Genomic DNA, 66295 nt, shown 5'->3' with positions numbered 1-66295 from the left:
CAGTTAGGGACACTGGACGTTAGTTTCAGGCATAGATCTGTCGCCTATAAATAGGCTTTTATGTATCCGTAATTTTCAACAGGAATACATTATCTTAAAAAGTCACCTCAGTATTCCCAGTGTCATTGGGGCTTGAATGAACACAACCAGGAATAAGTCACCTCAGTATTCCCAGTGTCATTGGGGCTTGAATGAACACAACCAGGAATAAGTCACTTCAGTATTCCCAGTGTCATTGGGGCTTGAATGAACACAACCAGGAATAAGCATTAAGAGGGAAAACATTAAAACATTAAATGATCACTCTTGGCAAAGCTGACACGAGGTAAAAATGTTCATCAGGTTGAGATTAATCTTCACTGATATTTTCAGACAAATAAAACAACCCGTTCTTGGGTTGCTGCCCCTGAATTGGTAATTTTAAAGAAATTTTGCAGGTTTCGGTTATCATCTTGAATATTATTATAGATAGAGATAAAAATGTAGACAGCAATATTATAATGTTCAGCAAAGTAAGATCACTAAAATTTTAAATTGAACCTTTTTAAAACAAGGAGCTTAATTTTGGCCTATAAAGTAAATTTTTAACAATTTTCGTAAATTTTTGTAATCTTTTACAAAAATAATCTCCTCTAAAACTAACGAGAAAAATCTAACCAATCTTGGCCACAACCATCATTGGGTTATCTAGTTTGAAAATGTGTCCGATGACTCTGTTGGCTAACCAAGATGGCCGACGTGGCTAAGAAAAGAACATAGGGGTAAATGCATTTTTCATTTCGCGTTTTCGCGTTTTCGCTTTCGTGTTTTCGCGTTTTTTGCTTTCTCGATTTCTCGATTTCCCGATTTTCCTATTTCTCGATTTCCATATTTCCCGATTTCTCAATTTCTCGATTTCGCTTTCTCGATTTCTCGATTTCCCGATTTCCCGATTTCGCGTTTGCAAAGTGAAGGGAAGAAAACACGAAAACACGAAAAGGCGAAATGGCATCTGGCCACCATATTTTTTTGCATTTATCTCTGAAATGCATTTTGAGCAAATCTGACAAGGATAAAAGTATTCATCAGATTGATTTATCTGCACTGAAATTTTGAGGTATGTTCATTGCACGTTGTAGTGACGATATCGCCGATATTGTCCACTTCGTTCATGATTTGATACTGGGGTTGCGTTCAATATCGTAGCGGCTACATGGGCCTACGTAGATTTATGACTAATGAACGTGTAGCTAGCCTAGCTGCTACATAGATATCGATTGCAGCTAGGCTAGCTACTCGTTCAGTAGACAAAAAAACTGCGTAGCCCTATGAACCTGCTACTAGCTGCTACGATCTTGGATGCAACCCTGGGCTACATTCAATATCGTAGCGGCGATATGAAAGGTTTACGTAGATTTATAACTATTGAACACGTAGCTAGACTAGCTGCTACATCGATATTGATAGCAGCTAGGATAGATACTTGTTCAATAGTCATAAATCTACGTAGCACTACGTAGCCTCTACGATATTGAACGCAACCCTGCTCGCAACATTGTCTACATCGTCCCTTTTCCTTTCTACATCGTTGACATCGCCGACATCGTGATGTTGACAACATCTTAACCACATCATCCCCCTTTTCTGTCCAGTGTACAAATTAGTACCGATATTGTTTACATCGCAAAATAGACAATGTCGACACAATATTGTACAACGTTGTCGATATCGTTTCATACTCTTGTCTACATCGTTGACAGTGGCGATATCGTAATGTTGACAACACCGTGACGACATCGTCTACGTCGTCCCCCTTTCCTCTCCAGTGTTCAAATTAGTACCGATATTGTCTACATCACAAAGTCAATGTCGACACAATATTGTACAACGTTGTCGATATCGTTTCATACTCTTGTCTACATCGTTGACAGTGACGATATCGCGAAGTAGACAATGTCGACAGTATATTTTACAACGTTGTCGATATTGTTTTATACTCTTGTCTACATCGTTGACATTGACGATATCGCGAAGTAGACAATGTCGACACGCTCTTGTACAACGTTGTCGATATCGTTTCATACTCTTGTCTACATCGTTGACATTGGCGATATCGCGAAGTAGACAATGTTAACACGATAGTATACAACGTTGTCGATATCGTTTCTTACTCTTGTCGACATCGTTGACATTGCCGATATTGCTAACATATTACTCGTTATTTGAAAACAACGATGTCGACATGGTGCTTTACTACTTTGTCAATATCCTTTCATCATCTTGTCTCTGCATGGTTGGCATTGCCGATATTGCGAAAATGACTATATCAAAACACTGTTTTACAACGTAATCTATAAAACCCATAATTATATAAAAAAAAACAAAAAACAAAAAACAAATACGAAGTCGTACAATGCAAATTATGAAACACATACTGAGTGTATCGTATAACTAAAACAGTAACATCGGCGTTGTCAACAATGTAGGCAGCAAGTAGGACGATGTAGGCGATGTTGTAACAATGTAGTCAACCTCGCGATGTCGGCAATGTCAACGATGTAGACGATTTCGTCACGATATTGTCAACATCGCGATATCGGTGATACCAACGATGTAAACATCAAGAAAAACGATGTAGACGATGTCGTCACGTACGATGTTGTCAACATCACGTTATCGGCGATGTAAACGATGTAGACAGGAAAGGGGGACGATGAAGACGATGTTGTCAAAATCACGATGTCGGCGATGTCAACGATTTAGTAAGGAAAGGGATACGATGTAGACGAGGTCGTCACGATGTCGTAGATGTCCAAGAAATTTTCAGACGAATCAAACAACCGGTTTTTGGGTTGCTGTCCCTGAGTAAGTAATTTTAAGAACATCTTGCAGTTTTAGGATTTTTGAGATAAACTGTATAACAGCAATAATGTTCAGTAAGTAAGATCTGGGACTATTAAATAGTTTAATACAAATATTTTATTGACACAAACTCAATTACAATAATTGGCAACGGCCCATACAACTAGTATACAAATAGTAATGATGCAGCAATTAAACAATACTACATAGCATATCATTGGGCACATTTCGAACAATGAAATGTGCAGGTATAAATATATCAATATATATAGGTTGATTTATAAGAATAGACTACTGACATAAGTATATTGTATGTTATAGCTTCAAATTGTTCATATTACTCATTTATAAGGACATTTTTCCTTAATTCAAATGATTGATTAATAAAAGATGATATTAATCTAAGTGTTTTTCTACACTTGCTATTAAGTAATAGTTTGATATATTCATCCTCCGTTTTGGATTGTTTGTCATAATTTTTTGAATAGGACAATTTTGATATAAGAACATTTCTTTGTGATTCATATTTTGTGCAGTGCAATATAAAATGTTTTTCGTCTTCAATATTTTTATTATGACGTAATTTGCACAACCTTTCTTCTCTGTTAACTTGCATGTATCTACCTCTTTCAATTTCAAGAGTGTGTGCACTTGGCCTTAGTTTTACCAAAGGTGCCCTATCGTTCAACATATTCAATTGGTCAACATAGTATGCACGTTCATTTGAAAAACAAAAATGTCGAAAAAATGATAATTTTGATGATTCTGTAATATATGAATTCTGTTCTTGTAAAATTTGGTCATGAATTCGTTGTTTTATTTGAGCAAGTATAGTTGTAATAGGTACATTAAATTGTTTTATTTGAGCAAGCATAGGTGTAATAGGTATACATTAATAGCTAACTGCAACTTGCATGGTTGGAAGTTTTACAGTGAACCCCAAGAATTTCTTTAATAAATTTTATATGAAACTTTTTATATGGTTCATTCTTTGTATTTTTTTTAATTGATTCAAAACCCCAAACTTCAATTCCATTTAATAAAATTGGAAGTAACATTGTATCAAAAAGTTCTTTTTCTAAAAGTCTACATGAATTGTTTAAAAGACTAATGCGGGGTTCACACATTGTCGATTATTACTCCCGTTTGAGATCAGACAGCGATACGACACGAAAAGTGAAAAAGTCGGATAAGTATCCTCAATTATCTGGAATGTCCTATTATTGTCTGAACGCAGTCGTTTTAGTTCGTAACAGATTCCTACTGGTCGGGAAGGGTCCGAATAGTTCGGCAAAGCACCCCGACAGTTAGGTGCGTCCCGTAACATTCGGGGAAACTCAGCCGATTTTGTCTAGTCGTATTACAATCGTGCCTATGTCGTGACAGATTCTGCTGTATCGGATCGAATTCCTAACAATGTTCTGTGTATTCGAGACGGTGTCCTGTGGAACGGGAAAGACCTGGAGAAATTTGTTCGAAAGGATAACTTCCGTCAGCGTCGGTTCACTGTCTTGTCAATATCTGATCTCTGTCGGATTACATTCGGTAGAATCGGGACGCAATCGTGACAGACTCGGTCGAATTTTACCTGGCGAAAGATACAAATCGGATTAGAAGCGGATTTAGAACGGGATTATCGGGATAAATTCGCTTGGAAGCGGTTGAATATCGCGAAGTTTGAATTTACATCCATGATTCATAGGATCTTGGGCAGACTTTTGATAAATTTTAATCGGGAATGGTCCTGTCAAGGACGGCAGTAAAAATCGTGAATGTGTGACCCCAGCTTAAGAGATTTCCTTATTTTGAATAGAGCTTTTCTAGCCTTTTCCATCAATAAATTGGAGGCAAGGTTAAATTTGCCATTGCATTTAAAAATTATCCCAAGGTAACAATATTTATCAACTGTCTCAATATAATATTTTTAATAGTCTCAGTAAGATCTACCAAGGATTTGTATAGTAAAACCTGCAAGATATCAACTGGGACAATACCACAGTGAACACCAACCCACAGTATGGACAGGAGATCAACTCTAAACTTGTTGAGATAGTAACAGAAAATGACTTTATTCAGATGGTAAAAGAACCCACCAGAGGGAAAAACATACTTGACCTGATATTTACCAATAACCCAGGACTGATAGAAAGAACACAAACACAGCCTGGAATGAGCGACCATGAAATCATGATCACAGATATCAACATCAAAGCAAAAACATACAGAAAAAAAACTCCAAGAAACGTCTATATTTATAAAAAAAGCCGACATGATTAGTCTACAAAATGATATTGACCAAGCCTTTACAGATCATTTAAAGGACAAAGATAATCTCACAAACTCCGTCGAAGATAACTGGAACTTTTTCAAAGACACAATTGTCAACAGTGTAAACAAGCATGTCCCACAAAAAAACATCAGTGGGAAACAAGATGTGCACTGGATGAACCATGCCATCAAGCGACTAATTAGAAAACGTCAACGCAGATACAACACAGTTTAAAACTACGATACATCAGAAAACTGGAAAAAATACAGAAAAGCTAGAGACATTGTCAAGCAGACCATGACAGAAGCCCATGATAAATACATCAGGGGTATACTGAACGACGAAAGTGCTAATGAAGAACAGCAAAAGCCTACCATGGGAAAGAAATTCTGGCAATACATCAAGTCCAGGAAAAAAGACACTGTCAACATATCAACCTTGAAGAACAGCTCAGGAACAGAAGTAATAGACAGTAAAGGGAAAGCTGCTATACTTAATGAACAGTACGATAGTGTATTTACAGACGAAGATATGAATACAATTCCATCTCTTGGAAACAGCAACATCGACGACATAGAAATACTAAGAGTAACAGAAAATGGCGTACCCAAACTTCTCAAAAAGCTGGACACATCAAAAGCCATAGGGCCAGACATGATACAAACTAGAATCTTAAAAGAGGCAGCCGACCAAATATCACCATTTTTAACATACATATTTAACCAGACTTTGACATCTGGGACAGTACCATCAGACTGGAAGCTAGCAAACATCACAGCTATCTACAAGAAAGGTGATCGCACACAAACAGTCAACTACAGACCCATCTCTCTGACCTCTATATGCTGTAAAACAATGGAACATATCCTCTACCGCCATGTAATGAACCACTTGGAAAAACACAACATTTTAGTGGACTACCAACACGGTTTCAGTCAACACCGCTCCTGTGAAACTCAACTGGTGAACACCATAGAATCAGTAGCAAGATCTTTGGACTTGAGAGAACAAATAGATATGCTTGTCTTAGATTTTTCCAAGGCATTTGACACAGTCCCACACCAGCGGCTATTGCAGAAAATGAGCGACCTTCTACGGTATCCGTGGAGATGTTCTTGGTTGGATAAGTGCATGGCTTACCAAACGAAATCAACGAGTTTGTGTAGATGGTGAAATGAGTGATATGAAAGCAGTACGTTCCGGTGTACCCCAGGGGACGGTTCTTGGACCCCTATGTTTCCTGCTGCACATCAACGACATAGGCGATTCTATATCGCCATGTACCAGTCTACGACTGTTTGCTGACGACTCCCTTTTGTACAGAAGCGTCCACAACTCGAATACATGCCAGGAGCTACAACAAGACCTTACGCAACTGGTAGAATGGGCAAGACGCTGGCAGATGACATTCCATCAAAATGTTTTATCCTTAGGGTAACCAGAAAACGCAACCCTGTAAGTGTTGTTCACAACTACCATATGATGGGACATTACCTGGAAACTGTTCAGCACTACCCATACCTCGGCTTAGAACTATCAGAGGACATGAATTGGGACAACCTTATAACAAAAGCAACATCAAAAGCCAACAGAACACTTGGATTTTTAAGAAGGAATTTAAATAAGTGCCCACAAGACATAAAAGAAAGCCCATACAAAACATTAGTCCGACCTCACCTTGAGTATGCATCTGCAGTCTGGGACCCATATAAAAAGTGCCATATTAACCAAATCGAGATGGTACAACGAAGAGCTGCCCGATTTGTAACATCAACCTATTCTCGGGAACCAGGAACTGTAACGAACATCCTACAGACACTTGGCTGGCCAACACTAGCAACACGCAGACAAGGAGCCAGGCTTATACTCCTTTAAAAGATCCTACATGGAGAAGCATCAGTCATTATTCCAGATTACATCAGGAGACCAACTGTAACAACCCGACAATACCACAGAGACAGGTTTTCCAGAGTCAGCACTTCAACGGATGCCTATAAATACAGTTTCATCCCAAGAACAATTGTTGACTGGAACCAACTACCTGAATGTGCCATCCAAGCGCCCACAACAGACGCCTTCCGGGTCTGTGTGTGGCAGTTCCTGGCGTAACTATTGAAACCTGATTTTAACCCTGTACAGTTGTTGCAAACATCACATAATTAAGGTCTTTATTGTTTTTCTAATGTTTTTTTTTTTTTTTTTATTCCTTCCAGCATTTTTTGGCACGCCCTCGGATAACAGATTTGAGATATCTATTGTCGTTTTAGAGATAATGCAGTTTGAAATTTTACGAGCGGAGGCATGTATTTCTGAATCAACAACAGCTTACCATTTAAAATGTTTAAGAAATTGAAGAGGTTAACATAGTTATATGTTTGACCAAATACCAAAAACATTCCATGGAAAAAAACACCAAAAAATCAATTTGAAATTTTCATGTTTTGCATTGACTTTGTAAGTTTCATAACTTCTATTAATTTATATTGTTGATATTGCATCATTTTTGGCACTTTGTCAAATGGGGTCATCTTATATATCAAATTGAAGGTCTTAGTGAGTTCTACTCAAACATTACTGAAAAATTTAAACCCCCTTTTCATCCCAGTGGGCAGGGTGGGGTCATTTAGTGCAAACATTCAAATTTCACAGATGGTAAGGTTGTCGCATATCAAATGAAAGAACATAAAGCGTACATTTCAAATTTCAAATTGACGTCTCTCAAAAATGGGTTGGATGGGGTCATAGAGTGCAAAAAATAATTTTTCTTTTAAGATAGGGTTGTTGTATATCAAATGAAAGGTCATGATGTATACATTTGAAACATCAAATTCCCGACCTCCAAAAATTAGTTGGATAGGGTTATTAAGTGCAAAAATCAAACTTTCTAGAGCATGGCGTTGTCGCATATCAAATGAAAGCTCATCTACTCTATGTTACATATATCATACTTCCGATCTCAAAAATGTAGGCGGATGAGTTCATTAAGTGTTAAAAGCGAAAAGTTTCAGAAGGTATGCTTGTCGTATATCAAACGAAAGGTCGTACAAAGTACATTACGAAAACATCACTTTTACAGGAAAGACCTTTCAATTCTTTTACAAACAATTGAGATATATAGATTCTTACACTGCAACAAGTGTATTACGATATTTCTCCACTCGAGACAGTTAAATTTTATTATTTAAAGCGCGAGGCTTGCCGAGCCCTTTAAATAATAAAATTTAACTGTCGAGAGTGGAGAAATATCGTAATACACGAGTTATAGTGTCGGAATCTGTTTCTCTAATGCTTTTTATCGTTCTTTTTCAAAGATTTTCAGAAAATTGTGCTCTTTATATGCGACGTCATCAGGCAAGGTCGCCTTTTTTCATGACGTCACAATAGGAAAATTGAGAAGAAAACAAAACATTTTGACGTCATAATCAAATTTCGACTAATCATTTGCCGAGAACAGATTTTTCACTAGTGAGGAGAAATATTTTTCTCACACCGGTCAGGAAATGTGAAAATAGCACAAAAATTAGAGAAACTAGTTTTATTTGTTTTTGTTCCTGTAAATACACAAAAGTTTTTGTTATTTTTAACTTGGCGTGTACTGGTTGACACACGCGCACAGTATATCTGCGTTATGGAATTACCGACTGCAGATTAACCACATAGAAGTAGAAGTAGAAGTAGTACTATATATACACTAATCCTTGATCAAAATTTAACATGACCCGACCAAAATTGTTAATTGACATCTTATGATCTCTTATTTGAGATATTGTAAAAGTAATTTTCTGCATTTTTATTTTGTAATTCATGTAAACTTTTTTTTTCAAAAATATGTTTAAATATAGAAAATATACAATCGGAAAATTTAAAATCATGCCTACACAAACTTTTGACATGTGACTGTCACGTGACACATATAAAATTTTCTCATTAAAAGAAAATTATCCTTAAGAATATAACATATCGTTGGGAAAGGAAACATTTTTAACCTTTGGCTGCTTTAAAAATTCCCGATATATACTATTTTACCAAACATTGTTTTGAAAGTGAAAACGGAAGTAAATAAAGACATGCGCGTAAAACCCGAAAAATAGTCAACAATGGCAGATGGCGAGAGAGAACGGATCTTGGCTGATTTTCAGGTTACTGAATAACTTGTTATCCGAATATACATGTGGTTCCAGTCAACAAATCCCTAGAAAAACAATCAGCCTTAATTAGTCCTCAAACTAAATTATGATCAGTGTTAAAATGATTGGTCTTGGCAGAAGCACATTTACGTTTGAAAATTTTCCAGTGAAATGAAAAAGCAAGTCATGATTGCGCAAAAGGAATAATCTTGTATAATTTTTCTAGGTTAATTAATGAAACAACACACCAAAAACTTGAGTTGTAGACGTTGGTCTTATATTATAAGAATGGACATAAATCCTCATTCTTAAGACTTGGGTCTAGTGAGACAGATTCAATCTATAACACCGTATAAGTATAAAGGAGAAAGTATATAGTGGGTCTCATGGGGTCTAAGTGGGACATGGGATTTGCTGATTCTTAAGCATGACACTTGAAAGCTGAGTTATTAAGCGTGATAACAGGAAAGGAAGACTGAAGTTCAGCGGGACACAGGAATTTACAAGTGCTATTATGTCTACGAGAAACAGGATCAGCCCCCTACCCCCACAATGAAACCCCTTTATATTCCTTCAGGAATTTGGGATTCTGTCAGATTTTTGTTTTGGCCAACCTCAAAATTTCTTGATAAGGGATTATGAGAGCATTCAAACTAGATGCTGTCTCCTTTCAGTTTGACAGAATCCCAAAAGGTACAAATCATCTTAATAATAAATTGTTCCTTTTCTCTTTTAAATCCTACATGTCTTAGGGAACTGTCTACAAGTGATAAAAAATGTTAACGTCTACATCAAATACAATTTGGAACTGGCTATGGTTATATTAAAATGTAAAAATAATAAACAAGTTTCATTAGAGACTAATCGCCCAAATGCAGAGTTGAGTGAGGAACTGATTAATTACAAATGTAACAATACTGAATAGTATTCATAGATGTACATGTAAGAAGATATGGTATGAGTGCCAATGAGACAACACTCCATCAAAGTCACAATTTGTAAAACATGTAAAAGTAAACCATTATATGTTAAAGTACTTTCTTCAACATGGAGCCTTGGCTCACACGGAACAGCAAGCTACAAAGGGCCCCAAAAATGACTAGTGTACAAGAAACAAGAAATGCTTATGAACCACATCAACAAAGAGAACTACTGAACATCAGATTCCTGACTTAGTTTTATGTTAAAAATGATTTATGGAAATTGAAATTATCTGCCAGGAGGGGTCTAGAAAGCAGGTTTTGGCTTCATTTATTCCAGAGCTTCTGAGGGCATTAAGCAGCCCCAGACCCTCTGCTGTTTTTAGTTGGTTACTTGAGCAGCCTTGCATTCTGGCAATTTGCCTCCAATGTAACAATGATTTGATATTGTTACATTTCAATGTTACCATGGTTACCGTAGCCATTGCCTTAAAATTATTAAAAGTCTATAAAAGTATACAAATACAGAAAGACAAAAGCTCTATGGGCTTTTTAAACTGACACAACAAAAAGTACTAACATAACAAATTTATACCAATAGACAATGATAGACAAAAACATAAGTTGATCATTGCATACACTTTCCTTGAAAAGCAATAAAAGCAAAATGAAAACATAAATCAGCAAAGCTGAAAACTTATAAGCTTAAATATTAATCAATCTTAATGGTTTTCAAAATATACTTCAGAATATTAAAATTGATATAAAATGAAAGCACTAGTACATGTACATTTTGGAAATGATGGATATCTATATTTAGCCCTAAGGGTACAACCAGCCCATTTGTACACTTTAAATATGAATAATGATTTCTGTAAATTTACTATTACTAAACTGTTAAAATATATTATCCTTTTTTTTCAGGCTTGTTCAAATTTAGAAGATGTGGAAACTTGTATAGCTATTTTAGATCAGAATGAATGGAATTTAATGGTAATGTTACACTTATAGATTTATGCATATGATGTCTTATAATTAACATAAACTTAAAATATATGTAACATAATGCCTAGCATTAGTAAGCAGGATATAGATATTAAAACATAGTTAACATGTGATGTAAAACCTAATTTTAGTTCAATGATTAGCCTTTTGTGAACTGTTTGGTCTGATGCAAACAAAAAATCTTATTTCTACATTTCAACTCTTTGTCTCACAAAATAAAACATAAGTTGTTGTTTTTGATTGACAATGGTTCATCCACTTATTTTCATGAATATTTTTCATAGCAATTTATTTTCATGATTTTCTTGTTGTTGGTGTATTCACATTAGAAAAAAGCCAAGACTGAAGTACGACAATTTTGCAACTATTTATATTAGTGTTTTATTTTTACCTTTATGAAAAAGTAATGCAAATTAGTTTGTTTACAGTAATTGCTTTTAGAAGATGTAACATATTTTATAAAGATATTGTATCATTATGTAGAGAGCCTTGGGAAATGTGATGCCTGGAACAGAAGGGCAACATTCACCAGCTTTCCATGATATAGAACCAGGAGATCCAGCTCCTATGGACATATCAAATAGTTTCCATCCAGGTGTATTTCCTGAGCCTGAACCTATTGACAATAATGTGGCTGATTCTTTTGCAACCTTTGACCCAGGGTCAGCATCTGGACCTTCAAATTTTGATATTGGGCCTTCAACTAGTTTTGGTACCAGACGTGCAGGCCAGAAAACAAGAATGCTACATTTCATTATAGAATACAGAGAAAAGAACATTGATGTGTCTTTAAATGACTCAGAAACTGTAGGTAAGTCAAAAGTTTATTTGTTTGGTAAGTATTTTCCAGGTTATGATTTGTTTTGCCACTGGCATTAGGCAACAAGCAATTGGTCAGTTTTAAGATTCAAGTTAAGTGAAATGTCATATATTTGTACAAATCTTGATTGAGAATTACACACAGTGATGATATAGTAGAAAATATATAAAATGTTAAAACAAAGTATCAGTCATAGAAATGTAATGCATGTCTTTTAAAAAAAAAGGGTATGAATTTACCTGCTGTACTTATTACTGGTAATTATATACATGTGAAAATCTTAAAACAAAAATTGACTGATAAATGTACTTTTATTAAATATATTGTGTTATCATATTTCAGGTAAAATAAAGGAAGTGGTACATTCAAGGTTGGGTGTTCCTCCTGAACATCAGGAATTAAAAGGCTGGAAGAGAACTAAACCTGATGATTCAGTAAGAGAAAAATGTTTGGCTGCTTAAATAAGTGAAATATTTTGAAATTGATGTAGTTCTACTTTCTTTACCTACAGTGTAAATAAGGATGATTTATATTTGTTGTGGAGTAATGCTTGTTAGATATTAAGCAATGTTACCAGTTGCTTTGTGCCAAGAAAATTTTACTTTACCATTTTGACATGCAATTTTTGCAAAATTTTCTTCTTGTAAATGATAGAGTATAATTTTATAGTTGGTTTGCAGGCAGGTCATGCTTGGTAGTACTATGGGAGTGATTAAAATATATATATATTACCTGCAAGTTGAAAACACTTATTATTTTATATATATTGTGTTTACAAGCTATAAAGGCGCTTGCCCTTTTGGCTTGAAATTTTTCATCAAACTAGACAAGTTGTATTCTTTTTGCATCACCCTTTGTATATCATGTATATTGTATAAAAGTAACCATACTTACATCTGTTTCAAAGAACTTAAATTTTGAGAAGTTTATAAACGTACTGAGTCAGGATATTTTTTAAACAGAAAAGTATAAAAGGCTGATATGTTTCTTGAATCTTCTAGTTTCAGATGATGACACATAAAAACACAATTGATATTTATTCAATGCTGAGCTGCTCTTAGGTTAATGGATTTTTAATTGATGTAACTTTTTTTCTTCAGAAAATTCTACGAGATTTGCATTTGCCACAGGAAAATACTCTGTTTTTACTAACACCACATTTAGACAACAAAAAGATTGTGACTACAAACAGTGAAGAATTTGAAGGAAGGTATAACAGACTACATTATTTGCTAGAACTCAAATCAACAGATTATTTATCCTACTTATTATAAATCTCAATATTTCATTAGCATGATTAGACAAGAGTAAACATACGAACATATTATGCTGTCTACTATTAGTTGTTGCTTTTTTTCTGAAAGCTCATATGCATCTACCATCAATCTAATGATACATCATAAAGCAAAGGTCATTGATTTGAGGACTGGTTTACTGTAAAATATGCTAATAAAAGAATTATTTTTAATCTTTGTCCAAGTTCAAGTGTTACAGAAGAGACCAGATAAAACAGATAATAAACATTTACAGCTCATCTTTGACACTTCAAAAATTCAATGTATACATGTTCTGTTGTAAATAGGAATATTTGTAAGGTTTATAAAACCGCTTGTGATGGCGCATAGCTTATATCATGCTTGATACTGTTTTGATATGAATCCTACATACAATCTTGTAGATCCCTACAAGTTCATACTAAGATCACTTGAACTGCTGAAAAGATATTGATGCTCAGTGTATGTTTATAGCCATAAAACATTTAACATTATCAATGTCAGATATTGTTTACAAGAAAATATCTTACTGTGACATTAGAATTTTAATTCTTTGTAATCTTAGATATGACACCTGTGGTAAAAATGTGAACATCATAAAATGGTAATTTTAAGTTTGGTTAAAATGACATGAGACTTCGTACACATAATGAATAAAGGTTTCAATTTTAATTTTACTTATTTTACTTTACCGAAAAAAATGGTTCAGAATATATGACAATTGAAAACTAATGCTAATTGTTGACTGTCTTTATCTTAAATGAGTAAATTTAAATATAACTTATATCTTGTTTGTACTATTTCAGCTTTACAGAATCCTTGAATAGAACATACAAACTCGTAATAAACTTTACAGATAATGGCACTTCCAAAGAATTTAATTTAAATGTCCCAGGAATCAAAACTGTTGGAGAGGTGAGCAAATTCTCGAGAAATGCTTGAGACTTTTAGTATCAACAAAAATAATATCAAGAATATATAGATAAATAGTAAGATCCAATATATCTTCAGACATAAACCTTAAGTAAAATTGCTCTCTAGAATTTAATAGCTCACCTTTGAACTGTTTATATGTTTTGTTTTGCGTAATAACTCCCAGCAAACAAAGTTTTTGGGGGGTATGTACAAATCACCCTGTCCTTCTGTCATTTCATGTTCCTTTGTAAGGGCAACTCCAACTCAAAGACTAGACACATATTCTTGAAACCTTAAACAGTTGTAAGCATATCTATCAGAGGTTTTTACCCATTTTTTTTTCAGAAATAGAAATCAGATTATCTTTACATTGTTCTGATATTTGGTGAAGATTTACTCTCTGTATTGTTGTCAACTCTTCAGATCAGTAGCTACATGTATTTATACTTGAATGTTTCTTTCCTGGATACTTTCTTTTACTTTTCACTTGTTTTTTTCTTTGTAATGAAATAATACTGAATCTTTATATTTATTTTGATGATATTATTTATTGATGGTTTCCAATTGCTTCAATTTATTTGCAGATTAAAGGAGATGTGTATGCTATAACCAATGTACCAGCCAGACATCAGATATGGTCTGGTTGGCCTCCTGTTGCTGATGATGATACTGTAAGATTATTATATTAACAAAAATATTTTTATCTATTATTTCTTAAATGTAAGGATAAATTTTAGTTTATTTAATGATATCTTACATACATGCTTCAAGATCATGAATAACTAAGTTGCTAAAATAGCCAATACATCCATTTGCATGAATTCAAATGTATATGAAACAAGAATGTGTCCAAAGTACACGGATGCCCCACTCGCACTATCATTTTCCATGTTCAATGGACCGTGAAAATGGGTAAAAAATATAATTAGGCATTAAAATTAGAAAGATCATATCATAGGGAACATTTGTACTAAGTTTCAAGTTGATTGGACTTCAACTTCATCAAAAACTACCTTGACCAAAAACTTTAACCTGAAACTCGCACTTTCATTTTCTATGTTCAGTGGACCGTGAAATAGGGGTCAAAAGTTTAATTTGTCTTTAAAATTAGAAAGATCATATCATAAGGAACATATGTACTAAGTTTCAAGTTGATTGGACTTCAGCTTCATCAAAAACTACCTTGACCAAAAACTTTAACCTGAAGCGGGACAGACGGACGAACGAACGGACGGACGAACGGACGCACAGACCAGAAAACATAATGCCCCTCTACTATCGTAGGTGGGGCATAAAAATAGTTAATAGAATTTTCAATATTTTGAATATTTGACCTAGACTGTGTGATATAAAAAGTAAAAAATACAGTGTTGCATAATTTGATTTGCATAAATTCCTGTGATGAATTTGAAACGCTTCAAAAAAGATATTTTGCTGGGTTGACAATTGAGTTATATGCAACATTAAACCACAACTTGACTACCTGTAAGGACATTCTGTTTGACTTTTCAAATATCTCAAAGTTTAAAAAGGCCAACACAACACTTCAACAGGCAGAATGTCCCCTAAATTTGATATCTTAGTCCAAGCCAGTTACATAATATATATAATAATAACTTTATAAAGGGTTTTTTGTTGAGGATTAGCATTTTTTTCCAATTCAACTATTGAACAGTTGATGCTTGCTCTAGCTCCTGCAGTAAGGGGGGGGGGGGGGGGGTGTTGCTTTCATTTACATCACACCAAACATATATTATTCATGTTTTTAGCCGTATCAATTAAAACAAATCTTTCGAAAATGGTTTTGGGAAGTATTTATTGGAAATAATCACAACTCTATACACAAGCAGATGATATATATATATATTATTGTCATACAAATAGAGGTTATGCTTGTATTCTTTTTCAGATGACTATAGGATGTGCTGGATTATCTATACCAGAACACAAATTAACCCTTACTAAATCAAATATAACACACAGACCACAAGCCAAAAAGACGGTTGAGGTATCTATGAAGAGTTATAAATAATGATTTAAGGTGCAAGTAGTGAGACAAATGACACAGAAATCATACCAATCTAGCTGAACAAAAAACATTTGTTTATATACTCAAAGTGTTGGATGAGTTGATATGTAATCATGCTTTCTACAATGTAAGATAGATCTCCAAATTGGGATATGTGTAAAAAAAAACTAAAAAACCGCATAGTAATATATTAAATTATATGCAAAGGGTAATGCAGTAGTTGGCATTATATGTAACCTATTTCCATTATTTGGCTTGTATTTTTCAATAATGTAAGTTCAATTTGGAAGTGTCTTCCTGCAGACATTATCTTATAAACTAGTTAGCTCTTCAAAAATCTTTTAATATTATATAATTTGTTATACTTGACAAATTTGTATGCCCCCGCTGCTGGGCCCCAAGGCCAAAGGGGCTTCAAGTGTTACGCCTTTCCCCTTGCTGGTCTACTCGTAGTGTCTTCCCCAAAATTAGTTTATGTTTTTTCCTTTACTTAGTTTTGCCTTAACAAGATGCTATAAAACTTATACACAATGCTTTTTACCACAAAACACAGATCAAGATTGAATTTGGGTAATGTCACTTTTAAGTTGCTAGAGTTATGTCATTTTACATATGGAAATTTTTTTCATTTCCTTCCTCTTACATAGAATATCACTTAGGATTACATGGAAAAAGATACAAAAACTTAATTGAATAACAAGTTATACTATGTTTAGGAATGACTAGCAGTCACTGAAAGTAAGTTGACAGTACTTTTAAAAACTACAGGTCTTTAAGAAGTCCTACAATCTGTTACTTAATATCTGTTGCTGTTCTTCATAGATAATTTTTGGCCCAATAGCCCTTCTTGCCTTGATGTGGTATAAAGCAAACATTAATCAATGCATGATAGATGATTTCATTATGGTAAAGTTCTTAACAGTAGAGAAAAGCCTATTTTATTGACAAAACTAAAATGATGTATAACAATTTCCATATTCCCCTGTACAAAATAATGTTTCATAAACAGCATATAACATATCTGATTAGAATATCATCAATTTTGTATATGTCTATGTTACATAAGTCACCTGACTTAGAATTGTAAAAAAAATGTGTGTTGTTGGTATGAAATTATTGTTACATTACCACTCTTTCAAATTTTGTTCACAGTATTTCATAGATATTTCTCTCTTTATTTTACTCACCATATGTTTGTTTAAGTACCTTAAAGCAAATGTAAACATTGAAAAAGAACGATACCATTATTTTTGTTCAAGAATCATGTTTATTATTTTAAAATTACATCCATTCTTTTAAATAAGGATTTTTACTGGTTTATGCCTTTCAATCCTTAGTTCTGTCAGTCTTACCCTTGAAATGTTTGCCATTTTGTTTTCTCAAGAAGTACAAATCAAACTTTTTTTCAGGAAGTACAATTAATGGCCTTCTGAAATTTAGTCTCAAGCTTTATGTGAGAATGCTATACTGTGATGCATTTTTAGAAACATAGAATACTAGTTTTCTTCTTTTTATGCCCCACCTACGATAGTAGAGGGGCATTATGTTTTCTGGTCTGTGCCTCCGTTCGTCCGTCCGGTTAAAGTTTTTGGTCGAGGTAGTTTTTGATGAAGCTGAAGTCCAGTCAACTTGAAACGTAATACACATGTTCCCCATGATATGAGCTTTCTAATTTTAATGCCAAATTATAGTTTTGACCCCAATTTCATGGTCCACTGAACATAGAAAATGATAGTGCAAAGTTCAGGTTAAAGTTTTTGGTCAAGGTAGTTTTTGATGAAGTTAAAGTTACATCAACTTGAAACTTAGTACACATGTTCCCTATGATATGATCTTTCTAATTTTAATTCCAAATTAAAGTTTTGACCCCAATTTCACGGTCCACTGAACATAGAAAATGATAGTGGGAGTGGGGCATCTGTGTACTATGGACCCATTCTTTTTTTTTTTTTTTTTTAACTAAGTCAGTGTTCCAGCTAGGCCGTTTTCACAGGGCGGTCTGCCGGCCCTTTCCCAAGTGCCGCCCTGTGCCCTTTTACAGTTTCCAGGGCGCCCAGCCTTTTTGAAGATAGATCTCATATTATTTTGTTCGTTTTGATATGATCTGTCAATTACGAAACTTTACCTGGCGACAAGTTTATGACTTTGATTATGACCCTTAACTAATCAACAGTTACAACAGGTGTCATAATTTGTTGTTACAGCTAATCCGTTTATCGGATGGGTCATTTATGATCATCAACATTATTCATTCAAATAGAATTGGTCAGTCTACATTTGTCTTTAAAAAAATGATATAATTTGCTATGTTTACCGTAGTAACATGGTTAAAATGTAATTGACAGGAAAGTCAAAACCGTAATCAATTTGTTAAAACATCGTTTTACTTGTTTTTCGTAAAATAAATTGCAAATTCAGATTTATTTGTCTTCGACTGCCCACATTTTTGATATGAAAATAACAAAATCGACCGCCGTTGTTGATCGTATTTGGCATCTTCTACGTACTGTTTATAATCCTCAAAAGAAGGAGCACGGCCAATTAAAGAAAAATAACTCAATCTTATTTTTTCCTAGCATTGAGTTACCTACTGAAGATATTCTTAAATATGTCTACATACTAATGGCTTTAAAATTTATATGTTAAGGTCTTTTGAGTTATGGGAAAAGTTAAAGAGGGTCTTTGTAGCAGGATTTGTAGGGTGCCTAGGTTGTTTTTTCTGTTTTCTTTATTTTTAAAACAAATTTTCACTGTTCACTAATTCCTAACATTATGCATTTAATGAACACAGCTGTTTTGTGCTGTATTGCCTTTAAGCCCTGCCGAGGTAGAAGGGTCTTTCCTAGGTAAAACTTGGAAAGTGTGACCATAGAAACAGAATAAACCAGGACACCTTTCAAAACATACTGCATATAAAAGCTTAACTGTGCAAAGCAATGCATGCTTTGAAAATTTGTGTGACAAAGTGTTTGACAAGTTTTTCAGCCTAAAAAGTATGAGATCACTTTTTATATGGGCTTATGGTGTTGTTCTTGTATATTATAACCAGTGATTCAATGTTTGATTAATATCTTTATTAAAACATGCCCTTTTCATATTATCATATCACACATTAAATGCCCTTTTTTTTAAGGATTGGCACCCTGCCCTTTTGAAATCCTAGCTGGAACACTGAATACTTATATAGCTGGGCTATTGCTCAATAGAAGACAAAAGAATACACAAGTTTATCCTTCTTCTATCTATGTTTCAGGATGTTATAGCAGATATAAGTGATGACGAAGAAGATTATCAAAGTTGTTCATTTCATACAGAACCTGATGATGATATGTTTGAATCAGAAGGCTCAATGACACGCAAAATGACAGCGTTAAGTAAGTCAATTTGATTAGGTCCTGAACTGTCAGCTTAAAACTTACATACATACAAAACAGGAAGTATAGGATAAATTGCAATGAGGCAGCAATCCAATTACACCAACAACTCTAAAATAATCATATATAGAAAGATGCTAAAGGTCCCTTTAATTATTGAGATCTGATTTCGGCTAATAAAAGAGAAATTTATAATATGTTGTTTGGACTGCAGTTTCTGTCAGATATTAAGGTTATGACACCTGAAAAGGTTTTTAAATTGCTCACAATTGGGATCTCATTTTCTCTTGATGGAGGCATATGCTAGTAGCAATGACAAATTGCTGACATTAGAGAATTGAAAAAACATCTATTATTTAGGTTCTATTATAACTATAAGGGCTGATAAAAGCATTCTGGATAATCCTATATTTGTTCAATAAGAATGCTATTGGTACATAAATAATTTATACATGTCTTTTCCTTTATTGGACTAAAAATAAGATTTATATATATGAGTAATACATTTCAGTACCTGAAACTGTCAAAGATGAAACAGAAGCTTTAGAACATTTTACTAGAGAATTTCGTGAAAGGTATGATATTTGTAATGAAAGAAATATTCTCGGAAAAGAAAACTGCTTCTCTTTATATTTATAAAGGGATTTCAAAATATGATGTACAATCAGGACGAAATTGGTTATGAAAAGGAAACATGATAAATTTTAATTGCCTCCTTAGTGGTGCATTCTTGACTCAAGTGTGGGAGGTTAATAGTTTGATTCAGGACCGGGTCATACAAAAGAAATTAGAGTTGGTGTTTGCTGCCTATCCACTCAGCATCCAGCATTTGAAGTTAGATCTAAGATTGTATGCCCAGTAGTCAGAATAATTTTCCAGGTATGGTGACATAAATTCCTGCGGCGGCTGTTAACTTGTGAACTAGCACATTTGAAAACAGTATTAGCTTCTTTATATAGATAAAAGAAGATATGGTATGAGTGCCAATGAGACAACTCTCTGTCAAAGTCACAATTGATAAAAGTAAACCATTACAGGTCAAAGTACTGTCTTCAACACGGAGCCTTGGCTCACACCGAACACCAAGCTATAAAGCCTAGTACAAAGCATATCACATTATCATTTCCATTTAATTTTTCACCAAATGTAAACTTTTTGTCACTGTTGGCCTTGTACTGTTATTGGACTGTCAGTTGTTGTGAAGATAAGGCTTTGTATTTGTTTTTTTTTTTACAGATATGGAGAAAATCATCCAGTATTTTTTGTTGGAACCCTAGAAAATGCATTAAAAGAAGCTTTACAAGGAAGAGCAAAAGATGTAAGTTGTTTATTTTACATTTTATTTATGGAAATATTAAATTCATATCCATGTACTGTTAAGCTTTTGTTTTGAGATAAAATGGGGTGTGCTGTTGCTTTTGAAAAAGGAACTGTGGTAACAACAACTGTTTAAGTTGGTTATTAGGTCAGTGAAAAGGAAATACTTGTGGTATGTCAATGACATTTTGATTGCCATTGTTTTTTAGTATTGGTTGTTATTTCAATTTTTCACAGGTCAGCAATTCAAGACTCTTATTATGTTATTCTTCTATCTGTTGATTTAATATTCGGTATATATTCATAACAATATGAAAACATAGGAAGCATAATATTAAGTTTGAGATCATTGTTGTGGAGACATTTATGTGGACATTTTGGCCTAAAGTTACCATATATTGCTAGAAAATATTGATTTTTCAGACCTCCTTGATAAGTGTTAACTAATTCAATGTTCTTGCAGGAAGATGACATTGTATCTCATATGCAATACCCTCACTCCCTCAGAATACTTGTTTTAAATAATTTTTAACTGTTTAAGAGAGCGAAAATTTCACCATATTGTTTTTATCAAACTAAATCAAATGAATTAATTGCTCTATCTTACTGTACATATTGCAAATATATAAAAACTATGTGTTAATATTTGTTTTTCTTTTCAGAGAAAGTTATTAGCCATATATCTACATCATGACAACAGTATTTTATCTAATGTGTTCTGCTCACAAGTGTTGTGTAGTGACAGTATTGTTAATTATCTCAGTAATAATTTTGTTACATGGGCCTGGGATCTCTCATTAGAAACAAATAATGCAAGGTACATATCAATAATAAATCTCATGTAGGTCTTATCTATATGGAACAAGATGATTTTCAGAGTGTTTCTACAACGAATCTTACATGAGAAACCTCTTTCTGTCAAATATTGATGACTGTGAAAAGAGAAGCTTGTGTAGGCTACCATCCACACTAGATGAATTTACAATCCTTTTCTCTCATCACTGACTTCTAACATGACCAATACTAAGTGGTTAACATATATCTGTGACATCATTTGAATGGGGGATAACTTGTACATAAATCAAGAGGAGCAAACAGTTAACCTAAAATGAATAATAGGATTATTCATCACATGTTGTAATTTTTAGGGTTATTTGAGAATAAATATAACACAATTATTTCATGACATTACACAGTAGAATCACTAGAGTGTGAGTATTAATTTCATAATGTAATTATGATGATTAGATTGATCTTTATATATGGTTAAAAAGTTATAAGACCATACACCTTATATTTATTTTTAGAGTTAGCAATTCTTCAATGTATTTCCTAGTCGTTTACACTGAATTAAAAAAAAAACAAGAAAATTTATCAAGTTCTGAATTCTTGTGAAGTACATCATGTAAAGATTTATCAAGTTCTGAATTCTTGTGAAGTACATCATGTAAAGATTTATGAAGTTCGGAATTCTTGTGAAGTACATCATGTAAAGATTTATCAAGTTCGGAATTCTTGTGAAGTACATCATGTAAAGATTAAAGGGTTTTTTTTACAGATTAATAACATTAGCAAAAAGACATTTTGGTAGTATTGCTTCAACACAGATTCGCAACTACAGACCTGATCAACTTCCTGTTTTATATATAATCTCAAGGTCAAGGTCATCCAATGAAGTAGTTGATGTTATACATGGTGAGTGAAGGTCATTGATATATTGAAAATGTTAGTTAAATTCTTACACAGATGAATAACTTTATGTATAAGTAATTGAGATTATGTTATTTTTAAACCTTATGATTTATAAGAAAGGATATAAGAAATAACTTTAAAAAACTTGAGTAATAATTGACTGGTCTCATAAGTTTTAAGTAGAAAGAGCAAGACTAATGCACGATCATGTTGTAACAGTGACACTTCATGGCAGATAAGAAATGATGCACTACAATTATAAGCTTGTGCTTAAGACTTAATTGTTCACTTAAATATAGTGGTAACAGGTCTTTAACAATTTATGAATTAATTTTAACACAAGTCTGATACCAAAATTGTTTGGTAGTTGAATCAGCAGGAATTATAACCGAAATATATGCAGCTCAATTAGTAGTTTTATATTTTGACTAGGGATGTCAACCAGTACTCAAGTGCTCCAGTATTGCTTGGTAGTACCAAGTATCGATTATCAAAATTTTTTTATTACTGAGAGCGCTTCCAGGGAAATTATATATTAATCAAAATGAATAAAAATTAAAATACAATTTGAATGTTTGCGTTTAACTGTCATTTAAAATTTCTCCAAACAGAAGTACGTGTAGGATATATGAACACGAGCATTTTTCCAAGGCTTAAACTTTTAGCTAATCTTAGTCCCTCCCACATCTCTGTGCCGTCAGAGCATATATTTTCATCAACAGGACTGATAGTTACCTATTAATTTTAATAAATCCCTATTTCCCTGAAAAAGTTGACAAGATAATATATTTTAAATAAGAACAATTTTGTTGCACCATGTATCAACCCTCTGCACATGATGAATGGCATCCAATCATCACCCTTTGTTGATAATCAAATGTGTTTTTTACGGTTTTCAAATACTGTTGTTTGAGTAATACTTTTTCTATAGATATTAATTCATTACTTGATTAGATAATTGCCAATTTACATAATTAGTACAAGTAGTAAATGAGCTATTAATTATGGTATTAAATTCCTTCAACTATTTTTAAGTCCTTGATAATGTTGAGAATTTTACGATCATAAGACAACGACCCACAATACAGAACATGGGTATAATTTTGTGTTTCCCTTTTATGTAAATGTTTTACCGAGTGAGTACTCAAGTATCGCTCGGTAAATCCAACGAGTAATCGATTAGTAAATCTTCACAGAGTTGACATCCCTAATTTTGACTCATTTTACAATGAAAAGTTTTGACTTTGGTTGTGCTTACTATCACATAATTTTAATTAAGTCTCTATGTGGATATAACTATTGAGAATGTTATTAAATTCTTTGAGACAGCAGCTCTGAACTAAAACACATTCTTAATATAAATTTATTGTAGGTTCTGTGACATTAGATGAATTAATGACTAGGTTAATACATGTAGTAGAGGTATTTAATCAACAGCTGACAGGCGAGATAGAAGAAGAGGTAAGAAACACAATTACTAATGTCAATCAATTGATTACTCAAAGGTCAAATGTAAAATGAATTATAATGAACTACAATTAAACATACAAAAAATATATAACATATTAAATGATTTGTCAAATTATAGTAAACATACATAACTAATTCTAGGTCCAATAAAGAAAAGTATGATTTTTTTCCAATATTTGGTCCACCAAAAATAAACATATAGAGCAAAATATTTGTCCACCAAAAGTCAACATGTAGAGCAAAATACAGCTCCACCAAAAGTAAACATTTTACAAAATAATATAGCAAAACAGTGAGCTTAGTAAGGATCAGTCAACAAAAAGTCAACATGCAAATTGAAATATTATAAATCGGAAGTAAAACATGCAACCTGAAATGTCAGTCAAACAAAAGTGAACAAACTACTTTTGAATAATTGCAAGCCAAAAGTAAATACACAAAAAATGAATTATTTGTAAGCCAAAAAGTTTTTAAAAAGCAATTATACAAAATGAAATTTGGGTTGAGCAAAATAAACATTAAAAATTATATAACATAAAAGAAGGAATAGGAATATAGTGTATTAATTCATGATACAAACTCTTACAAAGACATGACAAAACACAAAGAGTACTCAGTTCTATCTGTAACGTTATGTTATGTCATTATTAATTGATGATACAAACTCTTACAAAGACATGACAAAACACAAAGAGTACTCAGTTCTATCTGTAACGTTATGTTATGTCATTATTAATTGATGATACAAACTCTTACAAAGACATGACAAAACACAAAGAGTACTCAGTTCTATCTGTAATGTATGTTTTTGTAATTTTAGTCAGAAAGAGATGCAAGAGAGATGATAAGGAAAGAACAAGAAACAGCTTTCCAGGAGTCGTTAGCTGCAGATAAAGCTAAAGTAAATACATTTTATGCTAATTCTTAAACGACGGCAACATTTTTTTGGGCAGTTTAAGTTTGGTCCAAATAGGGGTTCAAAATTAATCTTTGTTCGATTTCAACAAATATTGACTTTATGAGATTCTTTGATATGCTGAATTCAACTGTAATTAGATTTTGAATTTTTGACCTGTTATTAAATTGGGTCACATTAAGGTCCAAAGGGTACACAATTAAACTTTTTTGTTTGAATAATGGTTGTTTGATATGGTGGATCTAATCAATTTTTAGCTCACCTGTCCCGAAGGGACAAGTGAGCTTATGCCATCACTTGGCGTCCGTCGTCGTCCGTCGTCTGTCGTCGTAAACTATTTCAAGAATCTTCTCCTCTGAAACTACTGGGCCAAATACTTTCAAACTTTAACTGAATGTTCCTTAGGGTATCTAATTTATAAATTGTATCCGAAGTTTTGATCTATCAACAAACATGGTCGCCATTGCTAAAAATAGAACATAGGGGTCAAATGCAGTTTTTGGCTTATAACTCAAAAACCAAAGCATTTAGAGCAAATCTGACATGGGGTAATATTGTTTATCTTGTCAAGATCTATCTGCCCTGAAATTTTCAGATGAATCAGACAACCCGTTGTTGGGTTGCTGCCCCTGAATTGGTAATTTTAAGGAAATTTTGCTGTTTTTGGTTATTATCTTGAATATTATTATAGATAGAGACAAACTGTAAACAGAAATAATGTTCAGCAAAGTAAGATTTACAAATAAGTCAACATGACGGAAATGGTCAGTTGACCCCTTTAGGAGTTATTGCCCTTTATAGTCAATTTTTAACCATTTTTCTTAAATCTTAGTAATCTTTTACAAAAATCTTCTCCTCTGAAACTACTGGGCCAAATACTTCCAAACTTTAACTGAATGTTCCTTAGGGTATATAGTTTGTAAATTGTATCCGAAGTTGTGATCTATCAACAAACATGGTCGCCATTGCTAAAAATAGAACATAGGGGTCAAATGCAGTTTTTGGCTTATAACTCAAAAACCAAAGCATTTAGAGCAAATCTGACATGGGATAATATTGTTTATCAGGTCAAGATCTATCTGCCCTGAAATTTTCAGATGAATCAGACAATCTGTTGTTGGGTTACTGCCCCTGAATTGGTAATTTTAAAGAAATTTTGCTGTTTTTGGTTATTATCTTGAATATTATTATAGATAGAGATAAACTGTAAACAGCATTAATGTTCAGCAAAGTAAGATTTACAAATAAGTCAACATGACGGAAATGGTCAGTTGACCCCTTTAGGAGTTATTGCCCTTTATAGTCAATTTTTAACCATTTTTCGTAAATCTTAGTAATCTTTTACAAACATCTTCTCTTCTGAAACTACTGGGCCAAATACTTCCAAACTTTAACTGAATGTTCCTTAGGGTATCTAGTTTGTAAATTGTATCCGAAGTTATGATCTATCAACAAACATGGTCGCCATTGCTAAAAATAGAGCATAGGGGTCAAATGCAGTTTTTGGCTTATAACTCAAAAACCAAAGCATTTAGAGCAAATCTGACGTTGGGTAATATTGTTTTTCAGGTCAAGATCTATCTGCCCTGAAATTTTCAGATGAATCAGACAACCTGTTGTTGGGTTGCTGCCCCTGAATTGATAATTTTAAGGAAATTTTGCTGTTTTTGTTTATTATCTTGAATATAATTATAGATAGAAATAAACTGTAAACAGCAATAATGTTCAGCAAAGTAAGATCTTCAATTAAGTCAATTTGACCAAAATTGTCAATTGACCCCTTAAGGAGTTATTGCCCTTTAAAGACTTTTTTCACAATTTGTTCATCATGTTGACTTACTTTAAAAAATCTTCTCCTTTGAAACTGCTGTATCAATTTCAGCCAAACTTAGGCTAAATGAGTTTCAGAGTATCTAGTATAAATTTTATATTTTATTTCCTTGTATGTCAAGAAACATAGCTCCTATGGCTAAAATAGAACATAGGAGAAAATGATTATTTTTTTTGGCTTTTGAAGAAAATAGGACGTTCCAAAAAACATTTAAATAAATTGAAAAGCCAAAATAATCATTGATGAGAGATTTAACCAAAAGAATTAAGGTGAGCGATTCAGGCTCTTGAGAGCCTCTTGTTTAAGTGCTTAGACAACATTCATTCTGTGTCCAAAATCTATGCTATGTCAAATATTCAATCATAATCCAAATTCATTGTTATTAGATTCTCTGTCAAATTCTAAATTGAGAAATTATGTTTAAATATACTTTTGAATTAACTGTCCATTATTAGATAGTTTGACAAATAATTATTATAGGCAAGTTTTATAGACTTTTTGATGGCAATGTATTGATGAAAAAAAAATCATTATTTTTGTAAAAAAAATTATTATATAAAGAACTTTGTGGTAGGTTTGTTTGTTATTCTGTATGAATTAATTTTTAGAATAATATGTTTTATTTTGTTTATTCTGATGTCAGAGGGGGCCCCTTTAAAAAACTAAAATTGTCCATTTATACATAAAGTAAATTCTTGGTGTAACTGAGTATTTAAATTTTGGATATTGATCCATAACAGATAAAAGTCAAATTTTAATTTTTTGAGTTCTTTGACTACAATCATTCTGTGTCAGAAACCTATGCTGTGTCAAATGATTTTAAATCACAATCAAGACATGTACCAAACTTGAATGTAGTATCCATACTTGCCAAACTGTATAGGGTTTCAATCTCTGCAGTCATATCAAGTTGAATTTTACAGAGCATTTTATTCATTTAGAAAAACAATATAAATTTCCAACCAAATAATATGTTGATTCTGTTGATTTCAATTCCAGTTATTGATGATAAAATAGAGGTCAGGTTTGATCTTATTATTTTGATCTTTTTATCTTTGAGGATATGGTCCTTGATTTAATGGGAAATGACACTTTATGTTGATACATGAGATAACTTGAGAATGCTTGATCTAATCTTTTATCAAATTTTAATGTATTGTTCCTCATAACAAAATGTAGATAATGATTAATTTAAAAGATTTTCAATTTAACTGTTCAGGAGTTGTTGCCTTGTGGATGATTCACTCAGAAATACCTTTTTGCTTTGTTCAATAGATTTCATATGACATGGCTTGTAAAGTTTATCACCTGAAATCACCAACAATTGCCCTTTTTTCAATTTGTTTCACTAATTACATGTACAAGCAAAGCTGGAAAATAACCAAAATTCATTTTTTGTACTGTATAATCACACGTGAAGATGTCAGTGTTTCATTTTTTTGTTATTTTTTAACATATCACCCATTTTTGTCCTTTTATGAGGGTGGTAAAAGGTTATTTTCATGCACACATTGTATATAATGTATATATTCACATAATTCCTCGTCAGTTTTTCATTAGTAGTTGGGTTATTGACATGGCACATCTTTTAGTGCAAGACAGGTGCCTCATTGAAAGTGTTCTGCTTATTTAATTTTCCTGCAACCTGATGAGTGCAATTTGCATCTGTGCAGTACCTTCTCTCTGTTTGCCTATACTATGTATTTTTCACTTAGAATTTGTTGTCACATTTTTCTCAGAAACTGCACAACAAAAAAACTTTGATATTGCTGTTAATAGTGACCAAAGGTACCATCTGCTCAGTATGAAGCCACTTCCTCTAATATGGATGGATTTGAAAAAAGTTTTTTTGTTTGCAACTTTTGAGACCTACCTAGGGCTGATCTGTATGTGTGTCCATTTGTCCCGATTTAGGTTTAAGATTTTGGTCAAGGTAGTTTTTGATTAAGTTAAAGTCCAATCAAATTGAAATTTTGTACACAAGTTCCCTATAATATGATCTTTCTCTTTTGAATATCAAATTAGAGTTTCGACTCCAATTTCATGATCATCTGAACATAGAAAAAATACAGGCAATTCGGGCATTCGTGCACTATGGACACATTTTTGTTGTGCTAAATCTAAGGTTTCAACTGCTTCAGGCAAAGTGGACTCTTAAATACTTTATAATTTTGGCTTTCAGGTCACAATCATTACTGATGAAAAGTTATATCATGTTGACACACAAGTCATAGCATTTGTTTCTTTAGTGGTTTGTTTGGCACTGTAGATCTTGTTTTTGTTAGTTTTATAGTTTTATTTATTTTAGGCTGAAGCATTAAAACTTGAAAGAGAAGAGGAGATGAAAAAACAGGCTGAAGAACAACGACAAAAAATAGAGGAAGAACAGAAACAAGAAGTAAGTAAATGATGTCAAACTTGTCAAGTATTAACTTAAAAGCACTTCCACTACAACTTATCTGATGATTAGTGTGTAACACAAACTTGTGTGCCTGCTTAAATCTCATCATTCCAAAAGTGAATGTTACCTTTGAAATATATTATATAACATATGAGTTGATGCAATTTAAATAAATTGTTCTAAAGGTAATAATATCCTTCTGTATTTAAAAAATAAATAAGATAAAAATGTTGACCATTTCAACAAGCAAAAGTTGTTTTAGGGCAGATACTTCTTTTACAACCCTATAAAATTATTAAAAGAAGCATTCAATTCTTATTATTACAATTTTCTGGTACACCTGAAATTAATTGTTAAATCAGTCGTTTTGTTTGTTTTTAAATGCATTATTTTATCATTGTTATAGATTTTCTACAAAGAGCCTGTATAGTCACAGCTGTTGTATTTTATACAGAAGTACAATTTGTTATTTGAGTGCCACGCAACTGTTATCAGGCATTCAAAATCACAGATTCTATTGAAACATACATGTAATGTAATATTTGGAAATTAATTTCAATGAAATGTTTTTTCAGGCTCTTATGTTATCAGCAGAAATTGCCATGCCAGATGAACCAAGCCCAGACTGTAAAGATCCTATAACAGTGTTACGGATACGAACACCTGACGGGGAGACATTATCTCGGAGATTCAGAGCGAAGGAACCATTAAAACACCTTATTTATTATGTTACGTCAAAAGGCTTTCATACAGAGGGATTTAAACTGTTAACCACTTTCCCAAGGAAAGATGTAAGTAACACTTCATAATGGTCATTTTGGTTGATTTTGTGGGTATAGGTGAACCAGGAATTTTTTTACCGCTGCCGTGGTGGAGGGGGCATTTTAAAAATTTTACCCTTGTCTGTGTTTGTCCCCTATTACGTCCCTAAATTGGTTCTGTTCTCCAACTTTATTTTGCCTCAACTAATTGTTATGAAACTTATGCATGATGTTGTATTACAAAAAAAACATAGAACAAGCTTGAACTTTGGTTGCATCACTTTTACGGTTCTACAGTGATGCCACTGTACAAATAGAAAAATTGCAAAACTTTGATTTCAATTCTCCTGACTTTAGTTAGTCTCAAGCAGGTGTTATGAAACTTATTCACAATGCTTATTATCCCAAAACACAGATGAAGTTTGAAATTTGGTGGCGTCACTTTTTTTTTAGTTATGCCCCTTCATAAACATCCATTCTTTAACTTTAGTTTGCCTCAACCAAATGTTATGAAACTTATCCACAATGCTTATTACCACAAAAAGCAAATCAAGTTTGAATTTTAGTGGTGTCACTTTTACTGTTCTAGAGTTATGGTCCTTTACAAATGGAAAAATGCTGATTTTTTTCTCTTACTTTAATTAGCCTCAACCAAATGTTATAAGACTTGTACACACTACATAACTTATTACTCGAAAACTCGGATCAAGTACAAATTTGAGTAGCATCACATTTGCTGTTTTTTAGTTATGTCCCTTTGTCCCTTTATTTAATTATTCTTTATATTATATGCAACATTCCCCATTTATTTTTTTAGGCTATTATCTTAAAAATAAAAATAGATAGCAAGATGCTTGAAACGAAAACAAAATAATCAGCTACACAAGATACTTACATTATTCAAAATGTCCAAAATCATCAATCAGAAGCTACAATAATCAAATGATGTATTCTAATTATTAAACTTTATCTATTTTAAGATTTCACAAGAAGATGATAAAAGAACATTACAAGATTTAAAACTTTATCCTCAGGAGACATTAATGGTAGAAGAAAGATAAAGAAGCATGTAAACCCCCCATTCTGTGTCTGTGATAACCTTATGTTCATTATTTATTTGTCCTTCTGTTATAAAATAGCAGCAGGGCGTGTCCCATTAACATACCATACTTTAAGGGTATCTCAATCTTTCCTATTATTGATATTTCTGCATAAAAAAGATTTGCTAGGCTGGTACAAATCTTCTTATACATGTATTGTTGGTACAAAATAAGAATTAGATATTGTTGTGTTCATTGAACAACAAAACCATAAAATTAAACAATCAACAAAAGGACATTTATATTTATTTGTGTTGCTCAAAGTTTGAAAATCCAACACATGAAAAATCAGCATTCAAAAATTGGAGTATATTCACGCTTATTTATGTTATTTAATTTTCTAACGCTGAAGTTGAAAGTCAGACACATGTGAAACCAGCAGTGAATCTTTTTAGAGTATTGAGCATTTTTGAGGAATTATAAATAACAAATTGAATGAACCTTCTTTGAGAAAAGGGAAATCATTTTGACTGTTGTAAGTGGTAGCCTTTTATTTTAATGTTTGAAGAATAAAGTTGATTTAAGTATAAGATATTTTTTTATTTAATACAAATCACCTGATTTAAAAAAGGTCTTTTTCATACAACCATTATCAGCTGTTGACCGGTGAATATATTCTCTTAACAAGTGAACATATTTTTCATTTGAGTCTCTTTTTTTCTGAAACTATTTATCACATTTGTTAATACCATAATGTGGTTCATTTTAGCAGTTTATATTTCATGAATCTAAGAGTCAATTATTTCTTGAAAGTTTCAGTTCTGTTATTCTTGTCCTAAAACTGATTTCCTTTTAAGATTAAATTTACATGGGGAGTTATTTTACCAATTTATCCTAGTCATGAAAATTTCTCAATTTAAGATAAACATGATTTCAATTTTGAAGGTCCACGTCAGTGTACCTTTTTATATACATTTATATAAAAGACATTTTTAGGTGAGAAGAAAATAATTCAGATAAATGAGATCATTCCAGTGTTCAGTGAACCACAAAACCTTGGTCAATAACCCTATTTGACATATAATTTTAAAAGTTTACCTCTTTATAAACATGTGTACTTAGTTTCAAGTTGATTTGAGTACAAATTACCTAAAACCAAAACTTTAACGTTATGCCAGTTGAACAATTCATTAAAGTCAGCTCAATCTTTCTTAAATTTTGACATTACTTTTGAGAATTTTTATTTTTTTTTTTAAATGTATGACTGCTAGCCATGCTGTGTTTTAATGTGTATATATTTTATGTATTATAAACTGAGAGTTTTAGGCATGTATATGCTTACAACAGTATAGACAGGCTTTCTGCTCTGTAATATTGTGTAACTTAATCTTTTATTATTATTGATTGAATGCTGATCTCTATAGTCTCCAAAACTGTCATGGTATTAAAATGGCAAGAACTTGTTGTTTTATAAATAAAATGAAAAGAATTCACTTTTGAATTATTGTTAGAAGTTAGGTCCATGGTCTGTAGGGTTATGAATGGTTTTAAAGGTTTTGACTGGGCTGAAAATATTTAATGCAATTTTATGCAAGTCATTTTAAAAGAGATTTTCAGAAGTCTGTCACATATTTAGAATACACAATTACTCTAGAGTTAAGTCTTGCCATTCCCTATAAATGTCCCTCAATTGCTAAGGTTTTAACAGAGGAATTCCAAGAACTTAAACCTGTGATGTACCATTCTATAGGTGTATCCTTTGATCTTCAATGTAAACAATAAGTACCAGCTTATCTCAAAAGCAACTACACAAAATTTGAAATCAATGGTTTTAATTATTGCTGACCACTAAAACTAAAACTGAAAGTTAATTTGAAAGGAAGGTTTCTGTTATGGACCTGATCAATCAGATGAACAGGAATAAATTATAATTAAATGTACATCACCCTACGAGAAATATTTTAATTTATTATTTTACACACTACACAAATTGATATGTGTAGAAAACTCTTTGAGAATTTTATTAAAATAAATCCAATACAACATGTATGTTTGTTTAAAGCTTAAGGTGGTATGGGTGTCTTCCACCATCTTGGATTGTAAAAAACAGAGAACCTAAGGTCCAAATCTTTTATCAAGTTGGTAAAATTTGGTGCAGGAATGCAGATATTTAATGTGAATTTTCATTTAAAAGAACCAATTTATAAGAATATAACTTATAAATATTAATATTTTCACAAGTGTAGATTATTTGTGGTTGTTTTGAAAGGTTTTTAAATCGGCATTTCAAGGGGAGGTATCTCTAAAACAGTTTATTTTCTGAAGGATTCTACATGGAATTTTCCTATTTTTTATTTCAACAGGAAAAAATGTACGGTGATCCTATCTTTTCTTTTGATATTCTCAAAGCATTGTCTGAAAGCTATCTTTTCCTAATTTATTTTACAATTCTATCATTTTGTTTAGTAGTTAATCACAAAATAGTGTTTTTTCCTGTATAATCCTTACAAAATATGTAATTTTGTCACAATCTGTAGCTTGAAAAAATGTGCGGTGACCTATCATTTTTATTATATTTTTGAACATGTATCAATAGATTCTTTATTTTGGCAAAGCATGAGCAAATTCTATCATTTTTATTTACGACTCCCATACTACCTTAACTAGCTAGGAAATGATTTCTCTCAATCAACTATAAACATTTTGATAAATACAATTTTTATGTTCCCACATTTATAAGTTGTCAAGACATAAAAATGCTAAATGAAAATCGGGAATTAAAGAGCAACAGTTTACACACACTTCTTATTTTAAAAGTTGTATGAAAATTGTTTATATAATCTATAAATTTTCTGGTATATAGTCCATGGACATGCGCTCATATTACCAGATTTTGAAATAATGTAACCCAGAGTTAGAAATTTCAGCATTTATTATAGTAAAAGGTTCTCTAATGTAACCATACCCTGTAAAATTTAAAAACAAACTTGTTTTTCTTTAACATTGGAAGAAAACTATTGAATTTATGACAAGTAATTCAGATCTCGACTTAATCTACACACCATGATTACCTTACCCTTCTTATGGAATAACAAGAAGAAGTATATGACCCCTTTTGTAACTATCTAATAAAAACACGTAACACTGTTAGAACACCTTTTAGTACTGTTGCTTATGAAAATGTAAATATAATTATTTTGTCTAATCTACCATGCATTTTACAGAATGTGAGTCGCAGGTATGCTTGGTAGCAGCAGTAATGGCATAAACTAATAGAATAAAGCTTGTATTTGTTAAGGTTCCACTACAGTCAAAATATAGGACACTTCATAAACATCTAAACTTTGCCTGTATTTTTATGCCCAATTTATGAGCATTATGTTTTCTGGTCTGTTCGTTTGTTCATTAGTCTGTTCGTTCGTTCATTCCTCCGTTTGTCTGTCCTGCTTCAGGTTGAAGTTTTTGGTTGAAGTTGAAGTCCAATCATCTTGAAACTTAGTATACATGTTCCTTATGATAATAAACTCATCATAGATATCATGATTAAAATTTTATATTTACGCCTACAAAAGACTCATCAGTGACGCTCGAATCAAAAAATGATTTAAAGGCCAAATAGAGTACAAAGTTGAAGAGCATTGAGGACCAAAAATTTCTAAAAGTTTGCAAAGCTAATCTATTCCTGAGGTAGAAAAACCTTATTTTTTTCAAAAATTCGTAGTTTTGATCTTTCGGATGATTTTTATACGACTGCAAAAATTGAAAATTTTTTGGTCGTATATTGGTATGACGTTGGCGTCGTCGTCGTCGTTGTTGTCGTCGTCGTCCGAATACTTTTAGTTTTCGCACTCTAACTTTAGTAAAAGTGAATAGAAATCTATGAAATTTTAACACAAGGTTTATGACCACAAAAGGAAGGTTGGGATTGATTTTGGGAGTTTTGGTCCCAACATTTTAGGAATTAGGGGCCAAAAAGGGTCCAAATAAGCATTTTCTTGGTTTTCGCACTATAACTTTAGTTTAAGTAAATAGAAATCTATGAAATTTTGACACAAGGTTTATGACCACAAAAGGAAGGTTGGGATTGATTTTGGGAGTTTTGGTTCCAACAGTTTAGGAATTAGGGGCCAAAAAAAGGCCCAAATAAGCATTATTCTTGGTTTTCGCACAATAACTTTAGTATAAGTAAATAGAAATCAATGAAATTTAAACACAAGGTTATGACCACAAAAGGAAGGTTGAGATTGATTTTGGGAGTTGAGGTCCCAACAGTTTAGGAATTAGGGGCCAAAAAGGGGCCCAAATAAGCATTATTCTTGGTTTTCTCACCATAACTTTAGTATAAGTAAATAGAAATCTATGAAATTTAAACACAAGGTTTATAACCATAAAAAGAAGGTTGGCTTTGATTTTGGGAGTTTTGGTCCCAACAGTTTAGGAATAAGGGGTCCAAAGGGTCCAAAATTGAACTTTGTCAAAAATTGAATAATTGGGGTTCTTTGATATGTCGAATCTAACTGTGTATCTAGATTCTTAATTTTTGGTTCTGTTTTCAAATTGGTCTACATTAAGGTCCAAAGGGTCCAAAATTAAACTTAGTTTGATTTTAACAAAAATTGAATCCTTGGGGTTCTTTGATATGCTGAATCTAAAAATGTACTTAGATTTTTTATTATTGGCCCAGTTTACAAGTTGGTCCAAATCGGGGTCCAAAATTAAACTTTGTTTGATTTCATCAAAAATTGAATAATTGGGGTTCTTTGATATGCCAAATCTAACTGTGTATGTAGATTCTTAATTTTTGGTCCCGTTTTCAAATTGGTCTACATTAAAGTCCAAAGGGTCCAATATTAAACTAAGTTTGATTTGAACAAAAATTGAATTCTTGGGCTTTTTTGATATGCTGAATCTAAAAATGTACTTAGATTTTTAAAGGCAGTGCTTTAAGGCCTGACTTTCAAGTCATGAGGTTCATCTTTCCTTACGCAAATCTTTGCTGGGGGTCATTTTGCAAGAAATAGATCCGGAAATGTTTAAATTTCTCCTCTACTTTTTGTGGTATGTATTGGTTTTTGTTCCTTTCATTTACATTGGGAAATAAAGAAACGATCAGTGTGTATTGTTCGTTTTAAAAATCTGTTTATTAATGTGTCTTTTGCATTATAAGCAGTCAATCTGATTACAAACTATCATTATTCGAATTCCGTGTGGAAAGAGGTCCGTTCAATTTCGAGTACTATTTGCGATCTAAAGATATTTTAAAATCATTTCACTCGTTGATATAACATGATATTATAATTAAAAGTCGACTGACCGTGAATTATATTGCATAATATACAATTTAAAGTATTTCTGTACGTGAAGCCGTATGATGTTATAGTTATTTCGGTCTCAGTTATGTAAAATATGAAATTATCGTTCCTGAATAGGGTTCCACTATTTAAAGACAAGAAGCGTCAAAAAGTGATAAGAAGCGACAATAAAATTAAAGTAGCGATAAGAAGCGACAATATAATTAATTTAGCGAGAAGAAGCGTCAAGAAGACTATATAGCGACTATACATAAATAAAAAAAATGTCATTGCAACAACTTATTCCCCATAGATATTAAAAAAAAACATGCATTATTTTTTATTATAGGGGCGGTTATAAAATATTTTTTATATTACTGTACATTGATAGATAAAAATATGTTTTTATTAAGAAGAAAGGGATTAGTTTTTATTAGATATAAAAAAAAAAAATTATATTTTATGCAACACGTTAAAAATTGGCCATCAAAACAAAAAAATTTCAATTTCCTTATAAAGAATTTATTGAATCAAAACCATGCAATATCATTTCCTTTCTAACAGTGAAATTCTTCTTTTTCATAGGGACATATTTGATAGGTGTAGCTTCACCCTATCACATCAAATGAGAATAGCCTCGTGAGAGAATTACGATTCGCTTGTCCCTTGTTAGTTATTGTCACTTCGTCACTAAATTAAACTTCTTGTCGCTGTTTGTCTCTAAAATTCTTCTTGTCTCTTATTAGTGAGACCAGTCAGTTCCGTCCTTAACTTCCGTTTTTGCACTGCAAAACAATCACACAATTAACGATGCCTAGTCCTTGTTGGTGTGTACCTGAGTGTCATTTAAGAGGAGGACTTGCATTTCTAAATGACTTAATAAGAAGGAAAAGTTGGATCAACGCCATGGCTCAAACGTAGATTGTCATGTGCGATGCAATCGTAGAACCCATATCAATCAGCTGTTGTTTGCAAGGCACATTTTACTGAAAACGACTACGTTCAGGAAACTATTCATGGTAAAACTTTATTTTCTTTAAGAAATATTTACTGTTATTTATATAATCGCCATGCAAGTAAACCAAAGTCTGTTTGCAACCGCAATTATCGTTTTAGAATAAAAAGGGGGGTGAATTCAAGACGTCATAACTTTTGGGATTACGATTCAATATCATCTGTTTGACATTTTTTGGTTAATACTACAATTGTATGGTTTTTCTACAAGAGATATATTATACTGATAATTATTTTAGCAGTAATTATGTAAATTTCGGTTGTAATGACAAGAATTCATGAGCTATGCCTCGGGCTTTCTTGAAAAATATCAATGACAATGTAAACAGGAACAAAACATTGACATGAATGATGCTCTCCACCTATGTTATAGTTATTTAGGTATGTGTGTTGCACAAGTCTTTCACAAGTTTCAAAAAAGCTAATGTTATAAAACTTTTTTCAGGGCACATACCCACTTTATAGAGACTTGTCTACTGCCATGCATTCCCATCCTATTTTCATGCACCATTTGTAAGCAAGAGACTGAATGGTTTACAAAATTAAAACTCAGGACGGTGTCCCGTTAAACCAAAAGAACTAAACTGGATGAATATTGTAGGAGAAATCTAGAGGAAAGTTTTGATTTGTGAAATTGGTTTTCCTGAACAGATGTACATTCATCCTGCAGGAAAGATTTATAACTGTCCACCACCAACTGACGAGCTAATGTTGAGCTTCACAGATGGAATTACTCAAACACCATAAATGCCTATGTTTTCAGCACAGATTTCACAAATCATGACACAGCTGTGCATTTTTATGCCCCACCTACGATAGTAGGGGGCATTATGTTTTCTGGTCTGTGCGTCCGTTCGTCTGTTCGTCCGTTCGTCCGTCCGTCTGTCCCTCTTCAGGTTAAAGTTTTTGGTCAAGGTAGTTTTTGATGAAGTTGAAGTCCAATCTACTTCAAACTTGGTACACATGTTACCTATGATATGATCTTTTTAATTTTAATGCCAAATTAGAGTTTTTATCCCAATGTCACGGTCCACTGAACATGGAAAATGATAGTGCGAGTGGGGCATTCGTGTACTGGGGACACATTCTTGTTTATACCTGTCATGCCTGTTAAGAGTCGAAAACTAAATATTATTTTTATATAAATAAACATATATTGTGTCATTTTAGAACTTATATTTTTCCAAAGGATGCATGAATGAAAGTAGTGAAATTCATTTTGCTTTGATATATAGATTTGAATTACAATTGTTCATGTTATTGTAATGCATATAAAAATAAGGAGATGTGGCACAATGTAAATATATGATATTCTGTGAGTTTATCAAACTAAAGGGGATAAGAAATGGGTATAAGCAGTTACAGGACTGTACTACTGTACAATCTCCAACAATGAGAAAAACTCATACTGTAAAGAGAATTTCATATTTACAAGTAAGTTTTGTTTTTGCATTGAATAATTTTCTTCTATTGTCTTAAAAGCAAATATGGGAAGTGGTTAAAATGCTACTGAGACAGCTTTTATGGCCAGCAGATGTCATTGTTACCTTGATTAAAAACTCCTTTTTAGCTCACCTGACCTGACTCATCACTGGTTTTGTCGTCCATAAACTTTTACAAAAAATCTTCTCTGAAACTACTGTGCCAAATTTAACCAAACTTAGCCAAAATCATCATTGCGGTATCTAATTTAAAAAATGTGTGGTTAGACCCGGTCAACCAACTGAGATGGCTACTATGGCCAAAAATAGAACATACAGGTAAAATGTAGATTTTGGCTTATAACTCTGAAACCAAAGCATTTAGAGCAAATCTGACATTGGGAGAAATTGTCTCTTCAGTGAAGATCTATCTGCCCAGGAATTTTCAGACAAATCTGACAACCCGTTGATGGATTGCTGCCCCCAAATTAGTAATTTGAAGGAAATTTTGCAGAGTTTGGTTATTATCTTAAATATTATAATAGATAGAGATAAACTGTAAACAGCAATAATGTTCTGCAAAGTAAGATCTACAAATAAGTCAATATGACCAAAATTTTAAGTTGACCCCTTAAAGAGTTATTGCCCTTTATAGTCAATTTTTAACAATTTTCATAAATTTTTGTATTTTTTGTTAATTTTTAAAAAATATTTTCAACTGTAAATACTGGGCCATGTTTATTATAGATAGAGATAATTGTAGCACCAAGAATGTTCAGTAAAGAAAGATCTACAAACACATCCCCATCATCAAAAACACAATTTTGTCATTTTATATGTGTCCGTTGTTTAATATGCACATAGACCGTCCAAGGTGAGCGACACAGGCTCTTGAGAGTCTCTAGGTCATTAATACAGGTAGATAACTTTATCATGTTTATACTGAAAAATAATTTTGCTTGGAGGGAGAATTTTAAAAAAGTTCTGTCTTCAAAAGAGTTGACATGTTACTATGTACATTAACCATTATGTTACTTGATGTTCTAGCAATACACACAGAACGGAGACTAGTCAATCTTTGTGAATTATTTTTCATAGGATAGGAGTAATTGAATATGTGTATATAATCAATAATTAAAAATAGTTTTATTTACATTAAAAAGGAAAAGTTCTTATGTCTTAAAAATGCATTTCATGGCGAGGTACAGAAAATATACTGTAAACAGTAGACTATAGATATAGGTGAACTAGGTACAAGAGAACTCTAAATCTTAAATACTACAAACCACCTCTGTTCTATGGAAGATAATGATATAACTGGACTAGAAATACACTCAACCTGTAATTAACTGCCTTTACAGCGCTTTCGCGCTTTGATTGATTATGGGCCCAGTTTTAAGTTGGTTCAAATCAGGATCCAAAATTATTATATAAAGTATTGTGCAATAGCAAGAAATTTACAATTGCACAGTATTCAGCAATAGCAAGAAATCTTTAATTGCACAGTATTGTGCAATAGCAAGAAATTTTCAATTGCCACTATTGTGCAATAGCAAGAAATCTTCAATTGCACAGTATTGTGCAATAGCAAATATTTTCAATTGCACAGTATTGTGCAATAGCATGAAATATCTAATTGCACAATATTGTGCAATAGCAAGAAATTTTCAATTGGAGTTATCTTTCTTTGACCAGAATAGTAGTTGAATCAACTTAAATCATTGTTTTATACAATATACAATGTATATTCACTTTTACTACCAACTGATAAATTAAAACAATCTTTACCATTCAGTGATAACAAGCACTTTATTTTACATTTTAATATTTTATGATGTATTTAAATGAGTAGTTATTGTTGCAAACTCCATTAGAAATTTGAATTGAGATAACTTTTAGAAAAAGGGAAAGGGGGATGTGAAAAAAAGGGGGGGTTTAAATTTTTCTTATTTCAGATTTCATAAATAAAAAGAAAATTTCTTCAAACATTTTTTCAACAGCATAGTGAATTGCTCAAAGGAAAAAAAATATTTTAAGTTCATTAGACCACATTCATTCTGTGTCAGAAACCTATGCTGTGTCAACTATTTAATCACAATCCAAATTTAGATCTGAATCCAGCTTGAATGTTGTGTCCATACTTGCCTCAACCGTTCAGGGTTCAACCTCTGCGGTCGTATAAAGCTGCGCCCTGCGGAGCATCTGGTTCTGATTTGTTAATGGCAAATTAGAGATTTCCCCCATTTTCACTGTCCATTGAATATAGAAAAGGATAGTACGGATGGGGCATCCATGTACTGTAGACACATTCTTGTTCAACCTATAATGAATAAAGTCCTAAACTATATGAAGATATCTTCTTTTAACACACACTTAACATTGGGCAACATTAAGCTTTTGTGGTGAGGATATTGACTGTATTTGATATATGAAAAGATTCTAAGGTGTATTTCTGTCTGGCAATTTTTTCACCGCTCGACTTCATTTTCATGATTCATTGTTCAAGAGTCAAAAGATATGAAAAGAAAATCTAATATACATTTCCTTGGCAAAAAAGAAAAACGATAAAAAGGGGAGCAACAAACTAAAGTTTGAGCAACACAGAACCCACTTAAACAGGTTTTAATCTAACCTGTTCCTGAATGGTAAGCCGAATCTGCTTCACTTATCGCGTTCCTCATGACAATTGCAATACACATTTCATTGTATTATCGAGGACAAGAGGATGGTTTATGGTTACGACCATTGGAACATGGTTATATATAACAATTGTATCTGTTACTCTCTAAAATCCTTGTTAGAATAGTGGTGTTGTGAACAGCAACACCGTATCAAGAAAATCGTTAATAAAGGAGACCCAACCTCTGAAATATAATAGATGGGAGATATATATTCATATCACCTATGACTTTTTATTGTTTCTTGAAACCCAACGAAATAGTACAGGTTAATTTAAATAACTTGATTTGGCTGTTCAATGTATTACAAACTTGCTCTTGAATCGGAAAAAAACACTCACAATTAAGGCTGCACTTACAAGTATGTGTATACGTACACAACTTGAATTACACCTTTTCTGTTGTATGGTATTAAGGTTTTTATAGACGTGTATGTCCTAACCCAGAAGTTGCAGGAAACAGATTCGAAAATGTCTTGATTATTTTGGGGAATTTGTAGATTTTAGGATGCTCATAAGACGTACGTACAAAGCCAAAGACAATCATAGAAAAGTACCAAGTGCAGGAAGTATGCATACACAATGCACATCAATGAACGACATTCTAGTAAAAAAGTACAAGTAAAGCAAAAATATCGAACTCCAAGGCAAACTGAAAAAGGTAGGAAGTCCATAAAAACTAACAAAATCGGAACAATTGAAAAACAACAACCTTGTTCTTAGTTGGTGCTGGCATTTCCTAGAGAAAATTGTGGGGTTTAACCTGGTTTTTGTAGCTAGCTAAAAATGGTTCTTATAAATGACAACGAAGTCGACGAAGAAAGCCAAATACTGTATGAAGACGTTTCTGACACGCACTGAATAGAAGTCACAACAAAAGTATTCATGAACAATGTCAATTTTTCACCTTGCAATATTTTAAACGGTGGCAAAAATATTTATAAAAGTCGAAAAAAATCTGAATTTATACAGGACAATGAGAAAGATGAATGGGACATCGAGGTGAACGATGTTAAAGGAAAAGTTGGTATTGTTGTTGACGATAAACTGAAAAGATCTCCAATCACATGGACAATAAATCATAGGGCTAGAAGACCGTTATAATAGAAGAAAGCTACCAAACTTCTGTCTGGTCCATCATAGAAATAAAATTCGAAACCGCAAATGGAATACAATGTAGTATAAATGTGTTAGGAACTATAATTGCCACTTTTGTTTTTTTGTGAATGCTGAGTCAATTTTCCTATAATTGTTGGAGGGTTGGAATCAAATTTGTTTGTTGACTCTATTAAGTGTTTTCGTTGTTACTGGAAATGGAATACTCTTTCTTTTGAGAAAATTGTCAAAAATATACCATTTCAAGAAGACAGTGTAGACATTCGATCGAGTAAAGTAATTGCTTAAAGACAATAATAGTACATGCTAAACATGAAATGGCAGAAAGATAGGCTTCGTTGAATAGTTATTGTGTTATGTCTCCAGAAGTTTAATGAAAAGTAATGACCAAGCACTAGCAAGAGTTCTGGTGAATGCATTTAAGGAAATAATTAATGTCAAATTATTTATTGCTACATAGACGGATATCATACTTTATAAAGGGACACATGTGACTTTGTGTGTATCAGTTATAAATATTGGGACAGTGTTGAGGTATAGATCGATAATGTAAACTGTCATATTGACGAGAAAAGATGTCAGACTTTTTTTTTACAGTTACCTCAATGTATGGACAAGAATCTTATGATGAAAAGAAGTCTCTTAACACTGGAAGAGGACGATCAATTTTGGAATGTGTTATTATTTGGAAATTTTAATGGAAACCCTGGAGCAACATTATTGAGGATACATTTGATAAAATTACACAATGTAACACCGATAAAGAAACCCCAAAGAACAGTACCATTGTTCAAGAGGCAATTTTATTTTTGCGTCTTAAAATGGTATTGTGTCGCCGGATCGTCTGCGTCGTCCGAGGACACATTTGATTTCCGGACAATAACTTTAATTAAATTTAAGAGAATAGATCTCTATGAAATTTTCCCGGAAGGTTCAATTCCACAGAGACGGAACGCGCGTCTGCTGTATAAAATTATAATTCTGGTACCTTTGATAACTATATAAGGTCGTGATATATTTTTGGGGTTATGGTACCAACAATTTAGAAATTACGGGCCAATAAGGTGACAAAACAAGCATTTTTGTTGTTTCAGGACAATAACTTGTGTAAGTGTATGGCTCTTTCTGAAATTGTACCATAAGGTTCATTATCACAAAAAGAAGGCTGGTATTGTGTTTGGGGATAATTACCCTTGCATTCAACAATCAGGATTTGGGGCCAAAACCGCATTTTCTAGTTTCCAGACAATAACTTGTGATTAGATGTATTGTCTTTGAAATTGTAATGCAAGGAATCATATCACAAATAAAATACCAAAAAGTGGTCAAAGTAATTTTTCTAGTTTCCAGACAATTTCTTGTGTTTAAGTGTATGGATTTCTCTGAAATTGTCCTGCAAAGTACCAGTCCATGAAAGGAAAGATGGGATTGAGTTTTGGGGGTAATTACTGAAAGGGGAGTTTAAACAAATTAGGAGAGGGGTCTCTGAGATCAACACGGAGCACCCTAGTCATCTACAGTACGCGGTATCGGATACGCACTTCTTGTGGTAATTTCGTTTAATTCCCGGTAATCCATACATAGCCGATATGAAGTAATTTTCTTCCTGTTTTGGTTCTTTTTTCTTCAAATTTTTCATTTTTCCAATGATTATTTCTGATTTATATATAAAAGCAAAAAATACTAATAAGACAGGAGACACACACTGAACATGACGTGTAAATTATTATATGAAGTATTGTGCAATAGCACAATACTGCGCAAAAGTAAGAAATCTTCTTCTGCACAGTATTGCGCAATAACAAGAAGTTTTCAATTGCAAATTATTGCGCAATAGTAAGAAATCTTCAATTGCAGAGTATTGCGCAAAAGCAAGAAATCTTTAATTGCACAGTATTGCGCAATAACAAACAATCTTCAATTGTAAAGTTTCTCGCAATATCGAGAAATATCCAATTGCACAGTATTGAGCAATAGCAAAAAATCTTTAATTGAAAATTAATACAAATATTACAACCCATTTCAAATTTTTTAGATTTTTCACAACATTTATTTGTGTCAGAAACGTATAGTATGTCAAAAATTTGATCACAATCCAAATTCAGACAGTATCAAGCTTGAATATTGAGTCCATCCTTTGTTGAAAGAAAAAGAGCATTTAGAGAAGAAAAATATCCGCTCCAATTGTCTTAATTCATATCAGCTATGCATGGATTATCGGGAATAAAACGAAATTACCACAAGAGGTGCGTATCCGATACCGCGGATTGTAGATAACTTGGGTAATCCGTGTTGATCTCAGAGACACATAGCACCACTTGATATGTATATGGTTTATCATCATATAACAATTAAACCTAGTGATAAAGAAAAGCCTAAGTTCTCAACCCCAAACGATATTTTGTTTCACTCCTTAATCGGACTATGTATTGCAGCATCAACATTTCAGAGAATTATTGAAACAGATGTTAGCGGAATTCTCATTGTTCGTTAGAAATGCAGATTTTGTAGACAATATAGTAAAAATGTTAAATAGTAGTAATTCGATTAAGAAAAACAAATCCTGGTTACCGTAACAAAATAAAACCAAGACACACACACCAACTATAAGAGGAAAACAACAAAACATCATAAACACTGAACTACAACAGAATCAAACACAAACATAGATAGAAACGCTTTAGAGGGATTTCTTTAACATGGGTTTAACTGCTCGACGGGAGACGTTTAGGTGACCAATCTTATTCCTCAATCAAACCTCGATCCTGATATCTTTTATTATGATTAATGGGTCAGCTATATTTAGTCCTTTTTCGCTATCCAATGGTTACTATCCACTTCCTTTAGCTCTGGAGAGGAGCAAGGGATTAGATGGCCACCCTAGGCTAGCGAAGATGTATTTTGTCAAAATACACTTTGATGAATGTGCATGTGCCTCTGACATATTTAGAGAAACCACATAACTTTGAACTCATTCTTATAATTCACAATCATTCTAGCTATGTTGTTTTCTCAGTTACTATCGTTCAAATGTAATTGGACACACATTAAATTGTGCTGTGCAGGAATATATTTTTGAGGGATAATGTAAACTAATCCACTTATCTTAACCTTTTACTCGTGACTTTCTTATACCGGTTAATGCATTTCAATTAGATATTGTAAATTCTTCAGTACATGATGGCATTGTGTTGTACTTTAAGTTTTGATGCTGATTACATATGCATATTATTTTTTTTTTGCAACTATAATCAATCAAAAAAGGCATACAATTAAAAAAAAACCCAATGACGTCATAGACATTTAAAGTTTTCTTAATGGGCAAAAAGTTAGACTTTCATATTAAATAACATCAAATGCGAGCAACAGCCGTGTTGTAGTAAACGCATGTGAAACATAAGCTTACAATTCATAAGCACGTTGTTAATTCCTTTTACGTTTGTAGCAGATTGTGTACGTTTTTTTCTCTCTTAAAAAGCAGATAAACATTGTCAATGAAGCTTGGTAGAGTTTCAATTTGACAAAGTAATGTATAAAAAGAACTATTTTTTCATTTTTAAACACGTTTTTGTTTGATTGTTTTCTAACTGTCCATTAGCAGATCAAAACAAATTTATAACGCATCAAATAGGTTGATCGGACAGGGTGATGGATGGAAATTTTAATTGCCATACATGAGGGTTGGAAATTTTGCCTTTCAACAGGAACCCCAATTGTTGAAAAAATTCTTCAACGTAGAGAGTGAAACAGTCTGGGTCATAGACGGATCCAGGGGTCCCGTACCCCGCCCCGTTTTTGGGAATCATGTTTTTAATTAAAAAGGGAAACACTGTAGCATGATTAAAGCGGACCATCTCGATATGGGCAGTCAGTGGGCTCCCTTATGAACATTTCTGGAAACGCCACTGTGGGAACATTAGGCTTTCCATCCTGTATAACATCCAAATATTTGTATGCATTATATCCAGCAAAGTGGTAGCACCTCTTTTGTTTCTGTCTGATTGGAAAAGACCATTGATAAACACATGGCTTTTATTCGGTCAACCCTTAGTGGTCAGCGTGTAAACAAACTTCTGCCTTTGCAAAACAAAAGCAATTAATTCACAATAACAAATAATAGAGGGTGCGTTGGATACTTCGACCGACTTACAACATTAAGTTGGATACTTGGTTTAAGCGTACCTTATTGCAAAGTGGGATAGGCAAATTATGTAACTGAGCAACAAAGTTGTCATTAACCTTTGGTGGTACCTCGCCTATTTATCATACGTATATTGGTACGGTTATGCAGGAGCAGGTCAATGCATGAATCAGAAAAAACAATTTCAAAATAAGAGTATATTTGCGAAATGGTTTGATTAACGTCTCTCAGGTTCATATCCAGATAATTACTATGAGAAAACAGGTTATAATGTGTTTTATGAATAAGAAATTAAGCAAAAATACATTAAGATAAAATATAACAATAACAAAAGGCGAATTTCCTTAGTCATTTATCATACTGCTGAATAGATAGCAATAAAACGTAAAATTATACTTATTGTTACTTAATATCCCATGACGTTACTCCAAAATAGAAGGAAACACCACAATTGAAAGTAAAGACAGTTTTTGTAGATTTAATGTATCTTCTTTTAAATACAGCTTTCCTGGGAGGTGAATTTTTCCATATTCTAACGAGCCAAATAAATAACACAACCCTGGACTAGTATTTAAATTGTAAGATGTTATTCAATAGCCATGTCAAAGCTATAATATTATAGTAAATAACTGTTTCTAATGTTTCTTTTACAAATAATGTGAATGCAACTGGTACATTACGTCTTTATGCATTCACAATTATACAAATCATACCTCATTCATAGCATTGATGTTGATGCCATGCATAATAATATCTATGATCGATTTTTTTTAATGCAAATTGCACAATAATAAATATTAAATTCGGCTATTAGGTCGTTAATTTATATTACACCTTCTGGTTTGGGAAAATACAATCTGGCAGATTACATTATTTTAAAAAAAAAAATAACAGTTGCAACTTTCAATTTTCTGGTAGCCATATAGCTGTTTGATATATTCGATTGCTGTTTCTTGCAAGTTGTTTTCTATGAGATGACAGCTGGTATCTGAAACATTTAAATTTCGGATGTTATAAAGGGTATAACTACAGAATGTTAGGTGAAGCAATGGTTTTACTTTGGGTTTACGTCTTTTTTTGTATGTATACATTACAAACTCACAATTTACTTTGGAATCAAATTGATTTCAAGGACTAATGTTCAGCAGCGAAATTTAGACCAAAGTAATTGATATCGATAACTGTTGCAATGGCGACAGTGCCTGGAATAGAATGAATCCACTTCATGACTCAAAAATCATTCACAATTAGAGTAGGTACGATTTCTGTATCAGCCATTTGCGGTTGGTAGATATCGAAATAACGGTCTATTTGAAAAATCTTGACAGTAAGAAAGCATTTGCTGAAATTTTTATGAAGCGTAGATACAAATCAATTTTTTTTTCGAACAGCGGGATAATATTATTTTACAGGCATCTTCTAAATATGAGCATTTTGTGCAATGACTGAATTTAATGCAATTTTTTAAATACCTAGCCTTGTCAGGTATCTCATAAAATTACTAAATATACTTTAATTGGTAAAAAAATGTAAACAAATTAAAAAAAAGTTTCAGGTAATTTATAGTGAAATAATCAACTGAGGTATTAAAATGATTAAAACACAATATTTTACCAAATGAAAAAAAAAAAAACAAACAATGGTTACACGAAATTTACAAAATTTTCCCAATTCCCAAACTTTTTCTGGGGTAAATAATTAAAATAGAAAATATAGATTCAAATCAGAGGTGAATGATATGGAACTGAGAAAACCATGAAAATAATTCGATTGTTGATTGCTGTTTATACTTTAAATGCAATGAGAAATACTTCACATATATAAATAAGATGTAATGCTCCTAGTCTGAAATAAATACGAATTTGTACATCCTGCACAGCCAAACGGAATCCCCTCTTGATATGTACATGGTTTTTACTGGCTAGTGGATGATCACATATCAAAAACCCAAGTCAACCATTGGGATTGAAAGTATTTGAACTGAATTTCACATGTATTAACAAACCATCATACAATGTTTTGTGATGCATAATTAGGATCTTCATCTTCAATGCATTAGGAGATTCTTGGTACTAAAAAAAGCCTATTAAGCTCTACTTAGGCCTCTTGAACGGAGTGTTTGCTGGATTGAGATCTCACAGAACATGTTTAACCTCGCCGCATCCTATTCGGCCCAAGTTAGGAACATCTGACTTTTGTTAGTCTTGTTGTATATAGGAACATCTGATTTTTGTAAGTCTTGTTGTGTGTTTTAATTTTTACTTTTAGTTTTAAATATTATATGCGTCATTCATTTTTGGTGAACTAATATACATTATTGTTTAGATGACAGCTGAAACACACCTCCGATGCGGAATTTTTACGCAGTCACAGTTAGTCAAATATTTCATAACACAGCAAACAATTGACGCGTTTAGTGTTTGTGAGAATTGTACATAAACAAGAAAACTCAATATACTAGAGTACAATGTTAAACTATGAGGTTGCGTGCTGTTGAAATCAGTTACTATCAAAGAATAAACTGCTCTGTTCCATTGTATCAGTAACTTAGTTTTTGGTTGTTAATAAATAACAATAACAAATATATGAGGAAACATAGTCAGCTCGAACTCTCAATGCACTGAGATACGAAAGGTGCAGGTTGGTCTGCAGTCAAGAAATGTATTGTAAAGCACAGTTTTCTGAGGATCAGGTGGACCATGGTATTCTGTGTTTGGCATATGTATGTATAAAATCATATGGTACACACCGGTCTTTCCAATTTGTTTAGTTGAACATGTTATATGGATAAAAAAAAGAGTTTCTTCCTGGGTGCCTTCTCTTTATAAAGATTCGAGAGTTTACATTGTCCTTACAATAACACGGCATAGTATGACAATTTGCTCTCCCGACGTTGCTAACTCCTTAAGTAATAGATGCAATTTATTTTGACGTTTCTGGGTTTCTTGTGACATTATATACTGTGGATTCATTTATTTTCTTTGGTACCAATTTTCGTGGATTTAGGAAAACTTACACTTTCGTGGATATTTAATTTCGTGGTTTTGTCAAAAGTGCGTATACAACCCACGAAATCAACAAAAATTGTTATCCAACGAAAATTAATGAATCTACAGTATGCAGATGGTTACTTATTTTTAAACATTATCAAGTTGTTTTCTAACTGACCTGGAACCTTTGAGAGCTTTTACTTGATATTTTTTTTTTACATTTTGGAGCGTCTAAAGATATATTAAAGAATAAATAAAGGACCATTAAGCACACGTGTTTTGTGAACAATAGTATATGCCATTTTCCCCTGTTCAGATTCAACAACAACTGTCAAACTGAATGTATTTTTAATTTTTTGAAAGTTTTTTTTTCACTACCAAACATTTATTTAAAGTCATATATCTGAAACGGCAAGAGTTCCGCCCCTTTAACCGGGAAAAGGTTAATATTCTGATATCCTTTTCACATAATAAATGTTATGTTTAATGGTCCTAATTATCATAAAACTTCCATTTAACAGAAAAGAACAAATAAGAGGAATACAGAGGATACGGTGTATAAAGTCTCTATTTATTTCATGTCATAAACATATTAAAAAAAGAGATTTTTTTTGAAGATGACGCATTTCGATGACAAATGAAAAATATTTCGGCAACAGAGGCAAAACTAGATTGAACGATAGAGAAAAAAAAACGCTAATTTTTCATAAATTTAATATATTGATAAAAATAACTTTTTAATGTAACCAGAAAAAACAGATCCTCGTACATCATCTGTTAACCGGCTGTAATCATATATGGCCTTTTATGACGAATATTCTACAATAAGTGTTGGTAACTATAACCTTCCACTATATATATTATATAAACATTGTAGCTATGTTGAAGACCCATTGGTGGACTTCGGCTGTTTTCTGATCTTTGGTCAGGTTGTTCTTTGACACATTCCCCATTTCAATTCTCAATTTTGTTATCTTGAACATTAACGAAACTTCAATATAAACACGTGATCTTTCGTAATTATTTAAAAGCATGACTTCAGACAACTACTCAACACAATGCAACTGACCAAGATACTACTATGGGTATACACAGTTCAATTTAAAATCTTTCATATACACCCGAGGGAGGACAGTTCTATGGCTAACAATTCCAAACATGGTTTCTTGCTCATGTACGTATTTAATATCAAATATATTTGTTGTTTTATCGACAGTAAATCAATATAATCCGCATGTTTGTTTTTGTTAGTTATTCAATAAATGCTTCAACAAATTAACTAAAAAAAACAGATAGGGAAAAACGTGAGGTTCTTTAGTTTGAATTATTTTACATTTTGCCATGTTGGCATATTTTGAATAAAGGCAACAGTAGCATACCGCTGTTCAATAATCATAGCGAAAACAAATGCTGGTTACAAAGAAAAACCGAGGGAAAAACGTCAACTGTAAAAAGCAAACGAAACAACAGAAACACTGAACTCCAACAAAATCTGTACTTATACATCCGGTCATTGTGTTATTGTGTCTTGGTAATTATTTGTTTATATATCTGTTTTTTAAAACTTTTTATAGTGATTAAGATTATAACACAACGTTGACTGCTGTACCCCTTTTTTCATTTTTACCAATTATTTCTGTTTACTTTGTTCACACATCGTTGTCAATATAATGGAATTTTATACGACTGCCATACAATTGAGGGCTTTATCTGGCCATACTACCAGGTTCAATCAACCATTTTCTACACAAGAAAATGCCAATACCAAATCAGGTACATCAGGGATGTATAAGTACAGAGCCACGTCACATGCAAGAAGGATACAAAAAAAGGCAAAGCATATTAGTAAACTTGTAAGACAAGACTAAAGAAATCATCATAGAACAATAACACAATGACGTCATATGTTAGAATAATATTCCGGTTTAACACATTATCATATCGTACATTTTGTTGAGCAGAAATTACCCGCCTTGAACAAGGCAATCTATCTTTATTTCTTATCAGATTAGCATCTTCATTTCTAAAACCCCACTGTCCTCTGTATCCCCAGGAAATATAGGGGATTGATAATGAATAATTCAAGCTTACCTCGACTTGTTTTTGTTTGTACAATGTTCATGATAGTTAGATTTGATACCATTGTTTGCTCAACGTTAAACTTTTTAAATCAAAAGTAAAAATGATCTTGATATTTAGAGGAAGAAACAAATAGAGGATGAAACGTGTTGAAACGACAAATATTAAAAATCTGAATTACTGTGAACTCCAACCGGCTGTTGCTTGTGAACTTTCAAATGACGTAACTGTTACACCATATTCTGCTTAAAATATGATATCTTTTAACTGCATGTTTAAATTATTTTTTTTATCAATATTGTTTATTCGGTAATAAAGAAAAAATGGAACGTTATATCCAACGTGTGATTCAAAATTAAAGCTAGTCCCAATTAACCAATAGATTTGATAACAGATTAATAAATGTATTTTGTCAACTTATGTCTAAATAGAGGCAACAGCTATATATTTGACATCCTGTCTGGATATTGCCAGAAGCAAAACAATACTGAAACGAAAAATAACATAAATTGCAAAGTGTAGCTGAAAAAGACACAAAGAAGTACCATAACAAGACCTACACCCATCCCTGCTCGTAAAGCTCACCAGTAATTAACCCTAGATGTGTCAGCAAATTCATTTGGTACAATCTGAATCATCCTTATTACCAACTGGAAAAAAATGACATTCTTTTGATGCATAATCTAAACATTTCATAAATAAATGTTTAGTAAATTCCAATTTTTTGTATATTATAAATATGATACGCAATTGACATCATAAAACGAAAACCAGTTCAACATTATTTTTTCACATTTTTAATTAAGATAGCTGATTGACTTTTAAAAAAGTATCAAATTATTTCATTACAAAATTAATATTATGACATTTGGTGAAATGATTGTAATAATAGATTAATCATTGAATTTGTTGATAGTTTATATTACTCAAAGAAACAACTTCATAATGCAACAACTGCATGCACGAAACCATAACATGTGGCAAACATGTTTTTCTCCCTCAGACACAGTGTTAATTCAGAACTAATTCTGGACAATATTTCAAATGCTCTCTAAATTAAAAAAAAACTTGCATTGAACTTTCATTGACTATTCTATTTCAAATATTGCAAAGTAAAACAAAAGATTAAATGATTTAAAGATTGTCTCAACACTAAACAACTTTTAAAAATACACCCTCATTTTTAAACGTGACCTAAACTGTCAAACGAGGACACTGTTAAACTTACATATGCTATTTCTCGTCTGCGTGAAAGACACTGATATATCAATTTTGTTTTATAACATACACACCCTTTTCTCCCTCGATGTCACAAAGATCGCAGCATATAAGACTCAGGAATGATAATCTAGCAACAGCAGATACGCCGTGAACTATTTGTATAAAGGTTTATTTTCAAGAAGGTTCTGTTCTTATAAACTATATACAATAGGTGAGCTACATTCGGTGTATGGAATGATTGTGAGGTGGACATGCACGTCTAGGAAGATTAATTTAACCTCTACCACATTTTCATGACTCGTTGGTCAATGTTCGGTCCGTTTCTCTTTTACCAAATCAGAATGGGATCTATGTTTGGTCAACTGACATGATTTATATGTTATATATAATAACCATATATGACTGTACCAAGTCAGGAATTTGACAGTTGTTATCCATTCATTTGATGTGTTTGAGCTGTTGATTTTGCCATTTGATTACGGACTTTCCCTTTTGAATTTTCCTCGGAGTTCAGTATTTTTGTGATTTTTACTTTTTATGTGAATCAGGATCTGCCCACTTATCTGGAGCACCTGAGATCACCCCAGTTTTGGGTGGGTCCTTGTTTCTCAGCCTAGTTTTCTGTACTGTGTGTTTATCTTTTGGACTTTTTCTTTTTTTTTATTTTGGACTTATGAATTTGAAAGTCAATTTGGAATCTTTCGCTTTCTTTTATACTACATTTCCCCCCTAAAAATTCCCGTTGATATATTAAGAAATTAGTAACAAAACAGAATTGATTTCAAACTCCATCGTTTCGGATGAAAGTAAATCCAGAAAGTGCTTAGGACACACGAACATTTTTTTTTTTCATTTCGCGTATCGAATGGTTGTAGTGTATGTCATCTGAATTTGGCACCATCTACATGGTTCATTTATGAACATGTTTTTGTGGTGCAAATCTGTAACTGTCATGGTTCAAATTATTTATATTTTTTTTTTGATGGATCTTGATACTGGAAATCTTGAAGAACAGCAATACAAGCGCTGTTACTTTGCTTTTTTAAGTGTTTTTGTTGTTTTGTATGTTCTGATTTTATGGCATGGATGGACACCCCATATTCTTTGTTTTTCTATTGATATGTGATATACGTAAGAATTTCTTGATCTTCAAGACTTTCAACCTAAAATTCAGTCGCGATCATAAAAGCAGGTGAGACAAGCGTGTGTACTCATCATAGATACCAGGATTAAATTTGTAAGTGTGTTAACTTACAAACGATTAGAGAATAGAGATAGAAATATGAATCAAAAGCAACGCACATGCACAGACTCATCGAAGATACCATTCATAACACGAAAAAGATTTTTTGCAAAAGCAAATACTAAAAACACAAAAAAATATTAACCAATCATCTATTAACTCTCATTAGGTACGTCCAAATCCGAATATTTGAAGGCTTATGATGTTTAAGACCGGAAACATTTAGGTGTATGTCCAAAAAGGACCTTAAAAATAGCCAAATCCATCAAAGATCAACGAAAATGTTACCAATTGTAAAAAAAGTGCATGGCACTATCTAACGTAAGAGACAAAATGCAACACCCTTCTTCCAACCGAACTTTGAAATTAATGAGGGTTGACGGGTTGTAAACAGAGAATATTTATTTCTTAAGTCATTACAATTAGAATAAAAGCATACTAGTGAGTGTGTTTTTGATTGAATCATTGCAGAAAGCAACAATTTTTGAAAAACGAAAGAAGGTATTTTTATGGGGTACACGTTACAACCGATTTATTTTGTACTCTCTTGATCTTATAAGGATTAATAGTAAATAAAAAGTAAAATCACAAAAATACTGAACTCAGAGGAGAATCCAATCGGAAAGTCCATAATCACATGGCAAAATCAAATGACAAAACACATCAAAAACGAATGGACAAGATCTGTCATATTCCTGACTTGGTACAGGCATTTTCAAATGTAGAAAATGGTGTATTAAACCTGGTTTGAAAGCGCTAAACCTCTCACTTTGGTGACAGTAACTGATTTTTCAAATTTGTTCTTATGTCTTACTCTTCTATCAATGTCCTTGGTTTTTATTGTGATGTGTGGGTAGAGGATTAGCACTCACAGCCATATTTTACGTATATTTATTTGCCGGGACGTAACAGTTTGAATGAACAATATGCCAAGAAAAATCTTTTGCTTTGCACTTGATGTATCTGTTTGCCATTTCTAATTAAAGTTGTTTATTTTGCAGTAGTAAAATATTACAATGGCCATAAAAGGAAATCAAATTTCGAGTTTTCCTTTTAAAAAGTAATTATAGATTATTAATTCAACATGTTAAGTATTCTTCAGATAGTTATTTATTACTTAACCTTATAATATATGCAATGAATAATCTCAAGGGTGTTTACTTTCTTTACATGTGTTGGCAATGTAGACAACTGAATTATGGTTCCAACACAGACTAAAGACAGTGCTTGTGTTCATGAACTAAAACTGTTACATTCTGAAACATGGCTGTAAATAAACTCATCATAGATACCAGGATTAAATTTATACGTGTGTTAATTTACAAATGATTAGATAATAGAGATGGAAATATGAATCAAAAGCAACTCACATGCACAGACTCATCAAAGATACCATTCATAACACAAAAAAAACAAATACTAAAAACACAAAATAATTATTAACCAACCATCTATCAACCCTCATTAGGAACGTCCAAATCCGAATATTTGAAGGCTTATGATGTTTAAGACCGGAAACATTTAGGTGTATGTCCAAACAGGACATTAACAAAGACAAATCCACCAAAGATCGACGAATATGATAAAAATTGTTAAAAATATATAACCACTTAAAAAAGTGCATGGCACTTTCTAACGTAAGAGGCAAAATGCAACACACTCCTTCCAACCGAACGTTGAAATTAATAAAGGGTGAAGGGTTGTAAAAGAGAATACATGTATCTATTTCTTAAGTCATTACAATTTGATTAAAAGCATACATGTAAGTGTGTTTTTGATTGGAACATCGCAGAGAGCAACAATTTTTGAAAAACGAAAGAAGGTATTTTTTCGGGTACACGTTACAACAGATTTATTTAGCGCCTGTCTTTATCATAACGTTATATATGCATGACTTGACAATTTATTTCCGTCAGAAATTATAATTAATCAAATTGATAATAATGTGGCAAATATAAACAATTTTACATATTATAATCAAACACGTGTAGGCTTTCAATAAGTTTTTCATAAAATATAATATAAATATCATTTGGAAATTCAAAAGTTAATGTATCTCGCAAAATTCAATTAAATCTTTTGAGAAAACTAGAAACATATTTCATGCTTATTTTATAGCCTAAATTTCATTTGATTATTGATTTTTTATGTTAAATAAATGGGCTCTATATCACTTAACATCGTCTTTACATGTCTCTTTATGAAAAGGCTATACGAATTCTAACCCGTCAAGGAAACCGTAATTAAAATAAGTTACATTACATCTATACGAGTGTAGCGTTACTTCAGTTTCATTAAAACCAAGGGGTCTGTTCGCTTCAGAGACAACACAAAAGCCGAATGTTTTTCTAAATAGCGATAGTCAAGGTGTAAATGGATGATTTATTCGAGGACACTTAATTAACCTATTAATCATTATTAATATTTGTTGCGGCATCGGTTTTGAATAATTATTTCAATGTGTTAGATCGGTTATCAGTTTTACAATCTGATGAGAAAAGTAAATTGTGTGTTGTTTTGATAGAGTGAATATATTATTGAACACATTATTAATATTTGATTAGTGTTATGATTTAAATTCTGCTAAAGCATTGTGCTTAAATGCCTAACCATACAAAGACATTGAAAGTATTTTCTATCACAAGTGTACATGATCTAACCCTTTTCTATTTTGATTTCTTCATTGGCCAGTTTTTATTTGTATGATTTAGCTAAGACATGCAGGAAGGATTTTCTGCGTCGAAGTGATTTTGTACGATTTACCTTTATAAAACTCAAAGATGTGATTTAACAACCCTTAATTTTCAGCCTTTCATTGCCAATCTGAAATTCAAAATTTGCTGCGTATTATTTGGTTCGAAAAACCTAGTGGTTTATATTATAATAATTAAAAAACAAAAACAAAAAACAATCTGGATTTTAAGAATTTTACATACAAAATATTTAGTCTCATAGAGAACAAATGAAAACGTAGGATAAAGTTAATGAAACCTTATTTCAAACTTGCAAATGTATGTTAAATATTTCTGAGCTCCGAAAAGTTTTCAGCATACCGAATTAACTAGTAAGTATAAGTGTTGAGGGGGGATAGGACCTTTATCGGGACTCCGGAATCGGGTGTTTTTAAGCTCGGGATTTCGGGATCCGGGAATTTTTTTTTTCCCAATTTCGAAACCTCGGGATTTCGTGTTTTTAAGCCCGGGATTTCTGGATCACGACCACTCCTATCCCCCCCCCCCCCCCCTGTTGCATGAAGACACATAGAAAAGACAGGCAAGCTTCATCATGTACGATACACAGGATATGTAACATATAAGCTTTACAAACTAGAACTAGCACCTCTCCCGGAACGGAGAAACCACCAGAGCTTGTGTCGGCTAATAAGCAGACAAATAAAAAAGCAAAAGGACAAAAATATAAAACAAAAACATTGTTACAAGGAATTTGTTTCCGGAAATAATAATTACCGTTAAAGTAAGATGGTTTAGTATATAGAATCTCCATTTCAGTATTTTTATTTTCACCATAACTAACTTATATCAAAAATCAACAATCTTATTAAAATATAGTTCTCGGATTTCGTTATAAAACACAAAGTCAGGACATTTTTTTTGTGACTTCCAACATTCAAACATAATGAAAAGAAAGTATCAAAAACAAAGACAGATATCCGAAAGAAGTCTTTTTTTCGAAAACGATAGTGCATTTAGACCATCAGGAAGATGGCCTCGCATGTGGAAAATTCATCGCCGTCAATTTACGAACCCTCCTTCCAGTGTGGATATATCGAATTCCATTCTTTGTAAGTATACCATGATCGATGAAGATACAGATTTTCGTATTTCATTTGACGATTTAGATATTTAAAAAGTACTTCGTATTTATAGTGCATTTTCTCGGAGTAAAAATAATAAAAGACAATGATGAGGCGAAGTAATAATAAAATAACACACGAAAAAGCGAGCAAAATTGAAAAATATGAATCGAATGTAATTAATTCTAGCTGCTGTTCAAATTTTTTTTTTATTGCGATTTTTTTTGAATAACCATAAATGTAAATCACATCTCAGCTTCAAAGACATAATATTTGATATTAATGAAGGGGGTTAATAACATATTATTGAATAGTCGATTTTTAGATACCGTGATGTGATTAAAACTATTGTCAAATTGTGTTCCTTTATCTTAAGTTTTTCGTACCCTTGTCGTTAAAGCAGACCACTACCTTATATCTCGATGGAGAACCCCACTTAATATGTTTAGTTTTTCTATATATCATTACGTTGTTTTATCATTTAAAGAAGATGTTAGTACTCGGTTTGCTTTGACATGCATCGGTGTTTTCTTTATTGTAATACTTATACACACATGTTGCATTTAACTATACGGTATCTTTAGTCATTAATAATTATTTATTATATCATTTATTATTATTATTCAAAATCACAAATTTATGAACTGTCTGAATTATTACTTTTCCAGCTGTCAATATCATTTTTATACTATTATTAAACCATCAAAAGATAAAATTTCTGAATATTACATATCACCTTAGAATAAAAGATAAAACAAACAAATAATCTCAACCTATAAAAAAAAAATGGAAACATAATATTCGATTGTTGTTTGAAATTGTATCAATACCTTGTGTTCATATCTAATAAAAATCATATCATGATTAAGCCTTCATTTTATACAACATTATAGTTTTTTTTTTAATCTCTCCAATGTTTAGTCATTTTGAATTTCTAATAAGTTAGTCTCAAATTCAATCATACTTAATGGAGGTTATAGCAGAAACACGCGTAATGTACCACACTATATTATATTATACTTTTTGTTTATTCGAGCGCCACTGATGAGTCTGTTTTAGACAAAACGCGCGTCTGGCGAAAATACGAAATTTCAATCTTGGTTCCTATAATGAATTTATTTAAATCTGTTGTTAGTATGTATTTTCAAACAGAAAGACTGAAATTCTGCATCTCCTCATTGGTAAGCAAGGGTCTCATTCTAACGAAAGAGGGGTATAAATATCTTATAAGCTATTGTGTCCTATTCAAACAAAAATCTTAACTTTGAAGCAGTTTATTTAAAACCAACGAAGTAAATAATTGCTAAAATGTCGAATTTGAACTAATTCCAAAGCAATATAATTATGCGAAGGTGTTGTATGATTGCCTATTAGACAACTATTCTCTAGTTAAAATGAAGTGAAAGTAAGTAATTAAAGGCCACCATATGGCCTCACAATAATGAGGTGAAATACAATACCGTGTAGTCGGCTTTAAAAGGCGCAGACATGAACAATATGAAACAATAGACAACTTTCGAGTTCGATGCATTTCCGTCAAAAACTCTGGTTTTAGTGAACGTCATTTGTGCGTTTAGGGGCGTCGTCACTTCCATGTTGAGCGAGTGGTTGGAAAACTATAATTCTATATTGTACGAATTATACGACAAATTGAATTCTCAAAATTGACAATCAGCATTGATGTCATTAGGGAATTGTCATTAAGTACCTACAGAACAACCATTATTTCTAGTTTATCCTGCACAATGACGATCACCAAGACGCTTGATGAACGTAAATAGTGCAGGGATACAGGCGACCCCCTCTATCTGGTAAATGACGTCATAAAGGCGCGTATAATTGACGAGTTTTTTCCGGTGACGGATGAACTCGAAAGTGGTCTATTCAAAAAGAAATCTAACGTGAATCGACGGCGTGCATAAAGCTGAGTCCACAAACGTAACGTCTTCACATTACTTTTATCATTTACGACGTCGGCATTTCCCCCATAACAAAAACACTGGACACATAGTTCATCACATAACTTTAACCGTAACATTCAACATATTTGTTTTCATTTCGTACAACAAAGTGCAGCACATTCTGAAAATATCTATAAATATATGCTTAAAGCAGTGTAATAGAAATAATAAGCGAGTATATCGTGGACCCTATAATCAGAAAATAGCGTTAAAAACGTCATTTCTTTAAATTGTAATATAATAGTTGGACATCAAAAAAATACAGGTGTTCAACCTGGACTATCGAATCATTCATATTTTGTTGATATTTGTAAACCTCTTGTTATGCAAATTTGGAATATCAAGATATTTGAAATAAAAAAATAGCAATTTCACATTTTTTTTACCGAGTCCTCCATATTCGAATATTAATCCTTCCAAATTACTACTTCTTACACATTACAAAGGTAAACTGTATTCCAAACACATCCACCGTGGCAGTTTTTATTATTTTTTTTTTTTGCGGTCAATTTCGTATAACGTCATTGTCCGAATCTGAAAACTTCTATACGTAAATGCGGGAAAATAAGTTTAATTAGTATAAATTTTAGGTCAAAACTCTATTTTATTCTTGTTTAATGTTACAAGTTTCACAGATTTTTGCCGTTTTCGCTGTTCGTTTCGTACTTTATGGATTTAATTTTGATAATAAACTCACGAGTGATGAGGATATTCATGGCTAGCATTTATCTTTTTATCATAAAAAAAACTTCCTATTTAAAAGATTTTTGAGCAACAGTTGTATTAAACTACTTTTAAAAGCGCATGTTACAGTTGCCGTCAACTTTGTGCACGGCATAATTCACAACAAATATGACATACATTCATGTTCCAACGGCAATCATTGTACTAAAGTCTCTTGGCTTGAATATGCAGATACAGAATGTGGCGGGGTTAAACTTGTAGGGGGAGGGTTGGGATCCCGCTAACATGTTTAACCCCGCCACATTATTTATGTATGTGCCTGTCCCAAGTCAGGAGTCTGTAATTCAGTGGTTGTCGTTTTTTATGTGTTACATATTTGTTTTTCGTTCATTTCTTTACATAAATAAGGCCGTTAGTTTTCTCGTTTGAATTGTTTTACATTGTCTTATCGGGGCCTTTTATAGCTCACTATGCGGTATGGGCTTTGCTCATTGTTGAAGGCCATACGGTGACCTATAGTTGTTAATGTCTGTGTTATTGCATGAACCCCCTGAGGGGTTCATGCTTATATATTGGCGAGTTTTGGATGTGTCTATGGGCCACTCGATATCTCTCGGCCGGAAGTCAGTATAAAATTCTCGGAACGTCTCGAAAGTTTTCGGTCATTTATACAGGTCTAAACAGTATGTTATCTACGGCTTTGATATGCTCCCTTGATGGCCCTTGACGACGCAATTATTGTTTTAAAACGACCACTGTACACTGTGTGTATCTGGGTCAATTATAACGTTGCCTCGATAACATGTAAACTAATTATGTTTGAAGATTTAACCACGGGATACTGACTGTGTATTTCATTATAGACTTACATGGAGAACATTCTGGTTAAAATATTAATATTTGATCGGAAAACAGAAAGATAATATTCTTATCAAACGTATTTAATTCAATCGGAATGAAAGAAATATATACCAAATATATAGTGTATTTATGTTTCTGAAGAAACTAACAATGATTGAAATCAGAATATTTTTAGAGCTGCAATTAAGGAATAAGTATTTCATATATATGACAATTAGATACTCTGCTTTGGTATTTTTAAATATTCATTTGTAAAGGAAACATAAAAATTAAATCTAAATAAATTCTTGCATCCTACAAACAAAAAAAAGTTTACAAACAATAATTATTATATTTCTACGTTTTAGTATTTAGGTTTGATTAGTAATAATTTTTATTTTTTTGTATTGTAATATATTCATAAAACGGCAAGTAAGATGAATTTAACAAATATATAGATTTTAAACTTGTGTGTTCTCAATTCATAAAGCATTATTTCAAATCCTTGCAGCTCACAACAACCGTAAAAATAATTTACAATATTCACAACAAAATTTAATTACAACCATAATGTTGATTATTTTATACTGTTTTAGTATGGATTTAGTAGTTTTTGCTTATATTTTGTATAGTAATATATTCACATAGTGGAATGTAATAATTTAGAAATAGATTCATTCGATAAATACAATGTCCATCCGTAAATACTTGACGTTCGTGTTTATTGATATTATATATATATTCAAAAGAATTTGAAAAAGAAATAATAACAGGAACATTAGTTTATTATAAAATGTTGATTCAATTTTTGTTTGTTTGTTTAAATAGTTTAACCTTATAGCATCTACATATTTTTTACTATGGTACGGTTTTGAAAATTGTATTCAATGTGTTGACCAACTATCCTACACGTCTTGTTTCATTCACATTATCATGAGATCACATTTCAAAAGCACGCTATCGTTTTGCGTTCTCAAAAATTCCGGATAAAATGTCAATTCGAATTTAACTATTATATTAAGATATGATGACGCAAATGCGTATTCTTTTCCTGAGCATCAGCGAGATGATTTCTATTTACTATTTTGTGCGCTAAAATACTATACTATACTTGCATGCAAAACTATTAAATTCACTGGTGAAAGCTTATTTTCGTTTTTGTTATCTAAATTCAGGACACAGCAGAAAGAGATTTACATGTGACTTTCAAGCATGGTCATCATTACTAACGGTATTCTGACCTCGAGTTGTTTCTCTTTTGTTTCTTTTTTGAGTCACTGTCCTATTATAAACTTTGACATTTTCGAAAAGCTATAAGGATTGTCTACCCAAGGAATTATAGATTCCTTAACTTTGTTATGTATTTAGCCTTTTAACATTTTTCATTTTTTTGTAGACTTAACTCGTGTCTTGCGTACATCATTTTAATTCTGGTATCTTTTTATATCTACATACCTTTTTATATAAATTGGTTATTTTGAAAGTGTATACAGGTATTCATAAACTTCTGAATTAAAAAATTCTTCGGCAAAACTAAGTTTCCCTGTATAATGTTTGAATTGATTTAAGTAAAATCAGGAAATCCTTAAAATTTGAGATGTTTTATGAGACAAAAATAAGTCTCTTCATAAGAGGTCCGAATCAATTGCATGTCACAGGTTTCACCCCATAAAACATCTACCATGAGTAAAGACAGCTTCAAATACGAGTTGGGTATAAAGGCATTCATGTAGGAAACAAAATATAAAGATATGATAGATAAAATAAATGCATCCAGAATTCCAGATTATAAAGCAAACTGAGTGCATAAATTTATATTGCGATAGGTTTGTGTAATTTGCATAAGACATCCGGTTAGTAGAAATAAGAATTTGCCAAAGGGTTATAATTGGAAAAATTATGTACATTCCCAAGTAATAAATAGAATAGTCGAGCTTTAAAATGACTATTCAAATCGGCCCATTCAAATAGAAGCTGTAAATATATACTTTCAACTGGCTTCTTCTATTCACAGTCAATTATTTCAATACAAAAGCAAACACAAATTCAGCAACAATCTTTTGGTGACCCGGCAGTCAGCGGTCTTAGGTTCATGTATTGCTTTTCTTTTTGTAAAGAAAGCAACTTGTTTTGGTCTTTTGTGGATAGTTGTCTCATTGGCAATCATACCACATCTTCTTTTTTATATTATGAGCACTCAACCTGGCCACTAACTACTCAATATTCATAATGGCGGTTTTCATGGACTAATAAAATCGAATTTTTAATCATCCGTCGTATCTACCGTAGAAAAATAACACCAGACATAGTAAATAAACTCATCACCGCGTTTCGTCTACAAAAGACTCGTCAGTGACGCTCGAATCCAAAAAAGTTAAAACGGCCGAATAAGGTAAAAGTACGAAGATGAAGCGCATTGAGGATCAAAATTCCTAAAAATGTTGCCAAATACAGCTAAGGTAATCTATTCCCGAGGTAGAAAAGCCTTAGGATTTCAAAAATTCAAACGTTTTGTAAACAGTTAATTTATGAATATGACCATATCAATGATAATTCATGTCAGCACAGAAGTGCAGAAGTGCTGATTACTGGGCTGGTAATAACCTCGGGGAATTAAAACTCCACCAGCAGTTGCATCGACTCAGTGGTTGTAAATTAATTTATCATAGATACAAGGATTAAATTTTGTATAAAATTGAGAATGGAAATGGGGAATGTGCCAAAGAGACAACAACCCGACCATAGAGCAGACAATAGCCGAAGGCCACCAATGGGTCTTCAATGATCTGTTTGTATCCATTGGTTGCTGTAGGCACTATGACCCTCTTATATGTCCTCGGTCTATAATAATGCCATCGGATGCTGTAGTGTCCCTTTATATTGTCTCGGATCATTGTATACATCTTCAGACGATTATTTCAGACATTCGACATTTTACAGGTTCTTCCGTATGAAAACATCTTTTAATGGATACTATATCATTGAATAACGTACTAGTACTAGATGAGAAGTTGGTAATGATCATGACCGGTATGCATTTTATAGTACCATTGAGAAATGCCAAAACTTTCCACAAGAGAAAGAAAATTCATCATATATTCAGACGTATATTGAAAAATACAGATAAAGCTTGTGGATTTTATAATTTTTGGAGGAGAGAGGGTTGTCTTTATTACACACTGAAGATGATTTTTTTAAATGATGGTAAATTTCAAAATTCTATTTTTAATACAGCCATATGAAATAGAAAATTCCTTGTTTCCTGTGAGGTCCTGACTGGAATGTTTCCTGTGAATTACTGACTGGATTTTTTCCAGTGAATTACTGACTGGATTTTTTCCTAAAAGGTTCTGACTGAAATGTTTCCTGTGAATTACTGTTTCCTGTAAGGTGCTGGCTGAAATAAAACTGACGAGTGCTGTCCCCGTGGCTAAATTGATTAGATTTGAGACAAATTTATCAGTCTATAACTGGATGTGTCCTGTGGTGTTCTGGCTGGAATATTTTTTATGAGGTATTAACTGGATTGCTTCCTGAGAGTTACTGACTGGAATGTTTCTTATGAGGTATTGGCTGGAAAGTTTCCTGTGTGGCATTGACTGGCATGTTTGCTTTGAGACATTGAATGAAATGTTTCATTTGAGATACTGACTGGAATGTTTCTTTTGAAGTATTGACTGCAATGTTTCCTATAAGTGATTGACTGAAATATTTAATGTGAGGTACTGACTGGCATGTTTTCTGTGAGGTACTGGCTGTGGTATTTATACCACCGCCTTAAAAAAAGTGGGGTATACTGTTTTAATCATGTCTGTCCGTCTGTCCGTCCGTCCCATGAATGTTTTTCGTCGCATCTCTCTCAGGAACTACATTACAAGGATTTCTGAAATTTGATTGCAGGATATATATACGCCAGCTTCACTGTGTGATGCTTTTTCAGATTCACCACTCAATTACTTCCTGTTTACCGAACGCTTAATCATTTTACATATGACATCAAAGTGGAAAATTTTCGTCACAATTTTCTTAGAAACTACAATACAGGATTTCTGAAATTTGGTTTCAGGGACTATATAGGTCAACCTTACTGAGTGATGCGTTTTCAGATTCATCACTCAACAATTTCTTGTTTGCCGTCAAGTTATTGGGCGGGGGTATCATCAATGAACAGTAGCTCGCAATTTTACTTATTACTTTTGTGCCGTTCGACAGATCAGTGAAAAGTCACTTGTGATACTTGTTTCCCATAGCCTATGATATTTTTCTAATTGATACCAGTTATGTTTTTGCTAGTTCTCTTCACACCCTTGGTTTAATCTGTGTCTAGTTATATGATAAACCAAGGGAATTCAATGTATCCTCCAGAAAGAGTCATCTTTTCACAGTGTAATTGAAAATCAAAAGAAATGATATAGTTACAAGTAATCCATCAAAAAGTAACGATTGTCACTTGAAAATATAGCAGTGGCAACACATTTAGCCATGCCTATATTAAAAAAACCATTGTTACTGCTTTATCACATTTTATAAGCGTCCACCATTAAAACTAGAGGCTCTAAAGAGCCTGTGTCGTTCACCTTGGTCTTTGTACATATTAGGCTAAGGCCAGACTTGAATTTATGACAAAATTGTGTTATGTGATGTGTTTGGGTTCTGAGATATGAGCCAAAAACTGCATTTTACTATTTTTAGCCCATGTCGGCCATCTTGGCAAGCGGACCGGGTCATCGGACACATTTTTCTAAACTAAAAACCCTAATGATGATTGTGGCCAAGTTTGGTTAAATTTGTCTCAGTAGTT

At 32.5% G+C, this 66295-nt stretch overlaps 1 protein-coding gene and 1 long non-coding RNA gene across 2 annotated transcripts; both read left to right on the top strand.

Moving 5' to 3' along the window:
* The first annotated feature begins 9125 nt into the window (after positions 1 to 9125).
* LOC143047698 (FAS-associated factor 1-like) lies at positions 9126 to 32495 on the top strand. The gene is made up of 18 exons (XM_076220909.1): positions 9126 to 9249; positions 11082 to 11150; positions 11646 to 11973; positions 12325 to 12416; positions 13083 to 13192; positions 14063 to 14171; positions 14756 to 14842; positions 16081 to 16179; positions 19454 to 19574; positions 20086 to 20149; positions 20811 to 20892; positions 21554 to 21708; positions 22450 to 22586; positions 23956 to 24044; positions 24874 to 24954; positions 29109 to 29198; positions 29777 to 29992; positions 30943 to 32495. Exons 1-18 carry the CDS (start codon positions 9208 to 9210, stop codon positions 31021 to 31023), a joined length of 2052 nt encoding a protein of 683 aa, XP_076077024.1. The 5' UTR covers positions 9126 to 9207; the 3' UTR covers positions 31024 to 32495.
* Positions 32496 to 36814: 4319 nt separating this feature from the next.
* LOC143047677 (uncharacterized) lies at positions 36815 to 39816 on the top strand. The gene is made up of 2 exons (XR_012969628.1): positions 36815 to 37312; positions 37753 to 39816. It is a non-coding gene; the product is annotated as an uncharacterized LOC143047677 (long non-coding RNA).
* Positions 39817 to 66295: the final 26479 nt, after the last annotated feature.

Source organism: Mytilus galloprovincialis, chromosome 1 (assembly GCF_965363235.1).
Source record: "Mytilus galloprovincialis chromosome 1, xbMytGall1.hap1.1, whole genome shotgun sequence".
NCBI classification, from domain to species: domain Eukaryota; kingdom Metazoa; phylum Mollusca; class Bivalvia; order Mytilida; family Mytilidae; genus Mytilus; species Mytilus galloprovincialis.
The sequence above is the reverse complement of the archived record's forward strand: the minus strand, read 5'-3'. Positions and strand labels throughout refer to the sequence as shown.

Excerpts from the sequence above, each read along its gene's own strand:
- LOC143047698 (XM_076220909.1), top strand. The coding sequence starts at position 9,208 with ATGGCAGATGGCGAGAGAGAACGGATCTTGGCTGATTTTCAG. Across the intron at positions 9,250-11,081 it reads GGATCTTGGCTGATTTTCAG|GCTTGTTCAAATTTAGAAGA; the intron begins GTTACTGAATAA and ends CTTTTTTTTCAG. Across the intron at positions 14,843-16,080 it reads CTGTTGCTGATGATGATACT|ATGACTATAGGATGTGCTGG; the intron begins GTAAGATTATTA and ends ATTCTTTTTCAG.